Source organism: Sorex fumeus, unplaced genomic scaffold (assembly GCF_029834395.1).
Source record: "Sorex fumeus unplaced genomic scaffold, SorFum_2.1 ptg000029l, whole genome shotgun sequence".
Taxonomy (NCBI): Eukaryota; Metazoa; Chordata; class Mammalia; order Eulipotyphla; family Soricidae; genus Sorex; species Sorex fumeus.
The window spans coordinates 13,210,469-13,282,557 of record NW_026606086.1 but is presented as its reverse complement, the minus strand read 5'-3'; the positions used below and the strand labels follow the sequence as shown (position 1 = coordinate 13,282,557).

The window sequence follows — 72,089 nt, the reverse complement described above, 5'->3', positions numbered from 1 at the left end:
TTTCAAACTTTTCAAACAGGGCTTTCAAACATCAGGATGCTCCGCAAGCTATATTACAGATTCACCAGCAGGATTCAGCCATTTTACAAGGAAGTGATCATCAACGTAAAGAGAAAGGTTCATCAGGTTGATACCATTTCATGAAAGTCTTCAGTGCCACCCTTGAGAACGTCAGTCATGTGATGACTGGAATGATAAGGAATGGGAGTGAAGATAGATGGTCTGCTACACCACCTCTGCTTCACTGATGAAATTGTTCTAATATCACCAAACATTAGACAAGTGCCACAAATGCTGGCTGACTTCAACCATAAGTGTGGAAAAGTCGGACTGCAGTTGAATCTCATGAAGGAATATTTATGAAAAACAGACTAGTTCCTGATTTTTCATTTGCTCTAAGCAGAACGAATATCTCCGAATGTGGCAGTTATGTGTACCTGGGTCAAGTACTCAACATGATGAATGACTGGCACCTGATTTGCCCAGGAAAAAGACAGGGCGTGGAATGCCTTCAAGAACATAAAAGAGGTTGTTAAGAAGACGAAGAACTCTGGCTCCGGGCACATCTTTTTGACTCCACCATTCGTCCTGCAGTAACCACACCTCAGAGACCTGGAACCTATGAAAACAGGTTGAGAACATTATCCGGCTATCCCAAAGAGGAATCAAAAGAGCTATGTTATGCACCAACATCCAATTATGATGAAGGAGAAACTGAGAAGTCCTACATGGAGCTGGAGAAATTCCATAAAGAAGACCATACCTTCTATAAGATCATTGTCGGTTATTTTAATGCCAAGATAAGACCGAGAAGATCAGCTGAAGAACTCCACATCAGGACCCATGGCCTAGAATGGAACGAACAGGGTGAGAGACTGTCTGAGTTCATCATATCGACCAAGACCATCCATGGTAATTCACAATTCCAGAAGGCTGAATTTAAACGTTGGACATGGGAGTCTCCCAGTGGACTGTTCCACAACAAAACTGACCAAATCATATTCAATTGACAGTCTTGCCTGACTGATGTCGCTGTTGTCCCAAAATTCCAAACGGGATTGGACCATCATCTCCTTCGTGCAAAATTCTACTTCACAGAGTGGAGAGAAAGGGCTGCATGTAGGATAACACTCTTTTGTCCTTCCTCAGGTAGCTTCGGTTTGTCAGGTCCCACCCATCTAAGAACACTGAACTTGTATTGTAAGCAATGTCCTTTCTGTGTGGACACAGGAAGACAGTTAATATTATGCTTTGTAACTTGGGAGTTGATTGACTCCGAATAATATTTACTCCTGGGCATCTGATTTTTGACTCAGTTGCCCTTAGTTCCTAGCACCCCAAAAGCAGGGTCCCTATGAGGGACTGAATGGACCCAGGGCAAGCAGTGAGCTACCCTGGCATCGAAATGGGCCAGGCCAAAGAGCCACGATACTCAACTATAAGTTGAGGGCATGATCATGGACAAATGCTGTCATGATCCAAAAGTAAGTAACGACGAGACTAGGACGCTGCTGGAGCTAGGAAGATTAACCTGGCCTGAGGACTGCGAAATGTATAGTGAGATGTTCTCAGGAAGAACCAAACTAAATTTATATCTCTTACTGTGCTCATACAGAATGACATTGCTAGAAATATTAGAAATAGATTTATTACAACTATTTAAGTAGATTACTAACTGAAGGAAGAACACACCCTTGTTGGGATCCCACCCTTGGGTGGATCTCCTAGTAATCTGAAGTAATCTCTGTAGATGAGATTTTATCCTTGAGTTAATCTCCTGGAGGAGTGGTCTTACCTCTCTTTGTTGATTCGTCAGTATTCAACCCACCTTTATGTCACCGCCTTATGTGACTGCTATATAAAGTAAGACGTAAGCTCGGAAAATGGGTCAGAAGTGAGAGAGCTCGGGCTCCAGAGATCCAGAGTCAGAGCCAGAAGGAGAGAGCTTCCAAGACTGGGTCCCAGGAGAAAGGAGGCAGAGAAAGACAGGAGTGAAGAGGATTGGAATAAACTACTATTGATATAGACCGGCCTGGCCCCCGTTTTTTCTTCCGTCTGCCCTTGGCCAACAGCCGTTCCAATCCAGGCCACACACAGTGGCTCAAGAGCACCAAACGCACGCGGTGAAACAGTGCCGTCGAGTGAGCCCGTGAACATACAACCTTCGGCGTGATAAGATTTTACAGCTGCAAAGTTTAAGAAGAGAACTCCCAGAATGACCACCAACTGGGAGCTCTTTGGCACTATTGTGGCAACATGGGAAGATGCCATCGTTGACAACATTGGAGAAGCATATGATCATCTAGTTAATCACCTCCATGATTGTGCAAAGAACACCAAGAGATAGCCACAAAAAGATGCCTGTCTTCAAAAACTCTCGCCCTAATTCATCAACGTGGCTTGGTTCAAACCTCAGGCAACCACGAGCAAATGTCCGAGCTCACAAAGCAGTGCAGAGAAGCGATAAAGGAAGAACTCAAAGAGAGAAGAGCAGCAGTGCTGGCAGATGCGGCAGAAGCTGGGAAAAGCATTCGCAATGCCCATCTGTCCTTCACCAATTAAAAGACCAAGATGACTGCCCTCCAACGCCCTGATGGATCTATCACATCTTCCAGAAGGGCATTGGAGAAGATTATCCATGACTTCTACTCAGATATCTTTGATATCCACATCCACCTGCCCACATAACAAATTCTGCAGGATGCATATGTCATTCCCAATGTTCTCCCCTCTGAAATTTGACACGCCATTTCGAATGGTAAGGAAGCGAACAGCACCTGGCCCAAAAATGGTCAGACCCGAACACCTGAAGAACCTGCCATCAGTACTCATCAATGTACCGGCTGGTCTCTTCACAGACTACCTGTCTGAATGCAAGCTTCCATCCTAATGGAAAACCAGCAGGACTGTCCTACTGTACAAGAAGGCAGACATCCGACATTGGAAACTATCACCTGATCTGCCTGTTTTCTGTCGACTACCAGCTGTTCACTCGAGTCATCCTGTAAAGGATTGACAAAACACTAGATGAAGGACAACCATGCCACCAAGCCTGTTTCTGAAAAGAATTCAGCACAATTGACCATATCCACACTAGAACCACGCTCATTGAAGTTTTATGGGATTTCCAGATGCACCTCTGTCTAATATTCATTGTTTTAAAGAAGGCCTTTGATTATGTTGAGCCTGAATCGGTCATCGATGCCTTAGCCAAACAGGGCATTCAAAATCAAAACATCAGGATCCTCCATGAGCTGTATTGCAGATTCACTACCAGGATCTCACCATTCTACACGGAGGTGATCATTGATGTCAAGAGAGGGGTTCTGCAGGGTGATACCATTTCACCAAAACTCTTATGCGCCACCCTTGAGAATGTCATGCAATGACTGGAAAGGGAAGGAATGGGCGTGAAAATAGATGGTCGGCATCTATACCACCTCTGCTTCGCTGATGGCATCATTCTTATAACACCAAACATCAGCCAAGTGGCACAAATGCTGGCTGACTTTGACCATGTGGGAAAGGTAGGACTCCAACTGAATCTCATGAAGACAATGTTTATGAGAAACAGATTCGTTCCTGACATTCCATTCACTCTCAATGGAACTAACATCTCTGACTGCAACAGTTGTGTGTACTGAGGTCGAGAAGTAAACGTGACAAATGACCTGGCACCTGGGTTGTGCAGGAGGAAGAGAGTGGCTTGGAATACCTTCAAGAACATCAAAGAAATAGCTAAGAGGACAAAGAACATCTGGTTCCGGGCACATGTCTTTGATTCCACTGTTCTTTCTGCATTAACATATGCCTCAGAGACCTGGGCCCTATGAAAACAGGATGAGAACGCTATTCAGGTCTTTCAAAGAGAGGGGAAGTATTACACAACACTCAAATGAGAGATAGAATTCAGAGTCCGACATCTGGCGATGGTCAAGAATCAGGACGCTGTCTCGTTTGCCAAGGCATCGAAAATCAGAGGTGCTGGACATGTAATAAGATTTGGAGATGATCCCTGGACTAGAGCCATTACCGACTGAATTCCATGGGATGTCAAAAGATCGCGTGGCCGCCCACCTATGAGATGGTCAGACTTCTTCGTCAAGACCTTGCATGATTGATTATGGCTGTTTGTGTTACTAGAACGAGCAGACGCAATTGGGCTACATTAGCATGCAACAGGGATGAATGGAGACATTACTGGTGCCCACTCAAGCAAATCAATGAGTAAAGGTTGTCAAGTTATCAAGTGATCAAGTGATGCTTGGAGTATCATATTTCACTCAAGTGAGAAAAGTAATCCGGAGTTCTGACCTTTGTCAAGGATTGAGCATCAGGCATGCTGTCTCATTTGCCAACACGCTAAAATCAGATGGGCTGGACATCTAATGAGATATGGAGATGATCGCTGGACTAAAGCTGTTACTGACTGGGTTCCATGGGACGTCAAAAGAATGCCTTGATGCCCACCTACGAGATGGCCGGACATCTTAGTCAGGTCCCTGAATGAATAGTTTGAAGCTCTTCGTGTTCCTGACATGAGCAGATGCCACTGGGCTACACTACAACAGGAACAAATGGAGATCTTACTGGTGTCTGCTCGAGCAAATTGATGAGAAACTGGATAATAGGTGACAGGTGATATTTTCAGATCATGATGCACTGAAGATAGAAGTTAGTCACACACAGAAACATAGAATCGTTTAAAGACCTGGAAATTAAATGGCTCAGTGTTGAACATTGAGTGGGTCAGAGAGGATATCAAGGAGAAATCAAAGATTCAAAGAAACAAATGACATTGAAGGCACAAGCTACCAAAACCTGAGGGACAAAGGTAAAGCACTGTTATAGGGAAATTTTATAGCTTTCCAAGCACTTCACAAAAATGAATAAAGGCAAGAAATAATAAGATTTACAGCAGAAATTAATGAGGTGAGTTCCCAAACATCAATACAAGAGATCAACAAAGCCAAGAGCTTTTTTTGAAAAAATAAACAAGATTCATAAACCACTAGTATGACTCACAAAGCAAGAGAGTCCTAAGAAACCAAACCATAGATGAAAAGGGGGATATCACAACAGACACCAAAGAAATTCAAAGATCATAAGAGATTATTATGAAAGTCTCTATGCCAGGAAAACGAAAACATAGGAGAAATGGATAAATTCTGGACTATTAGCACCTTCTAAGGCTGAACCAAGATGATTTGGAAAACCTGAATAGACCTATCACTATCAAGGAAATTGAAACAGTAATCAAAAGTCTTCCTCAGACCAAAAACCCAGGTCCAGATGGATTCACTAGTGAATCCTTCCAAACATTCAAAGGGGCCCTATTGCCAGTTATTTTCAAGATTTTCCAGGAAACTGATGAAACAGAAACATTCCCAAATAGTTTCTATGAAGCACATATCACCCAAATACCAAAAGAGGACAGAAACCACATACACACACACACATACACACACACACACACACACACACACACATATATTTAATCTCTGAAGGAATAAATGGAAGAGAGAGCTAATAGATATATACAGAGATTTTATTAACCCAAAACCGTATATATATTTTTTCCAGTGCACATGGAATATTTTCCAAGATAGACGACATGTGCTAGACAACAAAAAATACCCTAATAGAATCATAAAGATAAAATAGTATCAACTATCTTTTCAGGCCATGAAAAACTAAATATAGAAGTTAATCATACACAGAAATGAATAATCAGATCAAACAACTGGATATTAAACAGTTCAATATTGAACACCGAGTGGGTCAGAAAAAAAAAAAAACAAGGAAGAAAGAAATCAAAAGATTCCTGGAAACCTGAGAATGAATAAATGAGCTACTAGAATGGTGGGACACATCTAAGGCAGTGATAAGGGGAATATATTTAGCTCTGCAGGCATTTCTCCGGAAGGAAGGAAGGTCCCACTTAAACAGTTTAAGATCTTAGAAAATTACCATTAAAAGTAGCACAGAACAGGCAGGAGGAAAGAAATAATAGAACTTAGAGCAGAAATTAATGACATGCAAACCCAAAAAACAATCTGAAAGATAAATGAAACCAAAAACTGGTTCTTTGAAAAATAAAGAAGATTGCCAAAGAATTAACAAGACTCGCAAAAAAAAAGACAAAAACAAATCCAAATAAAACAAATCAGAAATAAAAAGAGCACATCACAACAGAAACCAAAGAAATTCAAAAGATAATCAGAGATTATTTTGAAAGTCTGATATGACATGAAATAAGAAATCCTAGAAGAAATGGATAAATTCCTGGACTTCAAGAACCTCCCAAGGCTAATCCAAGATTTGGAATACCTGAATAGACCAATCACTGTCAAGGAAATTGAAACAGTAATGAAAAGTCTTCCCAAAAATAAAAGTCCGAGTTCAGATAGATTCACTAGTGAGTTGTTCCAAACATTTAAAGAGGACCTATTGACGTATCTTTACAAGCTTTCCAAAGAAACTAAAGAAACAGAAATACTCCCAAAGATTCAATGAGGCAGATATCACCCTAATACCAAAAACAGAGAGAGACACCAACAATAAAAGAAAATGACAGGCCGACATCATTGATGAACAAGGATGCAAAGATCCTCAAAAAATATTAGAAAATAGAATCCAATGACTCATCAAAAGATCACACACTATGACTAAGTGGGATTCATCTTGGGATGCAAGGATGATTTAGCATTAGCAAGTCAATCAACATATTCCAACATTTCAATGAAAGATAAAAACCTTATGATTATTTCAATAGATGCTGAAAAGGCATTGACAAGATCCGGCACCTGTACGATGAAAACTCTCAACAAAATGAGAATTGAAGGAAATTTTGTCAATATAGTCAAAGCCATCTATCACAAGCCTATGGTAAGCATTATCCTCAATGGGGAAAAACTAAAAGTCTTCCCTCTAAGCTCAGGGACAAGACAAGACTCTCACCACTCCTATCCAACATAGAACCAGAATTACTTGCCATAGCAATTTGGGAAGACAAAGATATTAACTGCATCCAGAAAGGAAAGGAAGAGTTCAAGCTCTCACTATTTGCAGATGACATGATACCATACTTAAAGAAACCTAAAGAATCTACTAGAATGCTACGAGAAACAATAGACTTGTATAGTAAATTCGCAGGCAACAAAATTAATGCCAAAAGGTCCATGGCTTTACTATATGGAAATAATGACAGAGAAGGAAGTATATAAAAGAAATAATCCCATTCACAGCATGCCTCAGAAAACCACCTTAACTCTGGGGGTAAAAGGACCTATACAAAGAAAACTACAAAATGCTACTTCAAGAAACATAAGAGGACATGAAGAAATAGAAACATATCCCTTGCACATTAATTGAGGGTATTGACATTGTCAGAAGGTCGATAGGCCCCAATGATTTATACAGATTCAATGGTATCCCTATAACTATACCCATGGCATTCTTCAAAGAAATTGATCATATGGAACAACAAGCCCTCATGAACAGCTAAAGCAATTCTTGGGGGATGGGGAAGATGGGAGACATCAACTTCCCCAAACTCAAAATGTACTAGAAAGCAGTAATAGTTAAAGCAGCATGGTATTGGAAAAAAGACAGATCCACAGACCAAAGGAATAAGGTTGAATACCATTGCATGCTCTAAAATATATGATCATCTAATATTTTATAAGGAAACAAGAAATATGAAGTGGAGCAAGGAAATTCTCTTTAACAAATGGTGCCAGGAAAACTGAACAGCTACATGCATAAAAATGAACTCAGACCTCTACCTAACACCATGCACAAAAGTCTGATGAAAATGCATTAAAAACCATAACATCAAACCAGAATCCATAAGGCACATTGAATACAAGGTTGACAAAACCCTCCACAAGACTGAAGTGAAAGGTATCTTCAAAAATGAAACAACACTGACCAAACAAGTGGAAGCAGATAAAAACAAATCGAACTATCTTAAACTAATAAGCTTCTTAATCTCAAAATAAACAGTAACCAGGATGCAAAGATAGCCTACAGAATGGGAAAGAATATTCACCCAATACCCTTCAGAAAGGGGGTTAACATCAAGGATACACAAGGCACTGGTTGAAATCTACAAGAAGAAAACATCCAATACCATCAGAAAATGTGGCAATGAAATGAACAGAAACTTTCTCAAAGAAGAAATTCGAATGGGCAAAAAGCACATGAAAAAAATTCCCTTCACATTAATCACCGCGAAGTTGCAGATTAAAGCGACGATGAGACATCATCTCACACCACAACACAGAGTACGGCACACATCCAAAACAACAAAAGCAACCATTCTTGGTGTGGAAGTGGGGAGAAAGGGACTTTTCTTCACTGTTGGTGGGAAAAAAAAAACTAGAAATTGAGTTCACATTTGACCCAGCAATACCACTTCTGGGAATATACCCTGGGGGCCCAAAAACGTGCAGCATAAACTCCATCTGTATTATTATGTTCTTTGCAGCCCTTTTTACCAAAGCTAGAACCTGTAACCAACCTGAGTAACCAAGAACAAACGAATGGTTAAAGAAATGATGGTACATCCACAAAATGGAATACTATGCAGTTGTTGGGGAAAATGAAGTCACGAAATTTTCCCATAAATGGATAGACATGGAGAGTACCATATTGAGTGAAATGAGTCAGAATGAAAGGAACAGATATAGAATTACTGCATTTATTTGTGGTATATATACACCTACATATATAGCAGGAGAATAATACCCATTGGCAGGGTAAACAGCAATTAGGAAGACTTGTCAATGGTTGGCACTAATGACAAGTGTGTGAGGGGCTGAGGGTAGATTAGAAAGAGAAGAGACTGCTATGGAAATAATAGCTGGGAACGATCACACTGGACAAGACCTGAGGGTTAAAAGTAGGTAAGGGGTATTCTATATAACCTCTCAGCTTCAATATTGTAAACCATAAGGCCCATATCCTCCATCTTCCAGTAGGCAGGGGTCACACCCACCAACTGGCCCCTTGGTGCCATGTAATTCCATCAACGGCCAAGACCCAGAGACTATAAAACCTAGCTCCCGGAAGTGTGTGGCCGCAACACCTTATTATCTCATCCTTACTTTGGACAACTTTGCAGGCTACTGAATGTAACCTGCCCACGTGGCAGAGTCTGGCAAACTCCCTGTGGCATACCCAATATGCCAAATACCAGTAACAATGATGGGTCTCATTCTCCTAACCCTGAAAGAGCCTTGAATATGGCACTTTTTAAAATCTCAGGGCTAGGATGAAGAAGAAGTTGCTGGTGCCTGCTCAAGGCAATCGACGAACAACAGTGATCGTGAAGGCCCAAAATGAGAGAGAGAGAGAGAGAGAGAGAGAGAGAGAGAGAGAGAGAGAAGAAAGAGAGAAGAAAAGTTTCCTGCCATAGAGGTAGGCAGGGGGTGGTGGGTGGGGTGTGATGGGAGGAAACCTGGGAACACTGGTGCTGATAAATATATACTGGTGGAGTAATAAGTGTTAGAATTTTGTATGACTGAAATCCAGTCATTAACAATTTTGTAAAATTAAAATAAAGTAAATAAAATAAGATAAAAGGGGAAATAGGTATACGTATATGAAGAGATTCATACAAATTATTGCACTGAAATGTGCACTATTTTTAGGCAAATTTGGGTAAACTTTTCTCATTTCTGTTACTTGGATATTTTTATCAAAGCTATCATTATCAGATTAGAGGAAAACAGAAAACTCTAAAAACTAACCAGGTAACTCTTAGAAATTACAAACACATTTATAGAGTAGCATAATGAAAAATCAAAACATAAAATATAATGATTTTAATAAACAGTAAATCAGAGAGGATGGGAATTAAGAAAACTCTGCAATTGAGATTTAATCAGTTCAGTGAAGTAAAAGGATATGAGGTATCACTTAAAAAAGAAAGTAGAAGAGGGACTGTGAATGTTGGACCAAAAGTGACTCATGAACGGTTGAAAATACTCAAAGCAGTTCAGCAGCAGCATTGTGAAACAAGTTTCTAATACATCAATATTATAAATTATAGCACCACTGTTACCTGAACCATAATAATGTAAACAGTAAGATAACCGAAGGTTTTACTTAACTAGTCCTATTAATTTCCTTTTTAAAATTTATTTTATTCATTTTCAATTAGGCATCATCTGTTGTAATTCTGTTTACAAGAGTTTTAGTATATGACTTTGCTTTTAAAAACATTGTATGGAGAGTGATTTTAACAGGAATTGCATAAACCACCCTTGGCCCCGGAGTTTAGGGAGAAGTATCAAAGAAATGGAGTGAAGAAGAAAGGAAGAAGAGATGAGAAGCAATTTTAGCAGAGCTCAAGGGGACTCAGATACATGGATGATGTTGAAGAATGCTACAATATACAAACCACACAGTCAACAACACTGAAATCTCAAGACTTGAGTTTTAAGAACCAGATTTAAAAGGTTCCTGTAAAGATGGCAGTCTGGTGCTAGAAAGGTCAACTAGGAGAGGTATTCGGAGAATACTGGTGGAGGGAAGTAGACACTGGTAACAGGATCAGTGGTGGAACATTCGATGTCAAAAACTCAAATTTGAATAACTCTGTAATTCATTGTCCTTTAATAAAATAAATTTGGATGAATAGCCAAATAAATATTAGAGTGCCTCTTGCAGAAATTGCCTATTGAGACTCTGGCTTATTATGCAATTAATAATGATTTCCTATGCACCTAATTCCAACATTGCCCCCATCATTGGTGTATCTTCTTCTACTCCCAGAATGGCAAGACCCCTCCCTTCAATCCCTATCCCAATTCAAATGTGTGTATCAGTTCTCCCAGTATGTTACTTTTAGCCTTTGTTGCTACATTACTGTGTATTCTATGTCCCGCATATCTGAAAGAGCCTTTTGTATCTATCCCCTTCATTCTGAATGACTTCACTAAGCAGGATATCCTCTAATTCCATTGTCTCGCTGTAAATTGCATGATTTTGCTTTATTAGAGCTGCATAATATTCCATTCTGTATATACGCTTTTTTTTATTAAACTTATTCATTTATTTTGAATACCCATCCCTCCACCAGTAACCATTTCCCACCACCACCGATCCCAGTAACCCTCCCATCCCCCCCATCCCACACTGCCTCTGTGTTAGGGCATTCCATTTCGTTCTCTCTTTCCTATTGGGAGTTGTGGTTTGTAAAAGAGTTAAGCCTGATTTTCAGGTAGAAATGTAGGATAATTTATGTTCCACTGATCACTTTATATATAAGAAGATGTCACGCGGCCGTGTAAGTAAAAGTCCTGGTTCCTGCATAAACTTTCTTCTCTGTGGCTGTGTGCTGTAAAGATGGCGCTGAGAGGCGGGTTGTGGGCGTGACTTCCGGAATCAGAGGTTACCTGGGAGCCAGGGCAGTCCCGGCCATTTGGGGTGAGAGTCCTGTTTCCGCATGCTCGAGCTGTGCATGTAGAAGCTCATGGTCACCAGGGTTCCATCTGGAGGAGGCGGAATGCAGCACCTACCCCATCTGGGGCTTCCAGGTGATCTTGGCTCTCTTTGGGACCTGGAGCATTCTCGGGATCTGTGGAGCCCTCCCGTGGCCTTTCTTCTCTATGGCTGTGGGCTGTAAAGATGGCGCTGGGGGAAGGGTTGTGGGCGTGACCTCCGGAATCAGAGGTTACCTGGGAGCCAGGGAAGTCCCGGCCGTTTGGGGTGAGAGCCCTGTTCCTACATCCTCACGCTGTGCTTGTATATATACACTTTTTAATTCATTCATCTGTGATTGGATATTTGGGTTGTTTTCATACTTTGCCTCTTCAACAAAGTGCAGGGATAACCATAGGCATGCTTATATCCTTTCAAATTTGTGGGTTTTGTATATTATAGTTTTGCTTTTAAGTTGGAACTATTTTTTTTATTAAATCAGCATGAAATACAGTTGCAGACTTACAAACTTTCATGATTACATTTCAATCATACAATGATCGAGTACCCATCCCTCCACCAGTGCCCATTCTCTACCACCAATCTTCTCAGTATACGTCACACCACCCTCACCCCTTCTCACCCCTTGACCCTGTGACAGGAACAGTTCCTCTTTCTCTCTCTCTCCTTTTGGGTGTTATGGTTTGCAATAATAATATGGTACTAAACTGGCATCATGTTTGTTCACAGTCTACTTTCGGCAACATCTCCCATCCCAAGCAATCCCTACAACTATCATTTACTTTGTGGTCCATTCTCTATCCCAGCTGTTTTTTCCTCCAGCATGTGAGCCCAACTTCCAAACCATGGTGCAACTCTCCTGGCCCTTATATCTACTGTCCTTAGGTGTTAGTCTCCCATTCTTTTACTTTATGTTCCAGTAATGAGTGCAGTCATTCTATGTCTGTCCCTCTCTTTCTGACTCATCTCGCTTAGCAGTATACATTCCATGTCCATCCTCTTAGATACAAATTTTATGATTTCATCTTTTCTAATAGCAATATAATATTAAAATTATGGTAGATTTCACCAATTTGCAAGTCATTTACATGCAGGGCCCATTCTAATCATCTCTGTATATTTCCAATTTTAGTATATGTTGGGCTGGAGCAATAGCATAGTGGGTAGGGCATTGGCCTTCCAAGCAGCCAACATGGCCAACCCGAGTTCGATTCCTCCGCCCCTCTTGGACAGCCTGGCAAGCTACTGAGAATATTTCGCCTGCACGGTAAAGCCTGGCAAGCTACCCATGACGTATTCGATATGCCAAACACAGAAACAATTGTCACAATGGAGACGTTACTGGGCCCGCTCGAGCAAATCTATGAAAAACGGGAGGACAATGACAATGACAGTGACAGTATATGTTGCCAAGGAAAGCACTGTTATTTTAGTTTTAGCAGTCAAGCAACATGTTAATTGCAATACAACAATGAATGTCTACATCTCTCCACCAATAATCACAGGTTCCCTTCGACCCCAAAGCTGTCTCATTAATACCCAGATCTTTAAGAGTACTTTTGGTAACATGTACCCCATATTTACTGGAGTTTAGTATCTAGTGGTTTACTTATATACAGATATCTTTACTGTACATCTTGTCCCTATGTTCCTTCTGATCCTTTCTCTATTGTCTAATGTACATTTTAGTTTCTGTAATCTAGGGTTGCATTTCTATATGCAAATAAAGATGTAGTAAAGAAATAAAATACTTCTTCAGGTCCTAAAAGAGTACTATATATATATATATATATATATATATATATATATATATATATATGATCTAACTGACCCACCTATCATCCCAGTACCACCTGGTCACTTAAGCAACTTTGGTACAGCCTAGGTCCTCCAACTACAGTGACTACTGTGGAAGCTGATTTAATGAGCATTGCATCCATGGACCTTTTATTTAACCACCAGTCTCATTGGCCAAGAATCTCTGGTTGACCCCACTAACCATTCTCAGCATCCTGAGTATTGCTTAAAATCCCCAGTAGCCAATTCTACTATACTTAAAGTTGGATTTATGTGATGTCCAAAAATATAAAATACCTACAATCCATGTTAGTAAAGGAGATGAAAGACTTATATATGGAAAACTAAAAATCACTATTGAAAGAAATAGAAGACAACAGCAGAAATTGCTTAACTATTCCATATTCATAGTATGGAAAATATGAATTTTCAAAATGACTATCCCACCCAAAGCAATGTTAAGATACAATGCACTTAAGAAATTTCTGAGACCATAATTTAAGGGCTTGTACTCCATAGAAAAGTTTTTTTTTCCTCCTGTGTTTTTGTTTGATTGGGATCACACCTGAATATGCTCAGGGCTCACTCCTAGCTTGGTGCTCAGCGATCAATCCTGACAGTGCCTAAAGACCATATGTAGTGCTAGGAGTCTGGTGCAGGGCATTGAACCCAGGTCAGTCACTTTAACTACTGTACTATCTCTCAAAGGTCCCACCAAATCTGTACTTATTTACATAGAAAATTGTGGCTATGTTTCATGGTAACATTGAGTAGCACTTCTTTCTACACACATATTTTTCTGTATTACAATCAGATATATTTTGTTTACACTTGGGTGTATGAATTTAAGAGATTCCCTAATTAGGGGTTGTGAACAGACAACTGTTAAACCCTTGTTACTATCTAGGAAATTTATTATTTCTTGTCCCTAAAGACATAGTCCCCAATGTGTAAGACTTTGCCAGCTTTCCATTCTTAGTTTCATTTCTCATGAGTGAACTTCGGTCACAAGGGTCACTCAATTTTACATAGAGTGACTTATATATCATAAGACACTCTGGTAATAAAACATTTTTCCCAATTCGTTCTTTGAAATTCTATCTTTGGCCTGAGTAAGTACAGCAGGTAGGGTGCATGCTTTGCATGCCAGGTTCTCTCTCCAGACCCAACAGGAGCAATTTCTGGGTGTAGAGTCAGTAGTAAGTCCAAAGGGAAAAACAAAACAAAACACATCTATCTTTGACTAAAGCAATTAGATTGTATCTGTTTCTGTATCTTTTAAAAGTCATAGTATATTTGTCAGACTTTTAAAGAAACAATTTCATTTTAGTACTGAGTTACCAGAACTCAGTTCCTAGATTGAAAGTGAATCAGGCTCTTCAAGAATGACTTTTTATTCAAGATGAACTGAAAATTCTTAATATTCAATAAAAGGGGCAGTAATAAGTAGAGACACTTAGAAATATGTTGGAATTACCATGTCTCTGTGTCCAACTGAGGCTTTATCACCTTCCATTCTATTGGTAAGAATTCTATAATTTTCTAATAATAGTATATTCCTTTTACTTACATTCTAGTTTTTGTTTGTTTGTTTGTTTTTTTTGTTTGTTTTTTTGGGTCACACCTGGCAATGCACAGGGGTTACTCCTGGTTCTGCACTCAGGAATTATTCCTGGTGGTGCTCAAGGAACCATATGGGATGCTGGGATTTGAACCCGGGTTGGCCGCGTGCAAGGCAAACGCCCTACCCGCTGTGCTATCTCTCCAGCCCCACATTCTAGTTTTTTGCTGTGAGATAATTTATGCCTCTTATTTTAAAAGAGTAATAACAAGCCGGATTTTTTAGAAAAAAATTTTTAAAATGTCATTTTGTTCTAGACTATTGAAATATAATCAAATCCCTTTTAATAGAAATAATTTTTACATGCATTATGAAAGTTCATATATTTCCTGTTTACTACTCCTTTATTAGATGATCAGGTGAAGCATGCTTTCAAATGAATTCAAATTCGTAGTTAGAATAAAAAAACTTTCTGAATAGTTTAAATTAAAACTCTTCACAATGTAATTTCCAAATATTTTTATAGTAAGATAAACCTATATCACCTAATTAGGACAAAAATAGCAACATTATTGCAACTGGTTTTACCAATTTAATTAAATGAGAACATTAATGAAAATACACTTAAAATACACATAGATTAATTTACTTTATCAAAATTCATTCTTCCTGAATTGATGGAATTCTTCCATCAATTATAAGCATGGAATGTGAGATGTATCAGTGATACTGAACCCTCAGGACATAGGTTTTTGTTCCAATGACACTCTTAAAGTCCTGAAAGATAAAGAAATTTCTCATTTGTTTTACAAAGTTCAATTTCCAGAGAATCTGTTGGAATATATTGAGATTATCAGATGGTTATTCTCTATCAAGATGAAATTATTGTTGTTATCACAATCACAAATCATCCTGTTATTCATCGATTGCCTCGAGCAGGCCCCAGTAACGTCTCTTTCATCCTAGCCCTGAGATTATATCCAAGGCTCTTTAGGAGAATGAGACCCATCATTGTTACTGGTATTTGGCATATTGGGTATACCACGGGGAGTTTGCCAGACTCTGCCAGTTTGTCCAAAGTAGGAATGAGATAATAAGATGTCATAATAAGATGTCACACGGCCGGGTCGGCCAGGTGTGTTTTGTGCAAAGCAAATGCCCTACCTTCTCTGCTATTGCTCCAGCCCATAATATTTGTAGTGTTGAAATTTTTTCTATGGAGGACTTAAGTGATAGCACAGCGAGTAGGGCATTTGCCTTGCATGTGGCTAACCCGGCTGATCTGAGTTCGATTCCTCTACATGTGACGCATTCAGTATGCCAAACACAGTAACAACAAGTCTCACAATGTTACTGGGCCTGCTCGAGCGAAATAGATGAACACAGGAGGACAGTGCTATAGTGCTACCATGGAGGAAAATGATTTACTTGAATTTTTTGTTAATTATTGGAAATATCTTTGTATATCATCTATTACATACTAATGCTTGAGAAGAAATTTGGATCTCTAATGCTTTATATTGACAATAGAAAATAGTACAGCTTTTGGCCTTAATTACATAACTACTAGCATATAATTATAGTCAGGAAAATTCACCTACTATATGAATAATACAGAAACACACTGTTTACAGGGGATTTTGTTTGATGTGAAAATGTAAGACCATAAGATTCAGAGTAACGCAAATAGCAAACAATATGGGCAAAGAGGATAATACTAGAGGGAATAATTAAGGGTCAAGATTTAAACTCCTAAGGCCAGAGTGATAGCACAGAGGGTAGGGATCTTGCCTTGCCAATGGCTGGCTGAATTTTATCCTCACACCCCATGACGCCCCCAAGCTATGGCTAGAGTGATCCCCGAGTTCAGAGTCAAAAGCCAGACCAGAGTCAGCCCTAAGAACTGCCAGGTGTTAGGGGGCCCACTAACAATCAAAAACAAATTAATTTCCTTTATGCAGACACATTCTGAGTTCAATATTGTAATCAATACTCCTAAGTTGATAAAACATTTGGAACTTTTTCTAAAGCAACGTAGAAGATTTTAGAGATATTCGATACTCCCATTTATTTATTTCCTCTTTTATCTGATTTTCTATTGTGGTTGTATCACTGAAGGCTCCTCTCAGAAAAAAAGTATAGAATAGTTCTCTGATTTTTTTACATATGACTAACCTGATTTTTCAGCACCATTTGTTAAAGAGGTTTTCTTTTCCCCATCTCATACAGTATTTTGTTGGAAAATCAATTTTAGATGTTATAAGAGTTTACATTTAGGGTCTCAATTCAATTTAGAGATTCAATTTACAATCTATCTTTATATAGGAGTTGTTTTGGCTACTTCAGAAGTTTCATGATTCCTTTGGAATTTTAGAAGTGCTTTTCTATGTCACTACATAATACTTTGCAGCCATTAATGGAGATTACATTGCATCCTTAAATTGCCTTGAAAAAAAGGTTAGTTGAATGATACCAATCATTCAGGTCTATTGCAGAGACATTTTCATTTCTTTTTTATTCTGCCATTTCTTTCAGAAATAAATAGTTAAAACTCAAGAGTTTTTAAATTTCTTTGTTAGATTGACTGTTAGATATGCGATGGTTTTTGATTTCTCTGGCAAGATTAAGGAAGCATTCTTGATAAAATCATGGAATGTGAGATGTATCCGTGATATTGAATTCTCAGGACATGGGTTTCTGTTCCAATGACACTCTTAATGTCCTGAAAGATAAAGAAATTTCTTATTTGTTTTAGAAATTTCAATTTCCAGAGAATCTGTTGGAAGATTTTGAGATTACCAGATGGTTATTCTCTAATCACGGTCCTCCCATTGTTCATCGATTTGCTCGAGCGGGCCCAGTAACGTCTCTATCATGAGACTTGTTGTTACTGTGTTTGGCATATCGAATACATCACGGGTAGCTTGCCAGGCTTTGCCGTGAGGGCGAGAGACTCTCTGTAGCTTGCCGGGCGCTACGAGAGGGGCGCAGGAATTGAACTCACGTCAGCCATGTTGGCTGCGTGCAAGGCAAATGTCCTACCCGCTGTGCTATCGCTCCAGCCCAGGTTATTCTCTATCAAGATGAAATTATTGTTGTTATAACATACTTACTAATATGCAATAGCTACTAATTATAGACTTATTTTAATTTTTAGAAAATCATGACTGTCATCTATTATTATTTTGACAGGGAAAAATAAAACCTGAATAATATAGGCACCGATATAATACACATATGGAATTCTTATAGGTATAATCTAGAGTAAATATCTAAAAATCACTGTAGATTTAGCTAATAATATTTGTAGCACTGTAGCACTGTGTCACTGTCCTCCCATTGTTCATTGATTTGCTCAAGTGGGCCCAGTAATGTCTCCATTTTGAGACTTGTTATTGTGTTTGGCATATCGAATACATCATGGGGAGCTTGCTAGGTTTTGACAAGCACGCGAAAAACTCTCGGTAGCTTCCTGGGCTCTCCGAGAGGAGCTGAGGAAACAAGCCTGGGTCGGCCAGGCCTGTATCATGCAAGACAAATGCCCTACCTGCTGTGCTATCGCTCCAGCCCATAATATTTGTAGTGTTGAAATTTTCTCTATGGAGGGCTGGAGCGATAGCAAAGTGGGTAGGGCATTTGCCTTGCTCGCAGCCATTTTGGCTGACCCGAGTTTGATTCAACTACACGTGATGCATTCAATATGCCAAACAGAGTAACAACAAGTCTCACAATGTTACTTGGCCTGCTCGAGCAAAATCAATGAACAACGGGAGAAGAGTGCTATAGTGCTACTTGAATTTTTTTGTTAACTATTGGAAATATCTTCACATATCATTTATTACATACTAATGCTTGAGAAGATATTTGGATCTCTAATGCTTTATACTGAAAATAGAAAATAGCACAGCTTTTGGTCTTAATTACATAACTACTAGCATATAATTATAGTCAGGAAAATTCACCTGCTCTATGAATAATACAGAAAATAAAACATGCTGTTTACAGGGAATTTTGTTTGATGTGAAAATGTAAGAGCATAAGTTTCAGAGTAAAGCAAATAGCAAATAATATGGGCAAAGAGGTTAATACCAGAGAGAATAATTAAGGGTCAAGATTTAATCTCCCAAGGCCAGAGCGATAGTACAGAGAGTAGGGATCTTGCCTTGCCAATAGCTGGCCTGAATTTGATCCCCACACCCCATGACTCCCTAAGCTCTGGCTAGAGTGATCCCTGAGCTCAGAGTCAAAAGCCAGATCAGAGTCAACCCTAAGAACTGCCAGGTGTTAGGGGGCCCACTAACAATCAAAAACAAATTAATTTCCTTTATGCAGAGATATTCTGTGTGCAATATTGCAATGAATACTCCTAAATTGATAAGCCATTTGAATCTTTTTCTAAAGCAATGCAGAAGATTTTAGAGGTATGCTATACTCCCACTTATTTATTTTTTCTTTTATCTGATTTTCCATTATGGTTCTATCATTGAAGGCTCCTCTTGGAAAAAAAAACCCTAGAATAGTTCTCTGATGTTTTCCTAAATGTATTTTATAAAATAGATTTATTACTAAGGTCATTAATTACATTGTGAGTTGAGCTTTTTGTATGGCATGAGATAGAGGTCTACATCCATTATTTTACATATGGTTAATCTGATTTCCCAGCACCATTTGAGAACCTCTTTGGTTCTCTTTTCTCCATCTCAGACACTATTTTGTTGTAAAATAGTGTTAGACGTTTAAGAATTTACATTTAGTCTCTCAATTCAGTTTAAAGATTCAATTTACAGTCTATCTTTATATAGGAGTTGTTTTGGCTACTTCGTGATTCCTTTGGAATTTTAGAAATGCTTTTCTATATCACTACATAATACTTTGGAACCATTTATGGAGATTACGTTGCATCCTTAAATTGCCTTGAAGAAAAAGGTTAGTTGAATGATCCAATCCTTCAGGTCTATTGCAGAGTCATTTTCATTTCTTTTTGTTACGCAGTTTCTTTCAGAAATAAATAGTTAAAACTTTTCAACTTCTTTCTTTGTTTGACTGCTAGATATGCGATGGTTTTTTACTTCTCTGGCAAGATTAAGCATGCATTCATGATAAAAGCTCTTGACCAAATGGAAATATAGAAATTAAGTCAATATCACAAAGACAATATACACAAAAACTCAGATCTAACATCCTTAAATGTGAAAACATACAATAACCTTTTATAACAGGAACTAGTCAAAGATGTATTACTCATACTAATCATACAGCCAGTCCTAATTGACGCAATTATAAAAGACAGAAAAATTACATGAAACGAAATTGGTAAAAAGCTAATCTATCACTACATCCAGAGGAAATAATATTGTACGTAAAAAAATCTCAAACCCTTCATAAAAGTACTCCTAAAAATTATGAACTGGTACAGTAAATAAACAGACAATAAAATAGAGATAAATTTTTGCATTGTTATGTGTATACTATGATTTAAAAGATTAAGAAATTTAAAAATATATTCCCTTGAAGTGTTTTTATAGACTATTTTTGAAAAACAATTTTACTAATATATTTCTATACACTACTATATAATTATATAATATATATTCCTATATTAATAATATAGGAAACGTTTTTCATTCATGTAAATTGTTAGTTTACTCTATACTTATTAATTGAATTTTAAAAATCCTTAATTTGTCATTCGTAAATATGAACATTCATAAACATAGTCTACTTACATGAAATCTGTAATCTTTAATTACAAATATAAAAATTTTAGAAATATCATTTTATAGCACTTATTTAGTTACTAAAGTACTGCATCATATGGTCGATCTATTTTTGGTTTATTCAGATATTTTCTATTGCCATTCATGAAGATACAATACTGTTTGTATTCCTTCCTACAGAATTTGAAGTTTCCTTTCTTTCTACCCAGAGCAAGAAACCTGTGTCTGGTTAGTTTCATGCTAGACATTCTCACTGGTTTTAGTTCAGATTTTATCAATATGTTGATTTCTGTTACCATGATATCTAGTTAGAATAAGCTTGGTTTTTTGTATGCCCAGTAGCCAGCTCTGTATCTCCTTTGCTGCTCTGTTCTTTCTCACATGATTTCACAGCCGGTATTCTTATTTAGTTTTGTAAATCTGTTAAGTATCTATGAAACGTATCTATGAAACAAGCAGATTGTCAAATGTATGCTATCTGTAATTTCCTGTATTTTCTCCCATTCACCAAGGAGGCCAAAAATCTTTCTCTAATACAAAAATGTAAGGTTTGCTCCTAAAAACTACACTAATAAATATAATCTCTTTCCAAATAAGAAAGTGGTCATCATATTCCATAGCCCTTGCACAAAATCATGATAAAATAATAAAATTCCAAAACCATGTGTTATAAAGGAAAAGGTGAGACAGATCAATGCCAATTTTAAAGTAGTTTTTGTGGTTTCTAAGGTCCACAATGATTACCTGTCCATAGGCAAACTTCTCTAAAAACATTCTTCACTCTTCTAACCTTTAACGTAATCAATAATGAAGTAATAGAATAGCAGGCAGGGCATTTGCTTTGCGTATGGCTTACCAAGGTTTAATCCCCAGCAACACATGTGGTCTTTCAAGCACCATCAGGAGAGATACCTTAGTGCAGATCCCGGACTAAGCACTACTAAGTGTGGCACAAAAAATAGAAACAAATAATGTGATCAATGATAGGTTATCAAATAATCTATGGACACTGTTATGCAATGCTGAAAGACAAAAATGCATGTACAAAATAGGCGTTCTTCTTGTTGAGTATTTTTAATTATTTTCTTATGAATAAATCGTATTCTTTGATCAGAATTATAGAGATACAAATTGTGAGTTGCAGTTATAATTTAGAATTAAAGGAAGACATGCTTATAACTTTTAGATAATAGTACAGTGTACCTTTCAGGAATATAAAATATAGATGTAAATTGAGAAAAGAATCAAACATATGAAAGTTTCTACTTTTTTTCACCACATTTAGTCATATTGTTTTAGCAGATCTCCAGAAAAATCTCCCAGGTATAAAATTTATTATATCCTTAAGCTCAAGTGCTGCATAAATCAATTAATCTTTAAATACTGACTTTTTTATTAAAAATTGTTTAATAGTGAGACATCATGGGGTACAGTTGCAGACTTACACATTTTTGTGCTTGGGTTTCAATTATACAATGATAAAATACCCATCCCTACACTGGTGCCCATTTCCCACCACCACAGATCCCAGTATCCCTTCCACCCCCCATCCCACCCTGCTTCTGTGGCAGGGCATTCCCTTTTGTTCTCTCTCTCTTATTAGGTGTTGTGGTTTGCAAAAGAAGCAAAGGGTGACAATCATGTTAAGTCTATAGTCTACTTTCCGCATGCTTCTCCCATCCTGGGAGGATCCTCCCAACACCTTTATTTGGTGTTCCCTTCTTTATCTGAGCTCCCTTTTTCCCTAGTATGTGTGGTTGGCCTCCAAGCCATGGAGTAAAATTCCTGGTACTAATCTCGGCCATTCTTGGGTGTTAGTCTCCTATTTTGTTACTTTATGTTCCCTAGATGAATGCAATCTTTCTATGTCTATCTCTTTCTTTTGAGTCATTTCGCTTAACATGATACTTTCCATGTAGTACCAGTTGTATGTAAATTTCGTGACTTCATCTTTTCTAACAGCTACATAGTACTCCATTGTGTAAATGTACCAAAGTTTCTTTAACCAGTCTTCTGTTCTCGGGTACTCAGGTTTTTTCCATATTCTGGCTATTGTAAAGAGTGCTGCAATAAACAGACAATTGCAGATGTCACTTCGACTATACCTTTTTGCCTCTCTGGGATATATTCCCAGGAGTAGTATAGCTGGATCAAATGGGAGCTCAATTTCTAATTTTTTGAGAATCGTCCGTACTGTTTTCCAAAAGGGCTAAACCAGTCGGCATTCCCACCAGCAGTGAAGGAGGGTCCCTTTCTCGCCACATCCGCGCCAGCACTGGTTGCTTCTGTTCTTGTGGATATGGGCCAGTCGCTGTGGTTTGAAGTGATATCTCATTGTGGTTTTGATCTGCATCTCCCTGATGATTAATGATGTGGAGCATTTTCTCATGTGCCTTTTAGCCATTCGGATTTCTTCTTTGTCAAAGTTTCTATTCATTTCATCTCCCCATTTTTTGATGGGGTTGAATGTTTTCTTTTTGTGGAGTTCAACCAGTACTTTGTATTTCCTTGACATTAATCCCTTATCAGATGTGTATTTGGCTAATATCCTTTCGCATTCTGTAGACTGTCTTTGTATTTTGGTCACTGTTTCTTTTGAGGTGCAGAAGCTTCTTAGTTTAAGATAGTCCCATTTGTCTATCTCTCTTTTCACTTGCTTGGCCAGCGGTGTGACATCTTTGAAGACACCATTAGCTTCTATGTCATGAAGTGTTTTGCCAACTTTTTCCTCAATGTACCTTATAGATTTCGGTCTGACGTTGAGGTCTTTAATTCACTTAGATCTTACTTTTGTACATGGAGTTAGGCAGAGATCTGAGCCCATTTTTTTTTTGCATGTAGCTGTCCAGTTTTGCCAGCATAATTTGTTAAAGAGGCTTTCCCTGCTCCACTTCACTTTTCTTGCCCCCTTATCGAAGAATAGATGCTCGTATGCTTGGGGTGAGATGTCAGAATATTCAACATTGTTCCATTGCTCTACAGCTCTGCCTTTGTTCCAGTACCTAGGCTGTTTTAATTATTACTGCCTTGTAATAGAGTTTGAAGTCAGGGAGGTTGATTCCTCCCATTTTCTTTTTCCCAAAAATTGCTTTAGCTATTCGTGGGGGCTTATTTTTCCATATAAATTTCAGGAGTGTTTGCTCCACTTCTTTGAAGAATGTCATGGGTATCCTAATAGGGATTGCGTTGAATGTATACAGTGCTTTGGGAAGTATTGCCATTTTGACAATGTTAATTCTCCCGATCTATGAACAGGGGATATTTTTCCATTTCCTCGTAACCTCTTTTATAGAAATACTGACTTTTAACATATTCCTCTCTATCGATAACATTTATTGAATGTGTCCAGATACACTGAATAAGTATAAATAATTAATTATTTATGTTTTGTAGTACAATATTAATATATCACATCCACCACCTTTATACCTCCACTAAAATACCAATTTATTTGAATACATAATCTAGGATTCTATTTTCCTCTAATGTGATTTATAATGTGATATATATATATATATATAAACTATGTGCTGCTTTCAATATTGGCAAAATGACAAATTTTCCACGTGCCTGCAAACTGAATCAATTTTCCCACTATTTCTAGGTGACTGTAAGTTTTAAGTAGATTAATAAAAGTAAAAACTAGATTTTGGTTTATAGAAGGAAATCATTTAATTTACTTATGCCATAATACTTAGGTTCTGATAAGTCTATTCTAAAGGTTAGATAAGAACGTAGAGCAAGTTTTGATAATGATGAAAAAGATCCCATGTACCTTAGATTGTATTGCTGTTGAATTAATCTAAAAATGACTCTTGTTTACAAGTCATGGGTATTGTCTAGAAATGACTTTCTTATATAATGATGTTTCTTTTAAGAATTAAAATAATCTCTATTCTTATGATATGTTAGAAAATGAATCAAAATGGGAGTGATACCAGTGTTTGGATATTATTTTAAAGCTCACGACCATGGGCCCAGAAAGATAATACAGGGCTTAAAGTACTTTCTTAGTTGGTGACCGAGGTTCAGTTGCTGGTATCAGATATATTCCCCAGAGCAGAACATGAAAAGATTCCTGTGTTCAAATCCAGAAATACCAAAATTTAGCAGGTTTTCTCTATTTTTCCCCATTCCAAAATTTATTTATTTATTTATTTTTTTCCCTACCGAGGCCACCAGTTGCCCCCCACGAGCGGCTCTCCAGCACGGCCACAGCCCCAGAAGCACAAGGACTTAATGCAGAACCCAACAGCTTGGAGCAGAAAAGTGAACAGACTATGCGTTAATCCAGGCCATCAAATCTGCTGGAGGGGAAAGGGTGTTGCCCCATTCGCCCTCTCCTCTCTGGAAAGAAAGATGGCGGCCACATGGGAGCCTTGTGGACAGCAGCCATTCCAAAATTTAAAGAAATTCTTTTTTTTTCTATTCTTTCTCTATTATTTATTCATTTATTTTTTGCTTTGAATCATACCTGGCCAAGTTAGACTGGGCATAGTTTTCGCATCCTCTAAGGGATTATTCTGGCAAAAACCAAGGGACATATGCAATACTGAGGATCTAACCTGAGTTGGCAATATGTAAGGCAAAAGCTCACTTGCAGTACTGTATCTTTAGCCCGTTTCAAGAAATTCTAATCCTATATGCAAAGGGGCAAATTTATACATATTTCCTATCTGATTCCATGTGAAATATCTGTCTTTATTTAAGTTTTACTTATGATATTGAAAATCAGGGTCTCAAATGAAGTGAATACCATTAAATTATCGAAAACTACATAGGATTTGGAATACAAGTCAAATAAAAAAATAATGCTCGAGCGGGTCCAGTAACGTCTCCATTGGAGACTTTGTTGTTACTGTGTTTGGCATATTGAATACTCTTGGTAGCTTGCCGGGCTCTCCGAGAGGGGCGGAGGAATCGAACTCGGGTCGGCCATGTTGGCCGCGTGTAAGGCGAACGCCCTACCGCTGTGCTATGACATTTCTAAACAAAATCCAAGTGAAAGAAACATTGTTTTCTTTATCACTCATCATTCTCACTTTTACACATAGATCAAGAAGATTCAGAAGTCAAACATGAGAAATCACACAGCAATCACCACGTTCATTCTCCTGGGATTGACAAATGACCCACAACTGAAGATTCTACTTTTTATATTTCTACTTATCACCTACATGTTGAGTGCTGTTGGAAACCTGGCTATCATCATTCTCACCTTTGTGGATGCTCACCTTAAAACTGCTATGTACTTTTTTCTGCAAAACTTTTCCTTCTTGGAAATCTCATTCACATCTGCCTGTATCCCAAGATTCTTATACAGTATAGCAACAGGAGATAGAACCATTACCTATAGCTCTTGTATATGTCAGGCATTTTTCACAGACCTATTTGCAATAGTAGAATTCTTTCTTCTGGCAACTATGTCCTACGATCGTTATGTAGCCATCTGCAAACCCCTTCATTATATGACAATCATGAATCCCATGGTCTGCAAAAAACTTATCTCTGGCTGTTGGATAATTACCCTGTTGCTCATAATACCACCACTTGGCTATGCACTGACACTTGAATTCTGTGACTCTAAACTCGACCACTTTGTCTGCGATGCTAATCCTCTACTGAAGATCTCCTGCTTTGATACAGAATTCATGGAGAAGATGGTTCTTTTCTGCTCTTCATTTATCCTACTAGTGACTCTCACGTTTGTGGTTTGGTCCTATGGAAGTATCATTCACACAATTCTTGGGTTCCCTTCTGCTCAGCAAAAGAAAAAGGCCTTTTCTACCTGTTCCTCCCACATGATTGTGGTTTCCATCACTTATGGCAGCTGTATCTTCATCTATATCAAACCTTCTGCAAAAGATGAAATGGCTACTAATAAGGGAGTGGCGGTGTTAGCTACTTCCATCTCTCCCATGTTAAACCCATTTATTTATACTCTGAGAAACAAACAAGTGAAAAATGCCTTGAATGAGTTTTTTAAAAAGCTACTACTCTTGAGATATCACAGTGGTTAAGGAGCTTGCCTTGCCTGTAGCTAATTTGGACTGTCCCATGAGCTGAGTCCACTACCTGATGGCCTGGCTTTTAATATTGTCATATTTTTATAGCATCTTTCACTTCATCATTGTCACTGTCAGTCTGTTGCTCAACGATTTGCTCAAGCAGACACCAGTAACTTCTCCATTGTGAGACTTGTTGTTACTGTTTTGGGCATATTGAATACGGCACAGGGAGCTTGCCAGGCTCTGCTGTGCAGAAGAGATAATCTCGGTGGCTTACCCGGTTCTCTGAGAGGCACGGAGGAATCAAACCTTGATCGGCCGCATGCAAGGCAAATGCCCTACCCTCTGTGCTATCACTACAGCCCATAGCATCTTTAATTTTAAAAATTTATGTCTAGTCATCAGAGTAATTTGTTTTCTTCTACCATTCCCTTCTATTTCAGGGCTAGAATAGCAAAGCTGGGAGGGCAACTGCCTTGCATATAGTCCACCCTGGTTCATTCCCCAGCAGCCTCTATGTTCCCCATGCAGAGCCAGAAGTGATCTCTAAACTCCAAAACAAATAAGCCTGTGACACTGCAAGATGTGACCCCAAAACACACAAACAATGAAAATTTCCTTCTAGTTTTATGAAAATATATGAACTTGTCTAGAAGATTATCTAAGTTTGACAGTGATTTTCATAATCAATTAAGAACTATTTGTGATAATTTTGATATTTTCTATGGGTAAAACAGCTTTATAGTTCATTGACTAAAAAAATGACAATAATGCCCTAATTAGAACTTCTGTTGTGCATTCAGCAGCTATTCGATTTTTTTAATTCACTGTCACTGTATCACTGCCATCCCATTGCTCATTGATTTCCTCAAGCAGGCACCAGTAATGTCTCCATTCATCCCAGCCCTGAGATTTTAGCAAGTACCACATTGCAGGCTGTTTCAGGGTCAAGGGAATGATAACCATCATTGTTACTCGGTTTTGGCATATTGAATATGCCACGGAGAACTTGGAAGATTCTGCAGTGCAGGCAGGATACTCTCAGTAGCCTGCTGGATTCGTGGAGAGTGAGAACTAGATAATAAGCGGTCGCACGGCCATGAATGAGGCTGTGTGCCCCCAGGAACTTGATTTTATATTCTCTGGATCTTGGCTATTGGTGGGATTAAACAACACCAGGGGCAGTTGGTGAGTGTAACTGTCTAGCTACTGAAGATGGGGTATCTGGGTGGAGGAATTCTATAATGTGGCAAAAAAAAGTTCTAAGCATATATTTTTAAATGATTGTCATAAAGCAGATATGTCTCTCTCTAGTGACCGCATTCAGTGTTTGCTCAACTTCTGATTGTTAAATTTAATATGTAATGAATATGATAGTGGGCCAGAGAATTTAGTATATTTAACAAGTTTTATGTCCTTTAAGACATATATTATAAAATATTTTATAATGATTAATCTGTAGCATTGTGCTCCCATTGTTTATGGATTTGCTCGAGCTGGCCCAGTAACACCTCCATTGTGAGACTTTGTTGTTACTGTGTTTGGCATATCAAATACATCACGGTAGCTTGCCAGGCTTTCTCGTGCAGGTGAGATACTCTCGGTATCTTGCCAGGCTCTCCAAGAGGGGCGGAGGAATTGAACTCGGGTCGGCCATGTTGGCTGTGTGCAAGGCAAACGCCCTACCCGCTGTGCTATCCGCTCTAGCCCAATGATTAATCATAAAGTGAAAATAAAAGAGGCTACAGAGATAGCCGAGGAAGTAATGTTCATGCACAAGACAACCCCACCATCCCAGTTCAATCCCCAGCACCACATATGATCCCTTGAGCGCCACCAGTCATGATCCCTGATTGCAGAGTCATGAGTACAATAACTTGTAGACCACTAAGTTCAGTTCAAATACTGTGCAGGTGCCAGTAATGTCTCCATTCATCCCTGTCATGTGCTAATGTAACCCAATGGTGTCTGCTTGCTCCAGAAACACAAAGAGCCTCAAACCATTTGTACAGGGTTTTGAAGAAGAAGACTGACCATCTCCCAGGTGTGTGGCCATTCGTCCTTAAGACGTCCTGTGGAATCCAGTCAGTACAGCTCTAGTCCAGTGGTCATCACTAAATCGCAATACCTGTCCAGTCCATATGTTTTTTGATGCCTTGGCATTCATTATTATTCATATATATTCATATATATATATTTTTTCTTATTGGGTCACATCCAGTGATGCCTAGGAGTTACTTCTGGCTGTGCATTCAAGAATTAATTAATATTTGCTATTTCATTGGTAAAGAAACAAACAGCATCCAGCCCAGACAAGGTCACACCTGAACACCTGAAGAACCTGCCATCAATACTCATCAATACACTGGCTCAGCTCTTGATATGCTACCTGTCTGATTGCAAGGTTCTGTCCCAGTGGAAAACCAGAAGGACTGTACTACTGCACAAGAAGGGAGAAATCCAGGAGATTGGCAACTATCGGCAGATCTGTCCCAGTGGAAAACCAGAAGGACTGTACTACTGCACAAGAAGGGCGAAATCCAGGAGATTGGCAACTATCGGCAGATCTGCCTGTTATCTGTCTTCTACAAGCTGTTCACTCGAGTCATCCTGAACACGAGTGGCAGAACACTAGATGAAGGAAAATCATGTGAGCAAGCCGGGTTCTGAAAAGGATTCAGCACAATCGACCATATCCACACGATAACCAAACTCATTGAGGTTTCTCGGGAGTTCAAGATGCCACTCTGTCTAACATTCATTGATTTAAAGAAGGCCTTTGATTCTGTTGAGACTGAAGCGGTCATCAAAGCCCTAGTACAATAGGGTGTTCAAACTCAATACATCAGACTCCTCCGTGAGCTGTGTTACGGATTTACCACCAGGATCTATCTCACCATTCTACAGGGAGGTTATCATTGATGTCAAGAGAGGGGGTAGGCAGGGTGATACCATTTCACCGAAACTCTTCAGTGCCACCCTCAAAAACGTCATGCAATGACTGGAAAAGGAAGGAATGAGAGTGAAGATAGATGGTTGGCAACTATACCACCTCCACTTCACTGATGACATTGTTCTTATAACACCAAGTATCAGCCAAGCGTCACATATATAGGCTGAATTCGACCATGAGTGTGGAAATGTTGGACTATAGCTAAATCTCACAAAGACAATGTTAATGAGAAACGGTCTCATTCCTGATGGTCCATTCACTCTCAATGGAATGAACATATCCGAATGCAACATTTATGTGTACCTAGGTCGAGAAGTCAACATGACGAATGACCTGGGACCTGAGTTGCGCAGGAGGAAGAGAACGGCTTTGAACCCTTTCAGGAACATCGAAGAAATAGCTAAGAGGACGAAGAACCTCTGGCTCTGGGCACATCTCTTCAATTCCACTGTTCTTCCTGCATTAACATACCCTCAGAGATCTGGGCCCTACAAAAACTGAATGAGAACACTATTCAGTTCTTCCAAAGAGGAATAGAAAGAGCTATGCTTGGAGTATCACGCTTTTCTCAAATGAGAGAAAGAATTCGGAGTTCCCACCTTCATTGACGGTGAAGAATCAGGGACACTGTCTTGTTTGTCCAGGCGTCGAAAATCAGATGCGCTGGACACATAATGAGATTTGGAGACGACCACTGGACTAGAGCCATTACCGACTGGATTCCATGGGACGTCAAATATCATGTGGCCTCCCACCAATGAGATGGTCAGACTTCTTCGTTAAGACTGTGAATGATTGGTTTGAGGCTCTTCATATTCCTAGAACGAGCAGATGCCACTGGGCTACATTAGCATGCGACATGGAGGAATGGAGACATTACTGGCGCCCACTCAAGCAATTTGATGAGTAACGGGATGTCAAGTGATCAAGTGATCAAGCTGTGAAGGTGGAGAAAGTAGTAAGTTCTTGGACTTGACTCCTCAAAAGCACCAAAATTGCAGATGAATGCAAAATTTTTCATTGCATATATTTCATTCAAAATACTATGTAATCTTCCATATCACTTCTTCTCATCCTCAACTGCCACATGAACTTTCTTTAAGAGAGATGAGGAGAGGCAAATGAAGATTTAAGAGCAAGAAATTGTTCTAAATAAGGTCCATGCTGGGTTAATATGTCTACCTCATTCTTGCTCCCATAAATTTAAGATAGAAAAACCTTTCTTTTTGAGTGCTTTATATGTCTTTAAATATATGGACAACTTAATATTTTTCCCGCACCAGTGTTTAATGAATATTAGATAGCATTCATTTCGTGGTTATTACAAATAATGTATTAAAAACATGGGATGACAGTTCATCAAGATCCTGATTTTAGTTCAGACAATATATACCCGGAAGTGGGTTTACCAGTTTTATGGTACTTAAAATTTTGAAGTAAATTTCACCTATTCATAATAACTGTGCTAACTTCCAATTTCATCAAAAAAAGTTCAAGTGTCCTCTAAACTGTACTATAGTGATCTAATAGTCCCCCCAAAGTGTGTTTTTATTATAATAGCATAGTCTCACTGGTCTCACAGCCATGCTCAAGGCCACTCTCCACATGCTCAGATGAGCCTCACCCATGATGGAACCGGCAGAGAACCCGTGGTGAAACCTCCAAGCCTGCTTGGATCAGAACTGTGTCTATTCCACCCAGATTTCCCATTTTCCAGTAGCTTGGCAGCCACACCCACAAATTGCCCCTGGTGCCTTGTAATCTCATAGGTAGCCAAGATCCAGAGACTATAAAACAAAGTTCCCAGAAGAGAGTGATGCAGTTTTATACTCTATACTCTCTTTCTCCCTCCCTCTCTCTCTCTCTCTCTCTCTCTCTCTCTCTCTCTATATATATATATATATATATATATATATATATATATATATGAGCTGGAGCGATAGCACAGCTGTAGGGTATTTGCCTTGTGTGCAGCCAGCCCAGTTGAGCCGGGTTTGATACTTCCACCCAACTCGAAGAGCCCGGCAACCTACCGAGAGTATCTTGCCCACATGGCAAAGCCTGGCAAGCTACTCGTGACATATTCAATATGCCAAACACAGTAACAACAAGTGTCACGATGGAGATGTTACTGGGCCCGCTTGAGCAAATCGATGAATAATGGGAGGACAGTGCTACAGTGCTATATATATATATATATATATATATATATATATATATATATATATATAATCTCCATCCCTCTCAGAGAGCCCAGCAAGCTACTGAGAGTATCCCACCCATACAGCGGAGCCTAACAAGCTACCTGTGGCATACTCTATATGCCCAAATCAGTGAAAAATAACAGTCCTCATTCCTCTAACCCTGAAAGAGTCCCCAATATGGCATTGGGCTACACTAGCACACAACAGGAATGAATAGCATTGTTAACTGGCGCCAAGGATGACAGTGATAGGGTGATACTCTCACTGGTCGAAAAGAATTGAATACAGAAAATAACCATCAGTTATATTAGCAGTTATGTCAACTGAGCCAGAAAAAAGAAAATGGGAAAAAGGAATCTACTTTAATAAATTGTTTTGGGGACAGAGAGATAATACAGTGAGTATGATTGCCTCGCATGTGATCGACGCAGATTCAATCCATTGCACCACACATGATCCCCTGAGCCCTTGCCAAAGTGATCCCTGAGCACAGAGCATGGAGTCAACACTGCTGGGTAACCCTTGTCAAATATATATATTTTTTCAAATATATATATTTGAAAAATTTGTATGTCACAGGAAAAGAAATAAAATTAGAAATTATCTCCTGTATTTGCAAAAAAAACTAGGCATGAATTAAAGATTTAGGTGTTAGAAGAAAAAAAACCCTTCATCAGAATTGTTTTACAGAAATCTTCAGTGATTAATTAGTCTTTGGCTATTAATAATTAAGACAATTTAAGAATAAATGGAATTATAAGAACTGAAAAGATTATTCATTTGGAGGGGCTGGAGATATAGCACACTAGGTAGGGCGCTTGTCTTGCATGTGGCCAACAGAGGTTCAATCCTCAGTTGATCAGGTGATCATTTCCACGGGTAAACCCTATGTCAAACTCTTTCATGAAACCTGCAAAAATACACCCAGAAATAGTTTAGTAGTTATTTGCAAATTCCCTAGTCCACTAAAATTGATACATGAAATAACCATTTTTCTTCAGTTCATACATTGAGAGAAAATTTTGTAGAATATCTTAAAATGCTACTATCACATTTCCCTAAACTACTTTTTATACCCATGTAAGTTTCCTGGTTCCTAAAATTCAGAGGCAAAAATCTCTACAATTATTTTAATGCCATTCTGCTCTATATCGTAGTGTTATTATTGAGTTTTCTCATATTGCTTTTATGTTATTAAACTTTATGCATTGAGGCAATCTATTCCCAAATTGATTAGCTTTATTATGCCACTGAACATAATATAAGAAATTGTAAACATCTCTTCACAGACTTTCAAAAAGAAATATATTGTATTGTAATCAATTTAATGACTTTTCATAATATTTTACTAAAATTTAAATATGCCTTCAACAATAAAATTACTGATGACCTATAATTTATCATCTTCATTCTCATAAATTCTTTATAATTCCAATCCCCTTAGTTATATTGATACTTCATTTCTCATAAGATATGACCCTAGTTTTATTACATAAACCTAGAATGTTCTGTAAATTAAGAAAAAAGATTCAGAAACTGAATCCAACATTATGCTGCCTACAAGAAACACATCTAAATTCAACATTCTCCTGCCTACAAGAAACACATCTGAACAGTCAAATCAAACAGGGACTCAAAGTCAAAGGATGGAAAAAAATCCTGCAAGCAAACAACTCCCTCAAAGAAAGCCAGGGTGGCCTTACTAGTATCTGACAACAAAGATATCAGGTTTAAGGAGATTAGAAGGGTCAACAGAGGCCATTTTTTATTAATCAAGGGACATGTAAAGCATGAAGAAATCACACTCCTAAACATATACACACCCAATGACCGACCAGCTAAATACTTAAAACAACAGCTAACAGACTTGAAGCAACACAATAGTAGTTGGTAGCAACATTGCTAGAAATACAATAGTAGTTGGAGACATATACACTGCCTTATCATCTCTGGATAGATCAACAAGATTAAAACTCAGTAAGGAAACACTGGTTTTGAAGGAAGAAATAGAAAGAGAGAGCTAATAGTTCTATACAGGGATTTACATACCCAAAACAAAGAATACAGTATGGTGCACAGCAACAAAGAACACCGCTGGAGGGCACCAAAGCTCCTGAAGAATGCTCCAGGTGCCAAATAGAGCTGATCTCACCGGGAGGTCCTAGATGGGGTAGGTGCCGCATCACGCCTTCTCCTGATGGAAACCCAGTGACCATGAGTCTCTACGAGCATAGGTTGGGCATGTGGGAACCAGGACATTTTTTTCCAAACCACGGGCCCGCTTATGCGGCCTTTCAACATCTCCTCATATATACAAAGTGATCAATGGAAAGTAAATCATCCAATGTTTCTCCCTGAAAATCAGGCTTAACTCTTTTGAAAACCATAACACTCAAAAGGAGAGAGAGAACAGAGGGGAATGATCTGCCACAGAGGCAGAGTGGGATAGGGGATATGGGGGGAGGGAGGGATACTGGGATCCGTGGTTGTGGGAAATGGGCATTGGTGGAGGGATTGGGTATTCGAAATAAAATAAATAAATAAATAATTTAATTTTAAAAAGAATACATATTCTTTTCCAGTGCACATGAAACATTTTAGAAAATAGATCATATGATGGGCAACAAAAATACCTCAACAGAATCAAGAAGATAGAAATTGTATCTATTAACTTTTCAGATCACTATGCACTGAAGATAGAAGTTAATCAAAGCACAGATGCAGAAAACCAATCAAACACCTGGAAATTAAGCAATTCAATGTTGAACTATGAGTGGGTCAAGAGGGAAATAAAGGAAGAAATCAAGATACCTGAAAGCAAAAGAGAATGAAGACACAAGCTACCAGAATCAGTGGGACGCAGCTTAAGCCATGTAAAGGGGAAAATTTATAGCTCTGCAAGCATTCCTCAGGAAGGAAGAAAGGGCCACATAAATAACTTCACTTCACAGCTCAAGATCTTAGAAAAGAACCAACAAAAGGAGCCCAAACCAGAAAAGGGAAGAAATAATAAAACATAGAACAGAAATCAATGATATGGAAACCCCCCCAAAAAATCTGAAAGGTCAATGAAACTAAGAGATGGTTCTTTAAGAAAAAAAAAAGATTTGTAAACCATAAACAAAACTCACAAAGAAAGAGAGAGAGAGAGCCCTAATAAACCGAATCAGAAATGAAAATGGGGACATCACAACAGAAACAAAAGAAATGCAAAAGATCATCAGAGACTACTTGGAGAGTCTGTATACCACGAAATAATATTACCTATAAGAAATGGATAAATTCCTTGACTCCTTTAATCTCCCAAGGCTGAACCAAGAAGATATGGAATACCTGAATAGACTTATTAATATCAAAGAAATTGAAAATGTAATCAAAAGTCTTCCCAAAACCAAAAAGCCCCGGTCCAGATGTATTCCCTAGCAAATTCTTCCAAACATTTAAAGAGGACATTTTGCCAGTTCTTCTCAAGCTTTTCCGGGTAACTGAAGAAAAAGAAACTCTCCCAAAAGGTTTCTATGAGGTACATATCTCTCTAATACCAATAGCGAACAGAGACACCACAAGAAAAGTAAATTGCAGACCGACATCCTTGATGTACAAGGATGCAAAGACCTTCAACAAAATTTCAGCGAATAGAATCCAATGACTCATCTAAAAGACCATACACCGCCACCAAGAGGGATTCATCCCTGGGATGCAAGGATGGTTTAACATTCAGAAATCAAACAACATATCCAATCATATCAACAAAAGAAAAGATAAAAAGCATATGATCATATAAATAGATGCACAAAAAACATTTGACAAGATCTAGTCCTTGTTTATGATGAAAACTCTCACCAAAATGGGTATAGATGGAACTTTCCTCAATTTTACTCAAAGCTATTTACAACAAGCATATGGAAAGCGTTATCCTCAGTGAGGAGAATCTAAGAGCCTTCCCTCTAAGAACAGGGATAAGACAAGGATGCCCACTATCACCACTTCTGTTCAATATAGTACTGAAAGTACTTGCAACAGCAGTTATGCAAGAAAAAGATAGTAAGGGAATCCAGATAGGAAAGGAAGAAATCAAGCTCTCACTATTTGGGAATGATATGATACTATATTTAGAGAGCCCCAAAGCCTCTACCAAGAAGTTCCTAGAAACAAAAGAACTGTGCAGTAAAGTTGCAGGCTATAAAACCAATAACCAAAGTCCATGGCTTTCCTATACACAAAAATGAGAGAGAAGAAAGTGACATGAAAAAAAGCAATCTGACTCACAACCATGACTCAGAAAATCAAGTACCTTATAATTAGATTAACAAAGGAGGTAAAGGACCTGTACAAAGAAAACTACAAAATACTCCTTCACAAAATAAAAGAGGACAAGAGGAAATGGAAACATATGGCTCAAGGACCGGGAAAATTAACATTATCAAAATGGCAATACTCCCCAAAGCATTATTCACAATCAATGTGATCCCTATAAAGATACCCATGAAATTCTTCAAAGAAATGGATCAAACACTCCTAACATTTATACAGAAAAACAAACCCCCACAAATAGCTAAAGCAATTCTTGGGAAAGAGAAGATGACAGGAACCAACTCACCCAACCTCTAGCTGTAATACAATGCAGTAATAATTAAAACAACATGGTACTGGAACAAAGGAAAAGCCACAGAACAGGGTTGAATATCCTGACACACACCTTAAAATATATGATCATCTAATCTTTGATAAGGGAGCAAGAAATGTGAAGAGGAGTAAGGAATGCCTCTTTAACAAATGGTGATGGCACAACTAGACAACTAAATGTAAAAAAATAATGGGCTCAGACCTCTACCTAAAACCATGCACAATTTAGATCCATGGATTAAAGATCTCAACATCAGTCCAGCATCCATAAGGTACATTGAAGACAAGATCAGAAAACGTTCCATGACACTGAAGCTAAAGGTATCTTCAAAGATGACATGCCACTGATCAAGCAAGTGGAAACAGAGATAAACAAGTGGAACTATCTTAAACCATGAAGCTTTTCTTTTGTACCTCAAAAGAAACAGTGACCAGAATACAAGACCAACTACAGAATGGGACAATACCTGTCTGATAAGGTGTTGATATTAAGGATATACAAGGCACTGGTTGAACTCCACAAGAAGAAAACATCCAACCCCATCAGAAAATGAACAGAAACCTTCTCAAAGAAGTCTGTATGGCAAAAAGCGCATGGAAAAATGCTCTCATCACTAATTATCAGGGAGATGCATATCAAAACAATACTTAAATGTCATATCACACCACAGAGACTGGTTTACACTCGAACAAAAGCAACCGGTGTTGGCACAGGGGTGGGGAGAAAGGGACTCTCTTTCACTGCTGGTGGGAATGCCAACTGGTTCAGCACTTTTAGAAACAGTATGGACACTACTAAAAAAATTAGAAATACTGTTCCTATTTGACCCAGCAATACCACGTCTGAGAATATATCCCGGAGAGGCAAAAACTATAATAGAAATGACATCTGCACTTTGTATGTTCATTGCAGAACTGTTTACAAAAGCTAGAACCTGGATAAAATCCGAGTGCCCGAAAACAGATTACTGGTTAAAGAAACCCTGGTACATATACACAGTGCAATACAATGCAGCTGTTTGAAAAGATGTATTACTTCACTTGTATCACTTGTCACCCTGATGCTCACTGATTTCCTCGAGTGGGTGCCAGGAACATCTCCATTTGTCCCTGTCACATGCTAGTGTAGCCCAGTGGCACCTGCTGACTCCAGGAACATGGAGACCCTCAAACTGTTCATTCAGGGTCTTGACGAAGATATCTCTGACCATCCCATAGGTGGGCAGTCAGGCATTCTTTTGACATCCCATGGAATTTAGTCAGTAATAGCTCTAGTCCAGCAATCATCTCCAAATCACATTACCTATCAGCCCATCTGATTTTTGATGCCTTGGAAAACAAGACAGTATCCCTGATTCTCAATTGTCAACGGAGGTCAGAAGTCTGGATTCCTAGAAAAGGTGAAGTCATGAAATTCTCATATAAGTGAATCAACATGAAAAGTATCATGTTAAGTGAAATGCATCAGAAAGAGATAGACAGACATAGAAAGATTGCACTCATTTATGGAATATAAGTAAAAGAATGGGAGACTGCCACCAAGAATTGTAGAGATATTCAACTACAGTACCAGGGGGTTTGCTCCATGGCTTGGAATCCGGTCTCACATGCTAGGAGTAGAGAAGGTCCCACCAAGTGAAAGGTATTTGGAGGGCCTTCTCAGGATGGAATATATGTGCCAAAAATAGACTATATACCAAACATGATGTCCAATCAATACTTGCATTACAAACCACAACACCCTAAAGGAGAGAGAGATAATGAAAGGGAATGCACCTGCCATAGAGGCGGCAGTGGGGAGAATTGGGGAAGGAGAGGAGGGATCCTAGGAACTTTAGTGGTAGAGAACGGGCACTGGTTGAGGGATGGGTAGACAATCACTGTATGACTGAAACATAAGTACGAAAGTATATAAAGCTGCAACTTTACCTCATGCTGATTCATTAAAAATTTATTTTAATAAATTTTTAAAAAAGATACGGGCAAGGATAAAAAGAAGAGAAAAATATTTACAGATGCCTAAAATGTATGATACATATTTTTAAATAAACGTATATAAAAGACACAACCATAATATTTTTTTGTCAATGACAATTGAAAAAATAGTTTATAATATGAATATATTCATAATAAATTACACTGGCTCCTATAGATTTCTTTTCTTCATAGAGAATAAAATATATAGCCCAAGATTATAGAGAAATGCTTTAAATTGAGGTCTTTGTATATAGGTAAAATAAAGCAATTTCTGTGGAAATCATGGAAATATGTACGAGTATTTTATTTTTATTGTCTTTTAAATCATTCTATAACATAATTTTATAGTAAAATACCATCACTAGATCACTGTCATTCCATGTTCATCAATTTATTCGAGCAGACACCACTATCATCTCCATTCATCCCAGCCCTGAGATTTTAGCGGCCTCTCCTCACTCATCGATAGAAGGTTCTTTCAGGGTCAGGGGAATGAGACCTGTTATTGTTACTATTTGGGGCACGTAAAATAAGCCATGGGGAGCTTGCCAGGCTCTGCTTCTGTGGGCAGGATACTCTCAGTAGCTTGCCAGGCTCTACGAGAGGCATATATTTCCCTGTGTGTTAATTATGGAAAATGGGCAGGGAGTGTCTTATGATGTGTTGTGCAGCCGCTTTTGTGACTGTGTGGTCCAGGGATATGTTCACTCACGTGTGAGGCTCAGGCCCAGTGTGAGGAAAGCGATCGGGGTGTGGCAGTGGTTGTGTGGTGGAAGTCGGCTGCCAGGGATGGATCCCTTGGGGTTGGGAGGACTCTCACCCGCCGCTCTCTGGGGCTCCCTGGGTGAAAAGAGCCCAGTGCGGAGTCTGGTGGCATGCTTTTGGGGGCCTCATTCTATACTCTTTCTGGGAGAAGCAGCCATGAGTTCTGGAGGGTGGCCAAAGAGGAGATTATCTGGCCAGGACTTGCTTCAGAGACCCATAAATAAATTTGCTTCCACAATCCAAAATCACCACCATGCTTCTGGCTGGACTCTGCTGTCTCAGGATGGACCTCACCAAGATATAATCTAGGCAGCAGTACCAGTCACCAGAGTAAAGTGTTTTATTTTAATAAAATACCATAGACTTTAGTAGAATATTTAATTATATTTAATTAATCTGAATCTCACGAGACAATGTTTATGGGAAACAGTTTCATACCTTATGTTCCATTCGCTCTTAATGGAACAAACATCTCCGAATGCAAAACAGTTATGGGTAGCTAGGTCGAGAAGTCAACATGACGAATGACCTAGCACCTGAGTTGCACAGGATGAAATGAGCAGCTTGCAACATCTTCAAGACTGTCAAAGAAATAATTAAGAGGATAGAGAACCTCCGGCTCAGGGCACATCTCTTCAGCGTTCTTCCTACATTAACTTATGCCTCAGAGACTTGGGCCCTATGAAAACAGGATGAGAACGCTATTCAGGTCTCCCAAAGAGGAATTGAAAAAGCTCTGCTTGGAGTATCACGCTTCATTCAAATGAGAGAAAGAATCCGGAGTTCCTACCTCCATCGATGATCAAGAATCAAGGACGCTGGCTCACTCATCCAGGTACCTGCCCGGCAGCAGGGTCCCTTCCAGGGGCAGCATGTCTAACTAGAGCCCCGGAGAATGGCGCGTTTTCATCCTTGGTCTGCGGGGGACAGGAATTGAGGCACACCACAGGCACCTGAGAACCCTCTGCTCACTCATCCAGGTACCCGCCCGGCAGCAGTGCTCCTTTCCGGGAGCTGCAACCAATAAAGCGGTCTCCCTCCACATATCCCATAAGAACCATAAGTTACCCTCTTAGATGGGGCATTCACTAGGATGGCTTAACCACCAGAAACACATTAGCCAATAGATCATTAAAACCACCTCAATTAATTCTGCATCATAAGCAGAATAGTAGAAGTGAGCGTGAAGGTCTAAACCACACAGGTCACAATGGTAAAGCAATATAGAAGCCCACCAAGCTTTCTTATTGAGAAGGCTAGCACAGAAGACCCGAACAGTAAAGAAGTGCTAGACAACCTCTCTGACAAGGAATTTAGAAGGGAGCTACTAGGGATACTTGGAGAGCTAAAAGAATCTATGGAAAACAATGCCAATAAAAGACAAGAGGATTTGAAGGTAGAAATGAGTAAAATGCAATAAAAAATGTCAGACCTGAAAAACATGGTAGGAGAATTGAAAAACTCAGTGGAAGGTCTCAGCAACAGAGTAACAGCTGATGAGGACAAAATCAGTGATCTCAAAGATGCAGTCCAGAGAGTCTGTAGAAAAGAGGAGAAAATGGAAAAGAGACTCACAATTCGTTAACAGATGGCAAGAGAAGATCTTGGTGAAGCCAATAGTGGTAATATAAGAAATAGTGGAGTCCAAGAGGGACCGGAAGAAAACCCTGATGAAGAAGAAACTGCCAAAGACATCATTGCTACAATATTTCCAGAGCTGAAAAAAACATGTGACCACATTCAGGAGGCCCGTAGGGTACCAGCTAGAAGAAGTTTGAATAAAAATACCCCAAGACACATCATGATCAAAATGACCAAACTATTAGGTACAAAAAAATTCTTGAAAGCCACAAGATCAAAGAAAGAAATTTCCTATAAAGGAACATCCTTAAGATTCAAAGCTGATTTGTCTGATGAAACCCTCATAGCCCGAAAACAGTGGTGGGATATAGTGAAAAAAAGTAATGAAATAAATGCCTCACCAAAAATACTTTACCTAGCGGGACTCTCATTCATAACAGAAGGAACAACACACAGTTTCAAGACAAACAACAGCTCAGGAACTTCATAGTCTCAAAACGCTCGTTACAAGAACAACCAAATGGACTACTCTAAGACAAGATGGGCCCCTCAAGTACACAAAATTTTAACAGAAAAATAGGACAAAACCCCATATAAGTAATCTCTCTTAACATCAATGGTTTAAATGCACCAATTAAAAGACACAGACTTGCGGGATGGATTAGAAAATTGACCCCAATTTGCTTCCTGCAAGAAACACATATAAATAGTTAGAAAAAAGACAGGCTCAAAATCAAAGGCTGGAAAACATTCCTACAGGGAAACAACTCCCAAAAAGAAGCTGGGTTAGCCATTCTAGTATCAGACCCCATTGATTTCAGACTGAAGAAGGTCACAAGACACAGTGAAGGCCATTTCTTATTGATCAAGTTATCTGTACAACAGGAATAACTTACAGTACTAAATGAATGTGCTCCTAATGAGGGACCAGCAAAGTACTTAAAACAACTACTCATAGACTTGGAGAAGACATTGAGAGCAACACAATACTAGTGGTAGACTTCAACACCACTTTATCACCTCTGGATAGATCAACCTGACTCAAGCTTAACAAGGACATACTTTATCTGAGGGAAAAAATGGAAGAAAGGGGCTTACTAGATATATACAGGACACTTCATCCCCAAAAAGCTGAATACACATTCATCTCAAGCGTGCATGGAACATTCTCCAAGATAGACCACGTGCTGAGCCACAAGGTATACCTCCATAAAATTCAGAAGATAGAGATTGTACCAACAATCTTCTCAAATCATAATGCGCTGAAATTAGAAGTAAATCACACACAAAAACAAAAAACTAAATCAAACACCTGGAAATTAAACATTGCACTAGTAGACAATGAGTGGCTTAGAAATGAAATCAAAGCGGAAATCAAAAGATTCCTGGAAACTAATGAAAATGAGGACAAAAGTTACCAAAACTTATGGGACACAGCAAAAGCTATGTTAAGAGGAAAGTTTATAGCTCTACAAGCATTTCTCAGGAAGGAGGAGCAAGCCCACATAAGTCACCTAACCTCAAACTTAAGAGCTTTGAGAAGGATCAAGAAAAGGAGCCCAAATCGAACAGGAGGAAGAAAATAATAAAACAAAGAGCACAGAGTAATGAGATGGAAAACCAAAAAAAAAATCCGATGACAGAACAATGAAACCAAGAGCTGGTTCTTGGAGAAAATAAACAAGATTAATAAGCCTCTACCAAAACTCACAATGAAAGGAAGAGAGAAAACCTTAATAAACCGAATCAGAAATGAAAAGGGGTCATTACAACAGAAACTACAGAAATTCAAAGTATGTTCAGGAAGTACTTAGAGAAGCTTTATGACACGGAACATGGAAACTTCGAGGAATTGAATTAATTCCTAGATTTCTATAACCTTCCAGGGTGAACCAAGAAGACCTGGAATACCTGAAAAGACCTATCACCACCAAGGAAATTGAAATGGTAATAAAAATCTCCCCAAGCTCAAAGGTCCTGGCCCAGATAAATTCACTAGTGAATTCTTCCAAATATTTAAAGAGGACTTACTCCCAATTCTCCCAATCCTCTTTAAGCTTTTTCACGAAACTGATATATCAAAAAAGTTTTGAACAGTTTCTACAAAGCAAATATCACCCTGGTACCAAAAGCAGACAGAAATACAACAAAGAAAGAGAATTACAGGCCGATATCCCTGAAGAACACAGACACAAAGATCCTCAACAAACTATTAGCAAATAGAATCCAATGACTAATCAAAAAGATCATACACCATGACCAAGTAGAATTCATCCCAGTGATGCAAGGATTGTTTAACATTCAAAAATAAATCAACATAATCCATCATTTCAACAAAAGAAAAAACAAAATTCACATGATCATATCAACAGATGCAGAGAAAGAATTAGACAAGATCCAGCACCCGTGTATGATGAAACCCTCGCCAAAATCGGGATAGAGGGGACTTTCCTCAATATAGTTAAAGCCATCTACCACAAGCCTACAGCAAGCATCATGCTCAATGGGGAAAAAATGAGATCCGTCCCCCTAAGATCAGGGATGAGACAAGGATGTCCACTCTCTCCACTGCTGTTCAATAGAGTACTGTATGTACTTGCAATAGCGGTTACACAAGAAAAAGATATTAAGGCCATTCAGGAAGGAAAGGAAGAAATCAAGCTCTCACTATTCACAGATAATATGATACTATACTTAGATAACCATATAAACTCTACCAAGAAACTCTTGGAAACACTAGACTTGTAAAGGAAATTTCCAGGCTATAAAATCCATACCCAAATGTCCATGGCTCTCCTATACACAAATAGTGAGAGAGAAGAAAGTGACATGAAAAAAACAATCCCATTCACAAATGTGCCCCAGGAATTCAAGTACCTAGGAATCAGCTTAACTAGGAAGTAAAGGACCTGTACAAAGAAAACTACAAAACGCTACTTCAGAAAATAAAAAAAAGGACACGAGAAAATGGAAAGAGAAAATGGAAAGATATCCCCTGCTCATGTTTTGGGAGAATTAACGTCGTCAAAATGGCAATACTTTCCAAAGCATTGTACAAGTTCAATGTGATCCCTATAACAATGCTCATGACATTCTTCAAAGAAATGGAGCAAACTCTCCTGAAATTCATATAGAACAATAAGCCCCCATGAAAAGCCAAAGCAATTCTTGGGAAAAAGAAAACGGGAGGAATCAACCTCCCTAATTTCACACTCTACTACAAAGCAGTAATAATTAAAACAGCAGGGTACTGGAAAAACGCAGAGCCACAAACCAATGGAACAGGGTTGAATATACTAACATCTGCCCCCCAAACATCTGATTATCTAATCTTTGATAAGGGAACAACAAATGTGAAGTGGAGCAAGGAAACCTTCTATAATAAATTGTGCTGGCAATACTGGACGGCTATATTCAAAAAAATTGTCTCAGATCTCTGCCTAACACCATGTACAAAAGTAAGATCAAAAGGCAGTAGAGACCTCAACATCAGACCGGAATCCATAAAGTATATTGAAGACAATGTTGGAACAACCCTTCATGACATTGAAGCTAATGCTATCTTCAAAATGTCACACGACTGGCCAAGCAAGTGAAAACATGTAGACAAATGGGAATATCTTAAACTAAGAAGCTTCAGCACCTCAAAAGAAACAGTGACCAAAATACAAAGACAGTCTACAGAATGGCAAAGCATATTCGCCCAATACCCATCCGACAAGGAGTTGATATCAAGGATATATAAAGTACTGGTTGAACTAAACAAAAAGAAAACATCCAACCCCATCAAATAATGGGGTGACGGAATGAACAGAAACTTTCTCAAAGAAAAAATCTGAATGGCAAAAAGGCACATGAGAAAATGCTCTACATCATTAATCATCAGGGAGATGCAAATCTAAACCACAATGAGATATCATCTCACACCACATAGACAGGCCTCATCCAAAAGAACAAAAGCAACCGGTGCTAGCACGGATGTGGCGAGAAAGGGACCCTCCTTCACTGCTGGTTCAGCCCATTTGGAAAAGAGTAGGGATGATTCTCAAAAAATTAGAAATTGAGCTCCCATTTATCCAGCAATAGCACTCCTGGAATATAGCACAGAGAGGCAAAAAAGTATAGTTGAATTGACATCTGCACTTGTTTGTTCATTGCAGCACTCTTTACAATAGCTAGAATCTTGAAAAAACCTGAGTGCCCGAGAATTGATGATTGGTTAAAGAAACTTTGGTATATCTACACAATGGAGTACTATGTAGCTGTTAGAAAAGATGAAGTCATAAAATTTACATACAAGTAGTACTACATGGAAAGTAACATGCTAAGAAAAATGAGTCAGAAAGAGAGGGATAGACACAGGAAGATTGCTTCATCTGGGAAACATTTTATTGGGTAACAATATAGGAGATAACACCCAAGAATAGCTGAGATAAGTACCAGGAGGTTTACTCCATCGCTTGGAGGCCAGCCCCACATGCTAGAGGAAAAGGCAGCTCAGATAGAGAAGGGAGAACCAAATAAAGGGTGTTGGGCGATCCTTTCAGGATGGGAGAAGCATGATTAGGCTATAGACCGAACATGATTGCCACTCAGTGCCTCTTGTTCAAACCACAGTACCCAAACGGAGAGAGAAAACTAAAGGGAATGCCCTGCCACAGAGGCAGGGTGGGACGGAGGGGATGGGGGTGGGAGGGATACTGGGATCCTTGGTGGTGGAAAATGGGCACTTGTGGAGGGATGGGGACTTGATTATTGTTCATTTGAAGCCCAAGCACAAAAATTTGTAAGTCTTCAACTGTACATCATGGATTTTTCACTAATAGAAATTTTAAAAAACAGAGCTTAGAGAATAACCAACACAAGGAGCCAATACAAACTGGAGGAAGGAAATAATTAGAGTAGAAATTAACGAGATAGAAATTTCAAACAAACAATCCGAAAGATCAATGAAACCAAGAGCTGGTTCTACAAGAAAATAAACAAGATTGTTAAACCTCTAGCAGGACTCACAAAGAAAGGGAGAGAGAGAACCCTCACAAACCGAATCACAAATGAAAAGGGCGTCAATACAACAAAAACTACAGAAATTCAAAGGATCCTCAGGGAGTACTTTGAGAAGCTTTATGCCATGGAACATGAAAATATCGAGAAAATGGATAAATTTCTAGATTTCTATAGCCTCCCCAGGTTGCACCACGAAGACCTGGAATACCTGAACAGACCTATCACCACCAAGGAGATTGAACGGTAATAAAAAGTCTCCCCAAGCACAAAGGTCCTGGCCCAGATGGATTCACTAGTGAATTCTTCCAAATCTTTAGAGTACTTACTCCCAATCCTCTTTAAGCTTTCCATGAAACTGAAGTATCAAAAACACTTTCTATGAAGCAAATATCACCCTGATACCAAAAGCAGACAGAAATATCACAAAGAAAGAGAATCACAGGCCGATATCCCTGATGAACACAGATGCAAAGATCCTCAACAAACTATTAGTAAATAGAATCCAATGACTCATCAAAATGATCATACACCATGACCAAGTAGGATTCGTTCCAGGGATGCAAGGGTGGTTTAACATTCAGAAATTGATAAACATCATCCATTATAACAACAAAACAAAAGATAAAAACCATATGTCATATCAATTGATGCAGAGAAAATATTTGACAATAATCAGCACCTATTTATGATGAAAACTCTCTGCAACATAGGCATCGAAGGAACTTTCCTCAATATAGTCAAAGCCATCTACCACAAGCCCATGGTAAGTATCATTCTCAATGACGAAAAAATTAAAAGCTTTCACTCTATGATTGGGCACATGACACAAGGTTGTCCCCCTTTGCCACTTCTATTCAATATAATACTGGAAGTCTTGGCCATTGCCAAGATAGGAAAGGAAGAGGTCAAGCTATCACTATTTGCAGATGATATGATACTCTACTTAGAAAACCCTAAAGACTCTACAGAAAAGCTCTTAGAAACAATAGGTCAGTTTAGTAAAGTGGCAGACTACAAAACTAATACCCAAAAGCTCATGGCTTTCTTATATACAAATAACGAAAGAAAAGAAAGAGACATTAAAAAAAATCCCAGCTCTTCCTCTCCATCCCCCAAGCTGAGCTGGTCTTTTCCCCCACCCCAGGTCAGTTTATCTGCCGCTTCTCGAACCCGGGACATGGATTTCTCCCTGCAAGCCCCTCCAGGCATCCTCTTGGACCTTGGGAGAGAAAGCTCTGAGACTCTTCCTCTCCATTCCCCAAACTAAGCTTGTCTTCTCCCCCACCCTGTATTTACTCCCCACAAACACACTAGGTTCCCGTGGGGGTGTGACCGCTTTAGAAGTGGGCGTGGCTTCTGTTGAAGTGGGCATGGCCTATTTTCAGTGGGCCAACACTCACACGGCTGCAGGTAGGTTAGTCATACCAAGGAATCTAGTACCCACACTTACACTCCAACATGAAGAAACAACGCAAATCCCCACCACGGGAGGTCAATGAAAAGAGTCAAGAAGCCTCTGTAGGTGCTGCTCACCTAAGGGACCTCTCTGACAAAGAATTCAAATATGAAGTCATGAAGATTTTCAATAAACACAATGAAGTAGTCAGACAGATGTCCAGTAAATTGAAGGAAGATCACTTAATCACTTAATCACTTAACTTCCCGTTTGTCGTTGATTTGCTCAAGCGGGCGCCAGTAACGTCTCCATTTGTCCCTGTCACATGCTAGTGTAGCCCAATGGCATCTCTTTGCTCCGGAAACATGAAGGGCCTCAAACCGATCGTTCATGATCTTGACGAAGAAGTCTGACCATCTGGTAGGTGGGCGGCCACGCGGTCTTTTGACATCCCGTGGAATCCAGTCAGTAACAGCTCTAGTCCAACGGTCGTCTTTAAATCTCATTACGTGACCAGCCCATCTGATTTTCAACACCTTGGGAAATGAGACAGCGTCCCCGATGCTTGATCATCGACGGATGTCAGAACTCCGGATTCTTTCTCTCATTTGAGTGAAACATGATATTCCAAGCATAGCTCTTTCTATTCTTCTTTGGGAGACCTGAATAGCGTTCTCATCTTGTTTGCGTAGAGCCCAGGTCTCTGAGGCATATGTTAATGCAGGAAGAACAGTGGAATCAAAGAGATGTGCCCAGAGCCGGAGGTTCTCGTTCTCTTACCTATTTCTTCGACGTTCTTGAAGGCGTTCCAAACCGCTCTCTTCCTCCTGCGCAGCTCAGGTGCCAGGTCATTTGTCATGTTGACCTCCTGACCTAGGTACACATAGCTGTTGCATTCGGAGATGGTCGTTCCATTGAGAGCGAATGGGGCGTCAGGAACAAGGCTGTTTCTCATAAACATTGTCTTCATAAGATTCAGCTGTAGTCCTACCTTTCCACACTCACGGTCAAAGTCGGCAAGCATTTGTGCCGCTTGGCTGATGTTTGGTGTTATTAAAACTATGTCATCAGCAAAGCGGAGGTGTTGTAGTTGCCGACCATCTATCTCCACTCCCATTCCTTCCCATTCCAGTCGTCGCATGATGTTCTCGAGGGTGGCACTGAAGAGTTTCGGTGAAATGGTATCACCCTGCCGCACCCCTCTCTTGAAATCAACGATCACTTCTTTGTAGAATGGTGAGATCCTGGTAGTGAATCCTCAATACAGCTCACGGAGGATCCTGATGTACTGGGCTTGAATGCCCTGATTGGCTAGGGCTTCAATGACTGCTTCCGTCTCAACAGAATCAAAGGCCTTCTTTAAATCAATGAATGTTAAACAGAGCGGCATCTTGAACTCCCGAGAAACCTCAATGAGCTTGGATATCGTGTGGATATGGTCGATGGTGCTGAATCCTTTGCGGAACCCTGCTTGCTCACATGGTTGTCCTTCATCTAGTGTTCTGCCAATCCTACTTAGGATGACTTGAGTGAACAACTTGTAGATGACAGACAATAGGCAGATCGGGCGATAGTTGCCAATGTCATGGATGTCTCCCTTCTTGAACAGTAGTACGGTCCTGCTGCTTTTCCATTGGGACGGAACCTTGAAGGAAGATATGAAAGAAATAATGGATCAGACAATCGAGAAAATACAGGAAGAAATGAGAGCAGGAATTGGAAAGCTACACACAGAAATGTCACAAATCAAAGATTCTGTAGATGAAATAAAAAACTCAGTCTGTGCCCTCAAAAGTAGAATCACCACAGCTGAGGAAAGAATCAGTGAGCTGGAAGATCAGCTGCACCAAGCCAATAGGCAACAACAAACAATGACAAGGGACCTCAAAATAGCTCTAGAGAGAATCAGAGTCCTAGCAGACGATTCCAAGAGGAACAACATTAGAATCATTGGACTACCAGAAGCTCAGGGACACAATCCCAATGAAAAAGCCACGGTTAATCAAATCATCACAGAAAAATTACCATAGCTCGGCAATGCGGCCTTTCAGATTCAAGGAGCCCGAAGGGTGCCAGCTTAAAGAGACACTAACAAAAACACTCCAAGACATATCATAGTTAGAATGATGGATGCTGCAGATAGAGACACAATACTGCAAGCAGCAAGGTCAAAGAGGAAATCACATACAAAGGAGAACCCCTTAGATTCATAGTAGACCTCTCAGAGGAAACCCTCCAAGCCTGAAGACAATGGCGGGATATAGTGAAAAAACTCACTGAAATGAACGCTTCACCAAGAATACTCTATCCGGCTAAATTCTCACTCAAACTTGAAGGACTGGTACACTATTTTCTGGATAAACAGCAGCTCAGGAACTTCATAGACTCAAAACCAAACTTAAAAAAGGGCTAAAGGGGCTACTGTAAGACTAGAAAAAGCCCTACAAGCACAACAAACCCTTACAGAAAGATGACACAAAACCCCATAACCATAATCCCTCTCAAAGTCAATGGTTAAAATTCACCAATTAAGAGACACAGAATGGCAAAATGGATTCAGAGACCGAAACAAACATTCTGATGCCTACAAGAAACTCTCTCAACAGTCAGAGCAAACACAGACTTAAAGTTCAAGGATAGAAAACAATCCTGCAAGCAAACAACTCCCTCAAAAGATCTGGGGTGGCCATACTAATATCTGACAGCATACTTCAGGTTGAAAAAGATTAGTAGGGACAGTGAAGACCATTTTTACTTATCAAGGGATACATAGCACTTGATCACTTGACTTCCCTTTAATCGTCAATTTGCTCGAGCGGGCACCAGTAACGTCTCCATTTGTCCCTGTCACATGCTAGTGTAGCCCAATGGCGTCTGTTCTTTCTAGGAACATGAAGAGCCTCAAACCGACCATTCATGATCTTGATGAAGAAGTTTGACCATCCTGTAGGTGGGCGTCCATGCGGTCTTTTGACATCCTGTGGAATCCAGTCGGTAATGCCTCTATTCCAGCGGTAGTCTCTAAATCTCATTACGTGACCAGCCCATCTAATTTTTGACGCCTTGGCAAATGAAACATTGTCCCTGATTCTTGATCGTCAACGGAGATCGGAATTCTGGATTCTTTCTCTCATTTGAGTGAAACGTGTTACTCCAAGCATAGCTCTTTCAATTCCTCTTTGTGAGACCCAAATAATGTTCTCATCAAGGATGCTTTCCAGACGTTCTGGCCGAGACTCACGCATGAATGAAGCCCAAGAGAACAAGATAAGCGGAACACTTGAGACCTTGGACTCCAGGTTCAATGGACCCGGGGACAGAGATTCTCTGCTTGCTCCCAACAACCACAGGTGACAAAGGGATTAAAATCAGGAGCCCCACCCTACCCTGCCCTATCTGATCCACCAACTGCCAGAGACCCAGGGATTGGATTGTGCACAGCAGACTCACCCTACCCCTTCCTGTTGGCAGACCTCCACTATCTCCACAACCTACACTACCCAGCTGCCGTCATGCCCCAGGACGCTTTCTGGACTGTGCCACCGCTTTGCAGATAGAGACACATTAAAAGGTAAAAGGTAACGGCCCTCCCGTTGATCGTCGATTTGCTCGAGCGGGCCCAGTAACGTCTCCATTGGAGACTTTGTTGTTACTGTGTCTGGCATATTGAATACTCTCGGTAGCTTGCCGGGCTCTCCGAGAGGGGCGGAGGAATTGAACTCGGGTCGGCCATGTTGGCCGCGTGTAAGGAGAACGCCCTACCTGCTGCGACACATTATAAGACACTAAATACCCATCTTCCAGAATTGTCTTACTATATTTGATAGGATTCAAATATGGTAACACCTAAAAGGGCGATTAGAGGCCGCCCCAAAAGACTCTTTCCCTCTTGGAGAGCCTGGCATGCCTCCGAGAGTATTCCACCCTCACGACAGAGCCTTATAAGCTATCCGTTGTGTATTCAATATGCCAAAACCAGTAATTACAATGGGTCTCTTTCCTCTGACCCTGAAGGCGTCACCAATATGGCAGCATTGAGAAGGATGAGAAAGGAGAAGCCGATAAAATCTCAAGGTCGAACTAGGCTGCCACAATGAAGGAAGACAAAAATGATGGTCTGTACTTTCAATGCACGTGCACTAGCATCAGATGCATCTATCGAAAACCTGATGGAACAAGAGCAAAAGATCAAGTACAACATCATTGGTCTGACCGAGACAAGAAGGCACCAAAGTAATCATGCCATTTTTGACACTAGTGAAGAATTGTTCCTCGGAACATGCGATAAAAGAGGTGTCGGAGGCGTCGGTGTCCTTGTCAACACAAACTTGGCCATGAGCATTGATTCATTCGAATGCCTAAAAAACCAAATCGGATGTTTACATTTGAATAGATGTGGCTCACTGCCAGCAGTTTCTATCTTCGGTGTCTACGCACCAACATCCAATTATGATGAAGGAGAAATTGAGAAGTTCTACATGGAGCTGGAGAAGTTCTATAAAGAAGACCACACCTTCTACAAGATCATTGTGGGTGATTTTAATGCCAAGATAGGACTGAGAAGATCAGCCAAAGAACTTCACATCAGGCCCCATGGCCTAGAAAGGAATGAACAGGATGAAAGACTCTCTAAATTCATCATGTCGACCAAGACCATCCATGGTAACTCAAGGTTCCAGAAAGCTGAATCTAATCGTTGGGCATGGGAGTCTCCCGGTGGACAATTCCACAATGAAATAGACCACATCATATTCAATCAACGGTTTTGCCTGACTGATGTCACTGCTGTCTCAAAATTCCAAACCGGATCAAACCACCATCTCCTTGGTGCAAAATTCTACTTCATGGAGAGGGGAGAAAGGGCTGCAAAGTTTAAGAAGAAAACTCCCAGAACGACCACCAACTGGGAACTCTTTGGCACTATTGCGGCAACTTGGGAAGATGCCATTGTTGACAACATTGACAAGGAATACGATCGACTGGTTCAGCACCTCCATGATTGTGCGAGGAATGCCAAGAGAGAGACAGCCACAAAAAAATGCCTGTCTTTGAAGACTCTTGAGCTTATTCACCAACGTGGTTTGGCGCATGCCTCAGGCAACCGCAAGCGAACATCCGAGCTCGCAAAGCAGTGCAGAGATGCGATCAAGGGATACATATAACAGGAAGAAATACATATATATATAACAGGAAGAAATCACAATATTAAATGTATACGCGCCTAATGAAGGAACAGCTAAATACTTAAAACAACTGCTAACAGATTTTAAGGAGGACATTGCTAGCAACACAATAGTAGCTGGAGACTTCAACATTGCCTAATCACCTCTGTGTAGATCAACAATAACTATACTCAGGAAAGAAACATTGGCTTTAAAGGAAGAAATAGAAGAGACAGGGCTTATAGACCTAGACAGGGATTTACACACACAAAATAAGGAATACATATTTTTCTCCAGTGCAAACGGAACATTTTCCAAAATAGATCATGTGCTAGGTCACAAAACATAACCCAATAGAATCAGAAAGATAGAAATAGTATCAAAGATCCTTTCAGACCACAACGCAATGAATCTAAAAGTGAATCACACACAGACACGAAGAACCAAATAAACACCTGGAAATTAAACAACTCAATGTGAACAATGAGTGGGTCAAGAAGGAAGTCAAGAACGAAATCAAAAGATACTCTGGAAACAAATGAGAATGAAGACATGAGCTACCAAAACCTATGGGATGCAGCTAAAGCATTGTTAAGGGGAAAATTTATAGCTCTGCAAGAATTTATCAGGAAGGAAGAAAGGGCTCACATAAACAACTTGACTTTACAGCTCAAGATCTTAGAACTGGACCAATGAAAGGAGCCCAAACCAAGTAGAATGAAAGAGATCATAAAACTTCGAGTAGAAATCAACGACATGCAAACCCCAAAAGTAATCCGAATGATCAATGACACCAAGAGCTGTTTCTTTGAGAAAATAAACAATATAGATAAACCAGTAGCAAGACTCACAAAGTAAGGTAGACACAGAAAAATCTAATAAACAGAATCAGAAATGAGAAGGGGGATATCACAACAGAAACCAAAGATATTCCAAAGATATTCAGAGACTACTTTGAGAGTCTGTATGCCATGAAAGAAGAGAACCTAGAAGAAATGGATAAACTTTTGGATTCTTATAATCTCAGAAGACTGAATCAAGAAGATCTAGAGTACCTGGATAGTCCTATAACATCAAGGAAATTGAAACTGTAATCAAAAGTATTCCCCAAAACAAAAGCCCTTTTCCTGATAGATTCACTAGCGATTTTTTCCAAACATTTAAAGAGGACCTATTGCCAGTTCTTCTCAAGCAAGGAAATTGAAGAAACAGAAACTCTCCCAAACTGTTACTATGAAGCCCATATCTCTCTAATACTAAAAGGAAACAAAGACACAAGAAAGGAAAACAACAGGCTGATATCCCTGATGAACATTAATGCGGATATTCTCAACAAAATACCAGCAAATAGAATTCAACAACTCATCAAAATGACCATACACCATAACCAAGTGGGATTCATACCAGGGATGCAAGGATGTTTTAACATTTGTAAATCAATCAACATAATCCATCATATCAACAAAAGAAATTATAAAAACCATATTATCATATCAATGGATGCAGAGAAAACATTTGAGAAGATCCAGCACCCGTTTATGACAAAAACCTCGCCAAAATGGATATAGAAAAGAAATGTCAAAATGGCAATACTCCCCAAATCATTGTAAACATTCCATGCATTCCTATAACAGTACCCATGATATTCTTCAAAGCAATGGAGCAAACAATTCTGAAATTCATATGGAACTATAAGCACCCACAAATAGCTAAAGAAATTCTTGGAAAAAAGAGAATGGGAGGAATCAACCTCCCCAACTTCAAACTCTTCTACAAAGCAATAATAATTAAAACAGCATGGTACTGAAACAAACGCAGAGCCGCAAACCAATGGAACAGGGTTGAATATACTGACATCTCCCCCCAAACATATGATCATCTAATCTTTGATAAAGGAGCAAGAAATGTGAAGTGGAGTAAGGAAAGCCTCTTTAACAAATTGTGCTGGCAAAACTGGATGCCTACAAACAAAAATTGGGCTCAGATTTTTGCCTAACACCATATACAAAAGTAAGGTCAAAATGGATTAAAGACCTCAACATCAGACCAGAATCCACAAGGTACTGACACACCACTGCCAAGCAGTCAAAACAGAGATAGACAAATAGGACTATCTTAAACTAAGAAGCTTCTGCACCTCTAAAGAAACAGTGACCAAAATACAAAGACAGTCTACACAATGGGAAAGGATATTTTCCCAATACCCATCTGACAAGTGGTTGATATCAAGGATATACAAAGCACTGAACTGAACTCCACACGAAGAAAACATCCAATCCAATCAAAAATGGGGCGACTTTCTCAAATAAAAAATCTGAAAGGCTAAAAGGCACATGAAAAAATGCTCTACATCTCTTACCATAAGGGAGCTGCAAGTTAAAACAACAATGAGATATCATTTCATACCACAGAGACTGGCACACATCCGAAAGAACAAAAGCAATTGTTGTTGGAATGGATCTGGCGAGAAAGGGACCCTCCCTCACTGCTGAGAGGAATGCCAACTGGTTCAAGCTCTCTTGGAAAACAGTATGAACAATTCTCAAACAATTAGAAATTGAGTTCCCATTTGATCCAGCAATACCGATCACGATCACAATCATCCTGTTGTTCGTCAATTGCCTCAAGCAGGCCCCAGTAACATCTCCTTTGTCCTAGTCCTGAGATTTTAAAGTGCCATATTCAAGGCTCTTTAAGGGTTACGAGAATGAGACCCATCATTTTTGCTGGTATTTGGCATATTGGGTACGCCATGGGGAGTTTGTGAGACTCTGCCATGTGAGCAGATTACATTCGGTAGTCTGCCAGTTTGTCCAAAGTAAGAATGAGATAATAAGATGTTGTGTGATCGCAAATGCGGCCGTGTGCTTCCAGGAGCTGGGTTTTATAGTCTCTGGGTCTTGGCTTTTGATGGGTTTACACATTGCGGGGGGGTCTGTTGGTGGGTGTGACCCCTGCCTACTGGAAGATGGAGTATCTGGGTATAGGATGTTCAGCCCCGATCCAAGCAGGCTTGAAGATCTCAGCCCCACGACCCGCATGCCTTTGTTCCTCTGCCATTACCTTCATGCATGTGGAGAGTGGTCTCAGCATGGTTGTGGCTGGTTCTGGAGGTCTTCGGCTGCCAGAATTCTGCTCGGGGCGGGGAGAGAAACTGAACTGACCCAGCAATACCACTCCTGGAAATATATCCCGGAGCGGCAAAAAAGTACAGTTGAAATGACATCTGTACTTCTATGTACATTGCTGCACTGTTCACAAAAGCAAAAATTTGGAAAAATCCCGAGTCCCCGAGAACAGATGACTGGTTAAAGAAACTTTGGTACAGCTACACAATGGAACACAACGCATCTGTTAGAAAAGTTGAAGTCATGAAATTTACATTCAAGTGGTTCTACATAATAAGTAGCATGCGAAGTTGAAATGAGTCAGAAAGAGAGGGACAGACACAGAAAGGCTGCACTGATCTGGGGAATATAAAGTAACAGAATGGAAACTGAACACCCAAGAATTGTTGAGATAAGTAGCAGGAGGTCTGGTTCAGGGTTTGGAAGCTGGCTTTAAATGCCGGGGGGAAAGGCAGCTCAGATAGAGAAGGGAACACCAATTAAAGGATGTTTGAAGGACTCACTCAGGATGCGAGATGAGTGCTGAATGTAGACTATAGACTGAACACTATAGCCACTCAATACCTCTATTGCAAACTACAACACTCTTAAGGAAAGAGTACGAAAAAGGAAATGCCCTGCCACAGAGGCAGAGTGGGGTGTGGGGATGGGAGAGCTACTAGGATCATTGATGGTGGAGAATGGACACTGGTGTAGGGATGAGTACTCAATCATTGTATGACTGAAACCCAAGTATGAATACCTCATGGTGTTTCAGTCATAAAAGTGATAAAAATAAATAAATAGATAGATAAATAATAATTGTAATAGTTTTCTTCATTTTTCACTTTCTCTAATCTACTAGGTTTAACTTTATTATGTTTTATGTATTAAGTTTTCACTATGCTACATGGATGAATTCTTGTTTCATACTGGTTATCTGGTTAGTTTTTAGAACTTTCTATATGTTTCCTGTAATCTGTAATCTTACTGTAGGCTTGGATAAACAGTACCAGCTAACATCTAATGTGTAAAGTCTAAGAAATCAGCAAAAGTTATTCAACCTTGCCTTCAAAGAGTACAATCTATTAGTGTCCTGGTTCATAAGAATTTCTTACTTTTGCATATTTCTCTTTCCCCTTTTACACAATTGCATTCATTATCTATAGAGAGCAACTCTGTCTATAAACTAGAGCATGCATCTGTATGTGGTGGTGTGTGATTGCAACACACTACCTGCTGGAGTGTGCGATTCATCTAAGATTCTAAATAAAGTCTTTTCTTTTTTTCACTTGATAATGAACTTCTGACTGAGTATTGGAATTTAGTCTTCACTGAATCATGTGGGATGTAGGCTGAAAATAACCCTCTCTGCCTGCTGCCAGAAGCAGCCATTTCAGCATCACCTTCCGAGTGCAGCATTGCCTATGAAGAGAAACACTTTGTTAAAGGAAAGAAAATGGAATGCAGGGAATCTCCAGGATTATTGGAGAGGTGTCTAAAAGAAGAATTCCCCTTACATGTTTTTAATACCTTCATTTTTCTTAGACTTTACACATTACATATCAGACATTGTAAATATCTTAGATATTACATTGTATTTCCATATTTTATTTTATTAAAATATAATAAATGAAATTGTTCTGTTGTAAGTAAATAGCATTTTATTATTTTTCCCATTGATTTCATTTATTTTCAGAAATTTTTCTTTTGTGTGTCACAATGGAGACATTAGTGGGCCCAGTCGAGGAGATGAACAACGGGAGGACAGTGACAGTGACAGTGGCTGTTTGCTTTCACTCTCACTTGGATTCCTTGGGCACAGAATCAAGAAAATTACCAAGGTAATAATTCCCCATTGAATGTATATAATTAGCAATTATATTATCTTGCTTGGAGAACATGATGACACTTGGGTGTGAAGTAGTTTTAATCTTCCATATATATCACCAATTAAAAATGATAATAAGCATTATTATTTTACACCATTAAATGTGGAAATGTTAGAAAATTGTTATATTGGAGATAGAAGTCAGATATTTTGTATCTTTTGCTACATAAAACTACATTGTATATATTTTAAATAGCATGTAAATAAATAAAATGTTGAAAAATTTTCAGAAACAAGAAATACACATTATTATTTTTTTAATTTTTATTAGTGAAACATCATGAGGTACAGTTGTAGACTTACAAATTTTTGTGCTTTGATTAAAATTATACAATGATCAAATACCCATTCCTCCACCAGTGCCCATTTTCCACCAACACGGGTCCCAGTACCCCTCCACCTCCCCTTTTGTTCTCTCTCTCCTTTTGGGTGTTGTGGTTTTCAAAAGAGGCATTGAGTGGCAATCATTATTTTACAATTGATATTGGTTCCAGATGATTTCAGAAGCTTTTCTCTCTAAGTGGTGGGATAATTTAAATCATTTGAGTCAGTTTACTGGCCATGAGAAAGTACATAGAATGTAAATAAGGAAGTGAGTGATTAGTAAAATACTGATATTTTTAAGCAATTTGGTTCCTAAAATTCACAAATTTCTTATTTGAAATTTTGACACTTTACAACCAGAGATTGCGGGGGAAAGACGATTTATTTCACACACTCTATGTGCTAGCTATAAAGGTCACATACCAGAAAAAGTTGGGAAAAAGAGAGATATGATCATGACAAACTTGAGCAAAGTATGTGAACTCCTTCTTATTTCAAGAAAAGTTTTTTTTTTTTATAAACATTTTTCCCTCTCGAAGAGCATGGCAAGCTACAGAGATTATCCCGCCTGCATGGCAGAGCCTGGCAAAATACCCATGGTGTATTCGACATGCCAAATACAGTAACAATAACAGGCCTCATTCCCTTGACCTTGAAAGAGCCCCTAGTATGCCATTGGACTACGCAAGCACGAGACAGTGAGGAATGGAGATGTTAATGGCGCCCACTCGAGCAAACGATGAACAACGGAATGACAAGCGATACAAGTGATTTTTAATATTAATTTTTAATTTATTATTAAAATATAAACCTACTCCGAGTGTTCTTACTGCCCATAAAACTAGTACCGATCATCTTGCTTGATACCTTCTGCAACATGGATCATTAAAATTATGCATAACTGCTTTAGAATTCCACTATCTTGCACAAAGTAAATTTAGTCAACTATTAAGAGAATCAAAACCAAATATATCCATCACTTTATTCTTTGTTTGTATTTGAACTACACTCAGTGGTGTACAAGTGAGTGTACTCCTGAATCTGCACTCAGGGAACCATACAAGGTGTTGGGGATTGAATTGGGATTGTCTTTGTGAAAGGCATGGACATTACTTACTTTTCTATTTCTATAGCCTCTTTAATTTTTACTTTATGAATAATCATTATAAATATTTTATAGCATATGTTAAAGGATATAAAACTTGTTAAATATACTAAATTCTGTGATCCACTATCATATTCATTGCACGTTAAATTTGACAATCAGGAGTTGAGCAAACACTGATTGCAGGTTACTAGTGAAACATGTTTTCTCTATAACAATCATTTAAAATATATGATGACAACTATTTTTTACCATATGACAGAATTCCTGAAATATGTTATTTCTTTAAGTAATTTTTTAAAACTCCAAAAAGCAGCTGAATACATTTCAGAAGTTGTAATTAGGGCTTTATTTTCATCCTTTAGTCAATAAGCTATAAAGCGGTTTAAGCCATAGAAAAATATTAAAATTATCACAAAGAGTTCTTGGTATACTATGGAGATCACTATAAAACTTAAACAGTCCTGTAGACAAGTTCATATATTTTGTGAAACTAGAAGGAAATTTTGGGTTTTTTTTGTTTATTTGTATGTTTTGGGATCACATCCTGTGGTGTCACAGGATTACTACTGGCTCCGAGTTTAGAGATCACTGCTGACTGTGAATGAGGCACATAAGGGGTGCAGGGGACCAAACCTGTGTTGACTATATTCAAGACAGTTGCCCTACTAACTGTACTATTGCTCTATCCTTGAATTAGAAGGATATGTTAGGAGAAAATAAATTACTCTGATGGTCAGTCATAAATTTTGAAATTAAGGATGTTTTTAGAATATAATAAATTTAAAAGGTGAACCCTATGATATATAAAGTAGACTACGTAGTAAGAGATCAAGGTATGAATTACTGAACCAAGAGGCCTACATCACCCTGAGCAGTATCATTAGGATTAATTCATGGCTCTCTTGAGCAGAGCCTGGGAAACACAAACAAATGAAATAAAATAAACAAAAATTAACAAGATCTATTTAAAAAATATGAAATAAAGTCATTAAACACATTGTACCAAACCCGCCACAAAAAAGCACTAAATAGGTCATTCTTTATCTTAAAGAATGTGTTGACAAAAAAACTCCATATGAAAACAATAGTTTGCTCATAGGCATATTAATGAAACCTTCCTATAAAGAAAAAAATTTGATAGATGTATAAAAATAAGAGCTTATATCTAAATCCATTTTGATAGATAAAATCTGTTCTCTTTCATGTAATTATAAACATTTCTTTTACCTTTTATTTACTAATTATGCATGTGCACAGAGATTACAAATAGATTAGGTCTAGACATATCTATCATTTATATATTGAGGATCAACATAAGGGAGATTATTATTGATTCTTACGTTGTCTTGCATTTAGATGATTTTGCAATTCAAAGCCAGAGAAGCTAGTCTATGTGAAGAAGAGTCAGTTGATCTCACCATTGGTATAAAATGTAAGCAGAATACAAGGGGAAAAACACATATGTCATGAGTTTACTGTATGTTTAATTTACCATTTACTTAATTTCTTGAGAGCAGTAGGTTTTTTTCTTGAAAGTATGTTTTTGATAAGACTCTGCACAGCACAAGGTGCTCATGGCATACTATTTGCTGTGTTTTCTGTAATCATACTACCCTGATCAGCTACTCACAAAGCAAGTTCCTTAACCACTTTGTTATCTCAAGAGTAGTAGTTTTTTTATAAAGCCATTCATGGCATGTTTTACTTGTTTGTTTCTCAGAGTATAAATAAATGGGTTTAACATGGGGGGTACTGAAGTAAATAGTAGCAATACTTCCTTATTAGCGACTGTTTCATTTTTTGCAGAAGGTTTGATATAGATGAAGATACAGCTGCCATAAGTGATGGAGACCACAATCATGTGGGAGGAACAGGTAGAAAAGGCCTTTTTCTTTTGCTGAGCAGAGGGGAACCCAAGAATCGTGCGAATGATACTTCCATAGGACCAAACTACAAATGTGAGAGTCACTAGTAGAATAAATGAAGAGCAGAAAAGAACCATCTTCTCTAAGAATTCTGTATCCAAACATGAGATCTTCAGGACAGCGTTGGAATCACAGACAAAGTGGTCGATTTCAGAGACACAAAATTCCAGTGTCAGCACATAGCCAAATGGTGGTATCATGAGCAATAACGTAATTATCCAACATCCAGAGATAAGTTTTTTGCAGGCCAGAGGATTCATGATAGTCATATAATGAAGGGGTTTGCAGATGGCTACATAACGATCATAGGACATAGTTGCCAGAAGAAAAAATTCTGTTATTCCAAATAGGCTATCAAAAAATACCTGACATATACAAGAGTTGAAAGTAATGATTCTATCTCCTGTTGCTAAACTGTACAAGAATCTTGGGATACAGGTAGATGTGAATGAGATTTCTAAGAAGGAAAAGTTTTGCAGAAAATAATACATGGCAATTTTAAGGTGGGCATCCACAAAGGTGAGAATGATGATGGTCAGGTTTCCAACAAGGCTCAACATGTAGGTGATAAGTAGAAATATAAAAAGAAGAACCTGCAGCTGTGGGTCATCTGTCAATCCCAGGAGGATGAATGTGGTTATTGCTGTATGATTTCTCATTCCTGGCTTCTGAGTCTTCCTGATCTATGTGAAAAAGGAAGAGAGATAAGTGTAAGATAAAGAAAACAGTGTTTCTTTCACTTGGATTTTGCTTAGAAATGTTAATTAATATAATATTTGACTTATTTCCAAATCCTGTATATTTTTGGATAGCATAATGATATTCAATTTGTTTCATATATTGATTTTCTATATGATAAATAAATCTTAAAGGAGGACAGGTCGTTTACATGGAAATCAGATGTAGAAGAACATATAAATTTGCATCTTTGCATATATGTTCAGGAATTTTTTTAATGGGATTGCCTGCCTTTCACATATGGCCCTTCTTGTTTAGATCTCCAACCCCACACATTGTCCCCAAGTTCTTTCAGGAGTAATCATTAGACAGTACTATGTCTATCCCTCTTTTTCTGACTCCCTCTCATAGACAGTCTATGTCTATCCCTCTCTTTCTGACTCATTTAGCTTAACATGATACTTTGCAGTGATAGCACAGCGGGTAGGGCGTTTGCCTTGCACGCAGCCAACATGGCCGACCCGAGTTCGATTCCTCCGCCCCTCTTGGAGAGCCCTGCAAGCTACCAAGAGTATTCGATATGCCAGACACAGTAACAACAAAGTCTCCAATGGAGACGTTACTGGGCAAATCGGTGATCAACGGGAGGGCCTTTACCTTTACCTTTATCTTACCACTTGTATGCAAATTTCATAACTTCATCTTTTCTAACAGCTACATAGAACTCCATTGTGTAAATGCACCAAAGTTTCCTTAACCAGTCATCTGTTCTCGGGAACTCAGGTTTTTTCCAGATTCTGGCTACTGAAAAGAGAGCTGCAATGAACAAACAACTGCAGATGTCACGTCGAATATACTTTTTGCCTCTCTGGAACATAAAGTAACAAAATAGGAGAACAACACCCAAGAGTGTCCGAGATTGGTACCAGGAAGTTTGTGCCTTGGATTAGAGGCCAGACACACATGCTAGGGGAAAAGGGAACTCAGATAGAAAAGGGAGAAACAAATAAAGGGTGATGGGAGGATCCTCCCAGGATGGGAGAAGCATGCTGAAAGTAGACTATAGACCAAACATGATTGCCACTCAATGCCTCTTTTGCAAACCAGATCACCCAAAATGAGAAAGAGAACAAAAGTGAATGCTCTGCCACAGAGGCTAGGTAGGATGTGGGGGATGGGGTTAGGAGGGATACTGGGATCCGTGGTGGTGGGAAAAAGGCACTGGTGGAGGGATGGGTATTTGATCATTGTATAATTGAAACCCAAGCACAAAAATTTGTAAGTCTACAACTGTACCTCATGCTGTTTTACTAATAAAAATTTAAAAAAATATACGTCCAGTCTGACTTGGCTGCGTATGGTCCAAGGCAATAAATGCATAAATGAATAAATAAAATACAAGAAGGAAAAATAACTAAGAAAGAATTTCTTTTAAATTTATTATGGAAAAAATTGGGGCTGTTCTGGTTAATTTCAAGAATTCTGACTCTGAACTCAAGAATGGTTTCAGACTCTGCTCTTTGAACCATATCTGGTGCTGAGAATTGAACCTGGGCCAACCAGTAAGAAAAGTACTTTAAATCCTGAATTATCTTTCCAGTCCCATGTCAAAAATTTTTAATAAATAATTGAACATTTTCATACCTGTCATTGTGATTAATTTTCTAATATATCATAAGAATATAAATTATTTTAATTATTAAAACAAGTGTCATTAAACAAGAAAGTGAACTCTTGTTAGACAACACCTATGGTTTATAAACTAAAGTCATTTTTAAGATTCAATGAGCAACAATACAATCCAAGGTGTCATGATACGTTTCATCATTATTAAAATATCCTCTGCATCCAGAAGTAAGGTGAAAGTTTCAAGGTTTACAGTCAACTGGAAATAGAGGGAGAAGTGATTCAATTTGTATGCTGTACAGAACATCAATCACTTTCCCATCTTGAGAGCAGCACATGCTTAAATCGCATTAGATAAAATAGAACCCTAGATTATGTATCCAAATAAATTGCTATTTTAGAGGAGATATTGATGGTGAATATGGAATATTAATATTGTACTGTAAAACATGAGTATTTACACTCTTATTATTCAGTGTATCAGTACTCTTTCAATTGATTTTTATAGATAGAAAGGATTAAGTTTATAGCCAACCCTTATTACATTTACTAAATAAGAATCACCCTAGTTTGATTGACTTATATAACAGTTGGACTTAAGAATTTAAATAATTTTATACCTGGAAGATTTTCTGGAAACCTGCTAAAATAACATGATTAAATGCTTCATAAAAAAGCAGTCAATACTTTCATTCATTTGATTCATCTCTTAGTTTACATATATGTTTTAAATACCTGGAAATTGTATTGCATTATTATCTAAGAAGTTAAATAAATGTCTTCCTTTAGTCCTAAATTATAACTGAAGTTCACAATCTGTACCCCTCATTTGTGATTAAACAATAAAATTATTCACAGGAAAATATAAAAAATACTCAAAAAGAAAAAAATGCATACGTTATCCATGCCTTTTGTCTTTCAGCAGAGGAAAACAGTACTGTTATACTGTTAGATTATTTAATAATGTATCGCTGATTACTTTATTTGCTTTTTGTGTGTGTGTGTGCGACACTCAGCAGTGCTCAGGGCATACTCCTGTGTCTGTGCTCAGAAATCACTCCTGCTGGTGCTTGGGGGACCAAATGTGGTAATGGGGATTGAACTCGGTCAGCAACATACAGAGCAAGCACCCTACCTGATGTTCTATATCTCTGGCTCCTATCTGATTACTTTAAAGTTTAGAAGAGTAAAAGAAGAATGTGTTTCCTGAGGTTTGTGTATAAACATCTAGTCACTTATAAATCTCAAAGACCACTCTAGGATGGCACTGATCAGTCTCATCTCTTCCTTTGTAACACATAATTTTGAAATTTTATCATTTTATCGTAATTTTGTGCAAGGGTAGGGGAATATGATGAACACTGTCTTATTTGGTAAGGCATTGATTTATATTATCCTTATCAAAATAACATTCTGTACAAAAATTGATATAGTTTTATGAGAAAATCCTAACAATAAGAAAATAAGCAAGATATTTTTTGTATTAGAGGAAGAATTTTTGACATCCTGATGCATGGGAGAAAATATCGCAGATAAGTTTCCCTATTTATGAAGAATTATGTTACCTATGAATTTGTTTATATATTGCCTTTGTGATATTGACATAAGTTCCTATAGTTCCCAAGTGGTCAAGGGTTTTTATCATGAATAGGTGCTTAATCTGATCAGACAAGTCAAAACCCCTAACTTCTTTAGCAGCCAATCTAACAAAGTAGAAAAACCTATTTAGTTAAGTTATAACTTATTTTCGAAAGGAATACAAGAACAAAAGGAAATGGAGACAGCCCTTGCAATGAACCAGAAGGATCAGCATCACTAAACCAACCATCTTTTTCAAAACAATTTAAAGATTCAATGTGATCCCCATTAAAATTTCCAAGGTATCATATATTGAATTCTAAAATTATACAACCATAAAATTCCTAAAATAGCCAAAATCATTCTGAGAAAAAATATGGTAAACACTATATTACAAGACTTTAAGCTTAATTACAAAGTTTTAGTAATAAAAATCTGTTATTAGAAAAAGATAGACTCTTAGATCAATGAATTGAATCCATTGCCCAGATTAAAACCCTCAAGTGTCTAAACAGATAATTTATAATGAAGTAGTCTATGAGGTAGGGCAAAGAGAACCTCTTAAACAATTAGTGCTAGGAAATCTGATTAGCCACATGTAACAAAATGAATTTAGACCTGTATCTCGTGCCATTCAAAAGGCCAACTCAAAACTGATTAATGACCTTAATAACAAATCTCTATCTATACCTATATCTAGAAAATACATTTAGGAAAAGATATGACGACTCAGAATTTCATCTTGGAGGAGCCTACAATGATACAACTTCAATGGAAAAGCCAATAAAAGAAGAAATAAATAAGTGTGAGTATAATAAAACTAAAAACCTTTTATGTGGCATAAGAAATAAAGCCTGAATTCAAAAGAAACTCTACTTAGTCAACGAAAAAATTTCATACCATTCAACAGGAAAAGGTTAATTTCTAAGATGCACGAAGCACTTTCAAAGCTCGTCAATAAAAAGAAAGGACCTATAATGATGGAAAAAGGAGATGAACAGATATTTTCTCCAATGAGATATAAGGGTGGTTAACAGACACTGATTATAAATTAAATGAAAACAAAACAAAACAAGTAGACTATAGACCAAACCTGATAGCCATTTTATACCTATATTGCAAACCATAACACCTTAAAGAAGAGAGAGAGAGAGAGAAGAGAGAGAGAGAGAGAGAGAGAGAGAGAGAGAGAGAGAGAGAGAGAGAGAGGGAAAGGGAAAGGGAGAGAGAGAGAGTGTGTTTGAAAAGAATGTGCCTGCCACAGAGACAGGGGTTGGAGCAGGGGGTGGGTTGGGGTGGTGGAAGGGATACTGGGAACATTGGTGGTGGAGAAGAATGGGCACTGGTGGAGGGATGGGTACTTGATCATTGTATGATTGAAACTTATGATTGAATGATTTATATGAGAAAGGCCAGAGATAATAAATACAGGCACTTTGTGACTGAAAATAAAATGCTTATTCACTACCCTGGGAACTGTTATATGCTTCACGCTGGGAAACAATTTGGGACTTCTCAAAAGATGACCAATATAAAAAGTTTCCACACAACCCCCCCTCTTCCCATTCCAGTGTTTGGCATCTATCTCAAGAATACAAAAAACATTTATCTGAAAAGATATATCCCCTTGTTTATCACAGCAGAATTTATAGTAATGAACATCTAGAAACAGCATAGTACTCAACAGCGTATGAGAGAGTTAAAATAATCTGGTAGACACACACACTGGAATACTATTCAGCTGTCAGAGAAGATAAGGGAAGCTTTGCAGTTTGCCTTAACTTAAATGAAAGTGGCAGAGTAAAATGAGTCAAAAAGAAATTATAAATACAAGATAAGTTAGCCAATAAAAAAAATATAAAAAAAAACAAAGAACATGGTTAGACAATCCAGAGCACGCAAACCCCGAGACATGACTAACAGAAATAGTAACCAGGGAGACTGAAAGAAGAGTAGGGCAGAGAGACTGTCTGGTAATAGGGGGAGAGTTCTGGAGCATTGCTGGAGAGTTGGGTTTGGTAGCCCCACAGCTGTGAAAGGACGTCAGTAAAATTGTAAATCATGATATCTCAATACAAAAGCATTTGCTAAAAATGCTGTAACATTAACAACTTTGCATCCATTATCAAAACAATAAGAATGCTTTAAAAGGCAATTATAAAACAATAAGCAATAAACCTTTTGCTGTTAAATGGATGGATCTATAAAGCATCATTCTTAGCAATGTTAACAAGAGGGAGAGACGGACATAGACTCATCTCTCTGATAAGCGGGATATAAACAAACATAGTAGGGCAGTAGCAAATGCCCCACATAACTAGAAAGAAAGTATTCGAGAACTTGTTTTTACTAGGAAACATGATAGTGGGTGTTTCTGGCCGTGGGGGGCAGTGAGGGGAGTCTGTGGCAAGGACTGGGTGAACTTTAGGAAAGGGAAGAGAAAAATACAGTGGTTAAGACCTTAACCAGAGGAGCATGGAAGCCATGAAAGGAGGTCAGGTGTTATCCATGAAGCTCTGTTAATCCCATATCTGTAAACTGCCTCTAATAGAGGCAGGCTAAAGAATGGGAGAGAAATGAGACATTTGTGGAAGGAAGTGGACACTGGGGTAAGGATTGGGTTAGGGACACTATATGCCTGAAATCCAATCATGAATAACTTTAGAAGTTGCAGTGACTAAATTAAACAATAAAATAAAATGGAATGAAATTGATTCAAAAATACATGCGCTCAATTATCTTATTACTATTTCCCATGGAATTTACCACCATTGACAAAGCCAATGTACTCCATTTTATGCATCTACTTTTACTGCCTTATAAATTCCATGTGCATCATCATTTCTCCTTTTCTGTTTCATGTTTATTCTTCATGAATTTTACCATTAAATCATTTAAACTGCTGGTGCAAGTTCATCATTAACTTCCCACTTGCTTTATTAGTAAAGTTGATTCTGTATTCATCAACTCAAGTATAAGCACCACAGTTCCATATCTACCTAAATATTTTACTATGCCTTAGAGTTCTCTTTGCAACTTGCCCTTCTCTCCTTCTAATTTTCCTTTTTTTTCCCCCCTTTGATCATCTCAATAATTGTCAGCACAAATAGAATCCTCTAGGTAACCTTCTCTCATTTTGTTTCTTTTACAAATATTCTCATTTCTATTGAGAATTGAAATAGAACTGATTCCAAAATTCATACATGTAGAAGAAATAGATTACAGTACCTCAGTATTCACATAATTAGTTATTTTAAAAAGTGTTAGGGAAAATATGTACATATGTTGCCTCCTTTTGGAGTGTTCTGACAAATTTGCTTAAATTTATGACTGATTAAAAATTTCCTTCTTAAAATCTAATCTTGTACCTCTTCACATTGTATTGATTAGTTTAGATAACTAAGGGAAAATGTCTACTGCATTTTTCTACTTAGCTGTATTAGGAACAGGGTGAATATTCGTCAGTGTTCACTATATTAAAATATAACAATTTTGTAAATTTCACAAATGAAAATGTGCATGCATATTTCAAGACTATAAATATCTTACTATTTATATGGAATTTAATATTATACCCCTACAATTAGAGTTTATCACAAGTGTTTGTTGTTTTTGGATATTAAACGTCTTTTTAAGTTTTTTTTTGTTTCTTTTACAGTACAAAAAAGGGAGGATAAAGAACATTACTAACCTTGACAAAAAGATAAGTGAATTGTGGAGATTAATGAAATGTTTTCAAAAATGTCATATTATGTTCGAGTAAACTGATAATTAGGTATAAAGAATTCTTCTTTCAGTAACATTATAAATCTTATTATGCAGAGGACAACAGGTGTGGCAGAAAAATGTAGAGATCAATGGTTATAGATGAGGTTGCTATTATGGGGGCTCTGTGCCAAATCACACCGACATGGTGACAAGAAAAAAGAATTTGGGATCATTTTCTAGATATTTTCCCATGAATATTTCAATCAAAATAAAAATAGAAATTTATTTTTTATAAACTTAGATTAAAGGTCTTAGACAATATCATAGAATTTTCCTTTTTTCGGGATAGGTGGAAATAGTTTATTTATCTACCTGTGGGTTTTCTACCTATTTAGAAATTCCTGGGGGAAATTTCACTTGCTAGTTTATCAGGCATAAATAAGCTCTTCTCTTATATCCTTTAATCACAGTTATTTCTATTTGGAGTTATATTTTGTTTGTTTTTTAGTTTGGATTTTGACTACACCTGGTTCTGCTCAGTGCTTTCTCCTATTTTTTTAAATCTCTTGATAGGATTGGGGGATCATATGCGGTGGTAGGGAACATCTCCCTTACCCACTGTATTATATCTCTGGCCACTTTTAAAATTTTCATATTCAGTACCAACTGGGATAGATTTTCCAATATGTTATTGATGATTTTATGATGGTTAAGAATTTTCAATGTTGTTAAATTTTATGTTTGAACACTTTTTTTTCCAATGACATGTTTATTTTCTCTGAAAAATCTCTGGAAATGTTAAAAATGAATATAATAAATGTCTTATAGACCAAAGATATTTTCTTTGTAAAACTGCTTTTAATGAATTCTAGGAAGAATTTTTCTATTTGAATCTATTAAAGGTATGTACTGCATTTGAATTCTACTTTTGACATTATCTAGACATAATATCAGATCTCAACATTGGTTTCTTAATTAAAAAAAAGAAGAATACTCAGTTTTTTCCCCTGTAGTTTCGGTAATTGAATACCAGGTTCACAACCGTCTGTTTTATCAGTAATAGATGGTTTACAGAATTAGGAATATTAATTGCAATAATGCACACAGAGTATCTTGGCATAAATAAAATTAAAAACTTTTTTCCCTTTAGTTTTTGGCCACACCTGGCAGTGATTAGAGCTGACTCCTGGCTCTGAGCTTGGGGACCAGTTCTGACAGAGCTTGAGGTAGGGGAGTACCTGATGCTGAGGATCAAATCCAGTTCAGCCATGCACAAGGCAAGCACCCACTCGCTGTAGTATCACTTTGGCCCTGGAATTTAAAATCTTGACCCCTAATTATTCTCTTCGGTATTATCCTCCTTGCCATCATTACTTGCTATTTTTCTTTATCTTGATACTTTTGCTATTAAATTTTCTCATTAAACAAAAGCCCCTGTGACTAGTATGTTTCATTTCCTATATTATTTATATAGCAGGTGAAATTTGGTGACTACAAATACCTGTTAGTTGTTAAGTAATTAAGGCCAAACACTGTACAATTTTCAGTATGAAGCTTAGGTTTCCACATTTCTCCTCAAGCACTACTATGTAATAAATTATATGAGAAGATATTTCTAATAGTTAACAAAAATCAAGTGTGTCATTTTCCTCCATGCTAACATAGAAAAAAATTAGCACAAAGAATATCATTAGCTAACTCTAGTATTTTTTCTGGATATTTATTCTAGATTGCAGGTATAAGAATTCCAAATGTATATTATTCAGTTTTTTCTCCCATCAAACTAATAACAGTTGTGATGTATTAAAAATACATCTATAATTTTTAAGTTAAGCACTAGTGATAGGAGCATGATTCCATCGCTATAGGAAAATAGCCATCTAGTAATCTCAAAATATTTAGAGTCCCTTGGAATTGAAATTTCTGAAACAAATGAGAAAATTATGAATTCCTCAGGACTTCAAAAGAGTCATGCGAACACAAAGCCATGTCCTACGCTCAACATTGTCACTTATCCACCTCATCTTCAGACCTTATGTTTGGTGATAAGCAGGAAGAATGTAATTTGATAAAGTAAATTAGTCTATGCAATTTTTTGTGTTTCCATTATTATTTGCATTTCATTAAATCAGAAAACCATAAATGCAACATTGTTATTATTTTTATATCTAATTAAGTGATATGTTTACCTAGGTATAAACAAATATTTGAAAATTACATTATGAAACTTTTCACTTCAAAGTACTCATAAAATTGTTCCATCCTAATGATTAATTTGATTTCACTTAAAAACATTCTAATTTTTTATTTTTATCTATCTATTATTTCTTTTTTGGTCACACCTGGCTACGCGCAGGGGTTACTCCTGGCTCTGCATTCAGGAGTTACTCATGGCAGTTCTCAGGTAACCGTAAGAGATGCTGGGAATCAAACCTGGGCCGGTCGCATGCAAGGCAAACACCCTACCCACTGTGCTATCTCTCCAGCTCCTTAATCTGATCATACTAGTGTTAGTAAAGAAAAATTAAACAGGAAATTTCTAAACATTAATAATTCAAGAACTAAGTATTTCTACTGAATATGATCAGTTTATACTTCAACAGTCTAGAAAAAATGATATTATCTTTTATAAAAATATTTAGCCTGTTATTGCTCTTTTAAAACAGAGGTATAAATTATTTAACTCAGACGAAAAAACTGAAATGTAAACAAAACCCTAATATTACAAAGTATAAGTTTACTTACCAATAGAATGGAAGATATTAAAGCATCAGTAAAACATATAATTATGATAGTTCCAGTATATTACTAAGTCTTTATCCTTATTACCAAACCATTTGTGGGATATTAATACGCTCTCAGAATATTCAGTTTCTCCTGACACAAATAGCCAGTCTTGAAGAGCCTAATCCACTTTCAACTGATTTTAGAGTTGAAGTGTTGAAATAAAAAAAAATGTTAGTTTAAAAGTCTGACAAATGTAAGAGGACTTTTAAAAGATACAGAAACAGATACAATCTAATTATTCTAGACAAAGATAGATGTTTTTCTTTTGTTGAGCACACCTAGTAGTCCTTAGGACTCACTCCTGGTTCTGCACCACGGGATCACCTCTTTTGGGACTGAATATGACCCTGAATGGGTGCATGCAAAGCAAGCACCCAACCTCATGTACTCGTGCCAATCCAAAGACAGACTAACAAAGAATGGATTGGTATAAACGTTTTATTACCACTGTGCTTTATGATATAGGAGTTCCCTATGTGACCAAAATAAACACATGACTAATCAAACTAGCAGAATGGAAAAGTAGCAAAGTCTTACACAGAGTTGTCACTGGGAACTATGTCTTTGGGGAGAAGAAATAATAACCCTCCTTGATATTACATAACAAGGACTTAACAGCTGCCTGTTGGCAATTCATACTTATGGAATTTCTTAAACTCATATACCAAAGTATAAACAAAATATATCATGATTTTTGTACAGAAAAATAAATGTATATGCAGAAGTGCTACCCAACGTTACCAAGAAAAATAATTAGTTTTCCATCCCAATAATTATCAATTTGATAGGACAGCAGATATAGTACAGCATGTAAAGAGACTGCCTTTTAGATGACTGCCTGGGTTCAACGGCTGACACCAGACTCCTGGTACTACCTACGGTCTCCAGGCAATGTCAGGATTGGCTGCTGAGCACAGAGCCAGGAGTGAACTCTGAGCACATTCAGTGTGACCCCAGTCAAACAAAACCAAAGGAGAAATGAAAGATTTTCTATATAGTATGAGTGCTTAAATCATGATATCAGACATTTCTTGTTACTTGTATTGTTTCTGAAAAATTTTTGGTTGTTATGGTCATTTTGAAAATACATATACTCCTAACTATGAACATGGAATAATTAAACAATTTCAAATAGTGACTTAGAGTTTTCCA

The 72,089-nt window shown here is 38.2% G+C and overlaps 2 protein-coding genes and 1 non-coding gene across 3 annotated transcripts; 1 reads left to right on the top strand and 2 right to left on the bottom strand.

The window, feature by feature from the left end:
• Positions 1–12,500: 12,500 nt before the first annotated feature.
• Positions 12,501–12,604, bottom strand: LOC130024985 (U6 spliceosomal RNA). Its single transcript, XR_008792627.1, has one exon. It is a non-coding gene; the product is annotated as a U6 spliceosomal RNA (small nuclear RNA).
• A 13,000-nt stretch (positions 12,605–25,604) lies between these two features.
• Positions 25,605–60,105, top strand: LOC130024636 (olfactory receptor 6C2-like). The gene is made up of 3 exons (XM_056115337.1): positions 25,605–26,503; positions 29,871–29,886; positions 59,992–60,105. Exons 1-3 carry the CDS (start codon positions 25,605–25,607, stop codon positions 60,103–60,105), a joined length of 1,029 nt encoding a protein of 342 aa, XP_055971312.1.
• A 184-nt stretch (positions 60,106–60,289) lies between these two features.
• Positions 60,290–61,219, bottom strand: LOC130024635 (olfactory receptor 6C2-like). The gene has a single exon (XM_056115336.1). The coding sequence runs from the start codon at positions 61,217–61,219 to the stop codon at positions 60,290–60,292; it is 930 nt and encodes a 309-aa protein (XP_055971311.1).
• Between the last annotated feature and the right edge of the window lie 10,870 nt (positions 61,220–72,089).

Coding starts and splice junctions, on each gene's coding strand:
- LOC130024635 (XM_056115336.1), bottom strand. CDS start 61,219: ATGAGAAATCATACAGCAATAACCACATTCATCCTCCTGGGATTGACA.
- LOC130024636 (XM_056115337.1), top strand. CDS start 25,605: ATGAGAAATCACACAGCAATCACCACGTTCATTCTCCTGGGATTGACA.